At 48.0% G+C, this 56290-nt stretch overlaps 1 protein-coding gene and 1 long non-coding RNA gene across 3 annotated transcripts; one reads left to right on the forward strand and one right to left on the reverse strand.

Annotated features, from left to right (window-relative positions):
* Positions 1-6456: 6456 nt before the first annotated feature.
* Positions 6457-27472, reverse strand: LOC107980216. The gene is made up of 3 exons (XR_003487923.2): positions 27025-27472; positions 20725-20834; positions 6457-6549 (listed from the first exon to the last, which is right to left on the reverse strand). It is a non-coding gene; the product is annotated as an uncharacterized LOC107980216 (long non-coding RNA).
* Positions 27473-33929: 6457 nt separating this feature from the next.
* LOC100774974 (poliovirus receptor) lies at positions 33930-47082 on the forward strand. 2 transcript variants are annotated; one of them, XM_035449397.1, is made up of 9 exons: positions 33977-34121; positions 34517-34753; positions 35854-36207; positions 37675-37971; positions 38720-38837; positions 42019-42173; positions 43695-43802; positions 45527-45570; positions 46667-47082. In XM_035449397.1, exons 3-9 carry the CDS (start codon positions 35970-35972, stop codon positions 46724-46726), a joined length of 1020 nt encoding a protein of 339 aa, XP_035305288.1. In that variant the 5' UTR covers positions 33977-34121; positions 34517-34753; positions 35854-35969; the 3' UTR covers positions 46727-47082. The 2 variants fall into 2 exon arrangements, with proteins under 2 accessions (XP_027286669.1, XP_035305288.1); XM_027430868.2 differs by lacking the exon at positions 34517-34753 and having other exon boundaries at positions 33930-34121.
* The last annotated feature ends 9208 nt before the right edge of the window (positions 47083-56290 follow it).

The raw sequence follows: 56290 nt of genomic DNA on the forward strand, positions 1-56290 counted from the left end.
AAATGGATGCCAAGGACTGGGTGAAGCTTCCACCAAAACAATAACAAACAAACAAAAACAAAACAAAATAGCACAATTATAGGAGCCACTGCCATTCACCAAGCACCTACCGAATGCCTGGGACGTTCTGGCCCTGGTGACATGCCTCTGTGACTGTGGCTCTGTCACTAGCAGCCTCTCCTTTTTCCAGAGGAGAAGAGCTAGGCTCGGAGCTGACAGAGCAAGAACCTGGCAGTGAAGCCGAGAGGCGGGCCCCAGCTGCCACCCATCTGCTTGACCTTTGACTGTCTGGCCCTCTGGTGGGGCTGAGGGGACAGGGCTCTATATTGCCACACCTCTGAGCTGGTTGTGGAAGTGGGGGCCCCTAGGATCCTCTACCCTGAAGACCTGGGTTAGGCTGCTCCCTCCCACCACCACTAATAGGGGCGCTGGAGGAAGAGGCTGAGGAGGGAATTGAGCAAGTGGTGAGGGTCATGACAGAGGCCTCGGCAGTGGGGTAGGAGTGTGGCTGAGGCCACAGCAAAAGACCCTACATGTGCCTTAAGGTTCTTCTACCCAGAATTCCCTGAGAGGTCAGAGACAGAGGGTGACATGAACTGTCTTCCAAACACAGACTGTGGTCTCATTCCCACCTGGAAGACACTTCTACTAACCAGTGCTTGAGAGATGATGCCCTTACCTCGGGTTGGGGACAAAGAAGAAACACCCTCAGAGAGCCCACATAGCCTGACACACAGACCTCCACGTTATGAAACCGGGGCTCCCTGAATTCTTTTCTTTGCTACTGAGAAGGGACCCTCTTACCAGTGTAGTTCTTACTGTTGTGCCAGGTTTGTGGAATCCCAGAGACTAACCCACGGAGTTTCTGATGAAAAAGCAAAAGGTTTCTTTTTATTGCTCAAGCTGGCCAACTTGGATCCCATTCCATCATAGGGAAACGAGATGCCAACCAGCCAAAAAGAGAAGCTTTTAAAGGGGCAGACCATGCCTGGCGTTGTTAGCGCACGCCTTTAATCCCAGCACTCAGGAGGCAGAGGCAGAGGCAGGCGGATCTCTGTGAGTTTGAGACCAGCCTGGTCTATAAGAGCTAGTTCCAGGACAGCCTCCAAAGCCACAGAGAAACCCTGTCTCAAAAAAAAGGGGGGGCAGACCATAAGGTTGAAGGTCACAAATTTCAGAGTTTCCATGGTTACTTAAGGTCATACAAAGTACAGAGTAAAGCAGTAACTATAACTTTTAAGCCAGATACATTTGAGGGAGATAAGACAGGATTACAGAGTCATGGGTCTGTCGGTTATCCTCTGGGCTGGGGATATTTACAACCTTATGACCGGCAATTAGCAGACAGGAGTGTTGACCCAGGTGGTGGAGGGTTACCTCCCCTTCTCTGAGAGCAGGGCTCAGGTACCACAGCTTTCCCAGTTGTTAGAAGTTCCCTTTTCAGGGCCTAAGTTTTAAAACTTTTATCAATTTTAATTTTTGGTTCCTCACTTATTACAAAGAGAATTAGAAGATCAAAGAGGGACGGTCACCTGCCAATCTCTTGGGACTGGTGAATATCAGAATCAGAATTCAAGGGTCCAGTCCCTTTCTGTCAGAGTGCCACTGTGCTCCAGCTATACAAACACTGATAAAATTATCGAAACCTGTTATCTCAGGACCGGGGAGGCCAAAGCAGGAGGATTGCTGTGAATTTGAGGCCAACCTATGCTCCTTAGTGTAGGCCACACTAGTCAGGACTATGTAGCAAGACCTTGTCTCCAACAAACTAAAAGACTAACAGATACCAGATGCTGAGGGCCGGTCTCAGCTGGTCGAGTGCTCACTGTGCTTGCCTGAGGCCCTGTACCAGAAAAACCAGGTGTGGTGGCACACATGGTAATCCCAGAATTGGGGAGGAGGCAGGAGGTCCGGAGTTCAAGTCATCCCTGGTTACATTGAAGGTCAAGGCCATCCTGGGCTACATGAGACAGTGTCTCGAAAAGAAAAAAAATGGGGATGGGGTGGGCAGTGAGATAGCTCAATGGCTGTGAAAACCCGACCTGAATTTGATCCCCAAAACTCATGTAAAGATGGAGAAGAGGAGGCAGTGGTGGTGCATGCCTTTGATCCCAGCACTCGGGAGGCAGAGAAAGGCGGATCTCTGAGTCTACATGCTCCACAAAGGGAGTTCTTTTTTTTTTTTTTTTTTTTTTTTGAGGCTGTCCTGGAACTGGAAGGGGGCACCAGATCTCATTGCAGATAGTTGTGAGCTCTTGTAGACCAGGCTGGTCTCGAACTCACAGAGATCCGCCTGCCTCTGCCTCCCGAGTGCTGGGATTAAAGACGTGTGCCACCAACGCCAGGCTACAGAGAGAATTCAAAAACAACTAGGGCTACACAGAGAAACCCCTGTTTGAAAAGCCAAACTAATAATTATAATTATATTATATTTAATTATAATTATATTATATTTAATTATAAATATAATATTATTATAATTAAAATTATAATAGGGATAGGGGCCGAAGAAATGGCTCGGCAGTTAAGAGCACTGGTTGCTCTGGCAAAGGACCTAGGTTCAGTTCCCAACACCCACATGGAGGCTCACAAATGGTCCATTAAGGATCTGGCCTCTGAGGGTAAAAACAGACATAACTACAGGCAAAATACCTTTCCCATAACACAAAATTAAGAGAAAAAAAATTGAAGTGTGCTGGATGAGAGACAGAATTCCAGAGGCCACGTCACAGATTAGATTCTGGATTTCTTACCCAACACGCAAACACCTTTATTATTAGCGGGCATGTGTGGGTTGGGTGCTGTCATGTGTATTCAGAGGCCACAGAATCACTGTAAGGACCCTGTTCTCCTCTTCCACCTTTTTCTGGGGGTTCCGGGGATAGAACTCAAGCCATCAGATAGTTAACAGCACTGGCTGCTCTTCTAAAAAACAGGAGTTCATTTCCCAGAACCCTGGGTGTGGTAAAGAAACTGTCGACATAACTGCTCCATGGTATGGTTAAGGTTTTTATTATAGGAGAGAGAGAGAGGGGGCGGGGGGGGACTGACCAGGCCAGGGCTAGAGACGCAGGAGACTGGGAGAGAACAGTGGAGACAGTGAGCTAGCGAACAGTAGACAATAGAATGAGCAGAGAGAGGAGGAAGAGACTCAGAGAGGAGAGAGCGGGGTAAGAGAGAGAATATGGTGAGGGCTGGAGAGATGGCTCAGAGGTTAAGAGCACTGTCTGTTCTTCCAGAGGTCCTGAGTTCAATTCCCAGCAACCACATGGTGGCTCACAACCATCTGTAATGAGATCTGGTGCCCTCATTTGGTCTGCAGGGATGCATGCAGGCAGAACACTGTATACATAATAAATGAGAGAGAGAGAGAGAGAGAGAGAGAGAGAGAGAGAGACAGAGAGAGAGAGAGAGAGAGAGAGAGACAGACAGAGAGACAGAGAGAGACAGAGAGACAGAGAGACAGAGAGAGAGGGAGAGGCATGCCCTTTGATATGCCGATAGGAATAGGAAATGACTTCTTTTGGCAGCTGGAAACTGGTTTCACAAGTTCCTGAGGAATGCTGACCTTTGTCTAAAACGTCTTCCTACAGTCCAGGTTGCGATAATTTCTGGCTGTTGAGGCTGTTGTGGAATAGAAGAACTATGTGCTGAATCTGTGTTGCAAACTAATCGTCTAACCATGGAAGGATGTGTTGCTTTTGTGTAAAGATGTGGTGCTCTTTCTCCTTGCCTGCCTCAGGCACCTGTTGTGTCTGATAAAAAGCTGAACAGCCAATAGCTAGTCCATAGGGGGATAGGCAGGGCTGGTGGGAGAGAGAATAAGTAGGAGGAGGATCTAGGAATGAGAGAGAGAGAGAGAGAGAGAGAGAGAGAGAGAGAGAGAGAGGAGATAGAAAGGGAGACGCCAGAGGCCAGCCAGTCAGACAAGAGGAAGCAGGATGGACAGAACATACACAATGAAAACAAGCCTCTGGGCAGCACATAGATTAATAGGAATGGGTTCATTTACGTTAAAGAAATCTAGCTAGAAACAAGCACTAAGTTAAGGCCGATCATTCATAATTAATAATACATCTCTGTGTCTTTCTTGGGCTGTCAGTCCAAGAAAGCTGCTGCATGAGACCTGATTCCCCAGATATAGGGCATCTGATACCCTCTTCTGGCTTTGATGAGCATCAGTACACACACACACACACACACACACACACACACACACACACACACACTAAAATAGCATGAGGGGGAAAAAAAGCTTGGTAGGCAGAGGCAGGTGGATCTCTGTGAGTTCCTGGTCTACAGCGTAAGTTCCAAAAATAGAGAAACCCTGTTTCCAAAAAAAAAAAAAAAAAAAAAAAAGAAAAAGAAAGACAGAAAGAAAGAAAAAAGAAAGCCTGGTAGTATAGACCTATATTCTAAGCCCTCTAGAAGGCTTGCCACAAGTGAGTTCCAGGTCAGCCTGGATAGCCTTGGCTACACAGTGAGGCTCTATCTAAAAACCAGTAACAACAAAAAGAATCAATCCTGTAACTGGTATTTCTTGTCCCATCAGGTCCTGCTGCCCTTCAGCCCCAAATAAACACACAGACTCTATATTAATTATAAAACTGTTGGCCGATGGCTATTCTTATTGGCTTTCTCTTATATTTTTGGTTGTGAGCCTAGCCTTTAACGACTGAGCCATCTCTCCAGCCCATGGCTTTCTCTGTCTGAATTATTAACACATTTCTACTAACCTATGTATTTCCGTGTGGTCTTGGCTTACCGGAGAATGTACAGACCTGTTTCTCCTTTGGCAGCTACATGGCGTCTCTTCGAGGTCCCTCTCTGCCTACATTTCCCAGAATTCTCCTTGTCCCTTAGTCCCGCCTATCTCCCTGCCTCTATTGGCCAGTGTTTTATTCATCAACCACTAAGAGAAATACATATTCAGAAGGACATCCCCCATCACAATCCGTTTCTGTTTGAGACGGGGCCTCGAGTAGCCCTGGCTGGCCTCCAGTTTGGTATGTGGTTGGCTTTGAACTCCTGACCCCCGTCTCTACCCAGCAAGTGCTGGGATCACATTCATTCACCATTGCTCCCGGCCTCTATATCGCTTGTATTAACTATTCTCCTGTTGCTGTGGTAAAAATATTAGCAGCAAGCAGGTTAGGAAAGAAAACGGTTTATTTTGGTTTGAGTGCCGAGGGGATGGAATTCAGTCGGGAAGGAATGGCAACCAGTCAGGGATTCGTGGCTACACCATCAGGGAGCTGGTTGGACAGGCCAACCCTAGGCAGAAAGGGGAGAACAGGAAGTATGGCAAGGTTATGAACACTCAAGACCTGCCCACGGTGACGTACTTCCTTCAGCAAGGGTGTCTGTCCTAAAGCAGGGGTTCTCAACCTTCCAACACTGCAACCCTTTAATACAGTTCCCAGTGTTGTGGTGACCCCCAAGCACAAAATTATTTTCGTTGCTGCTTCATAACTGTAATTTTGCTACTGCGATGAATCATAATATGTAAATATCAGATACACGACCCCTGCGAAAGGGTCATTTGACTCCCAGAGGGTCGCAACCCACAGGGTTAGGACCGCTGTCCTTAGCTGGGAGGTGGTGACACATGTCTTTAATCCCAGCACTCGGGAGGCAGAGACAGGAGGATCTCTGTGAGTTCAAGGCCAGCCTGGTCTACAGAGCGAGTTTCAGGATAGCCAGAGCTGTTACACAGAGAAACCCTGTCTCGAAAAACCGAAAATAAATAAATACACATAAAATGTCTGTCCTAGGGTTCCATAGCCTCTCCAAAACAGCACCACTTTCTCCAGCCCGTGCACCATTGGGTTCCTTTGTGGGCAGGTAACACTTGTAGGTAGCATGTCACTTGTGGTCCCACTTGTTCCTTGCTGTCCCCTCCTCCTTCCTGCCTCCTTGAAGGTAGCCTGCTCACCTCCTGCACCTGCACAATTGCCTTTAAGTAGATGCAGACAGAAGGAGGGAAGGAGCGGGCACCCACCTGCCTGTCCCCAGATGGAGTTCTCAGCACTTCTTGATTCTGAGAGCCGGGAGCCCAGCCACCAGCCACGATCTCTCCCTAGGGCCTTCTGGGACATCCTCACACCAGCCAAGACATACAGCGCACCGATGGCAGCTTGGTCATCAGGAATGCGCCAACTCAAGGCACTGAGGTTCAGGACAACAGCAAGCCCCACGGGATTTCAACAGAGCACAACCAAGTCAAGTGTGAGTGCAGCCCAGTTCTCAGAAATCAGACTCACAACCCCCGGCAGGGCCCAACAGGGCATTTCTGGCACAGTCATTAGTAACCTGTGTCAGACTGTTTTTTCTTGCTATCACAGACTCCCTGAGACTGGATAACTTATAAAGAATGGAGGTTTAAAGTCAGGTGTGGAAGTCGGGTTTCTATTGTGGTAAAACACAATGACCGGAGGCAACTCGGGACGGAGAAGGGACGGAGAAGGTGTATTTTATCTTAGGCTTCTGGGTAATGGTCCATCCATCGAAAACGGAAGTCAAGGCAGGAACCTGGTCCGGAAGCAGGAACTGGAGAGACCATGGAGGATTAATGTTAAATGGGTTGCTCTCCATGCTCACTCTGCTTTCTTTCTTTCTTTTTATTTTTAAATTTACTTACGTGCATTGGTGTTTTGCCTGCATGTATGTCTGTGGGAGGTTATAGGATCCTCTATAACCGGAGTTGCAGACAGTTGTGAGCTGCCATGAAGATGCTGGGAATTGAACCCAGGTCCTCTGGAGGAGCAATCAGTGCTCTTAACCTCTGAGCCATCTCTCCAGCCCCTCAGGGCCTTCTTGTGTCACTCAGGACCACCCTCTCAGGGCCTTCACTGCTCCCAGTGAGCTGGGCCCTCTCAAGTCAACCAGTAATCAAGAAAAGGAGCTGGGCAGGTGGTGGCGCACACCTTTATTCCCAGCTCTCAGGAGGCAGAGGCTGGCAGATCTCTGTGAGTTCGAGGACAGCCTGGTCTACAGAGTGAGTTCCAGGACAGCCAGGGCTACACAGAGAAACCCTGTCTCAAAAACACAAAACAAACAAACAAAAGCAAAGAAAATGACCCCACAGACTTGCTATGGACCAGTCTTAAGGAGGTATTTTTTCAATTGAGGTTCCCTCTTTCCAGATAACTTTAGCTTGAGTCCAGTTGGCAAAACACTAATCAGAACACAGGGCACGGTAACAAATATCTGTAATCTCACCACTTAGGGCGCCAAAGCAGGAGGATCAGAGGTTCAGGGGTACATAGTGATTTTGGAGGCAAACATGGAATACATGAGATTCTGTCCCAAACATACACCGTCTATTTCAAAAATGGCATTTTGTGGGCAAAAGGTTCTAAAGGCAGGGAGGCCCAAGGGTTAGTGCTTGGAAAGGAATCCGTGTTTGCTATAACGGGATAATGGTTTCACTTAGCAAGACAGGACAAGTGCATCAGGTCAAGTCCTCCTTTCTCTTCTTATAAGCCCTGAAAGCAGTCAGACCTGGGACTGTACACCCAGAAGAGGCCAAGGCAGGAGGATCACCACCTAGACAGCTAACTTAGTAAGACTCTGTCTCAAAATAAAGAGCAGAAGCAAGGTTATAACACAGCTTAGCAATGGAACCCCTGCCTAGAATCCTCCAGTGAGGGGCTGGGGGCGTGGCTCAGTGGTAGAGCCCCTGCCTAGAATCCCCCAGTGAGGGACTGGGGTTGTGGCTCAGTGGTGGAGCCCCTGCCTAGAATTCCCCAGTGACATGGCTCAGAGGGTGAAAAGCACTGGTCACCAAGCCTGATAAGCTCAATTGAAGTCCCATCAATCACATGGTAGAAGGAGAGTACCAGCCCCTGCAAATTGTCCTCTAACCTATGTTCATGGCCCCCACACCCTCACAAATACCCATACATAAAATAAAAATAAGTTTTTAAGAAATACAATAAAGAAATCTTGAAGGAAAATAGTTATACCCGTCATGGTGTCTCACGCCTTTAATCCCAGCACCCGGGGGAAGCAGAGACAGTCAGATCTCTGGGCACTTGAAGCCAGCTTGGGCTGATTAGCAAGTTCCAGGACAGCCAGTATCATAGAATATTAATTAAATATGGGTTAAATTCATTTATGCTGTGGAATATGTGTTTAATGATGCAAAGGTGTGTTACATTTGTTTGATTAAATAAAATTGACCGAGAGTCAGGATGTTGACTCAGCAGCTAGCTGACAGGAAGTGGTAGGGTGGGAGGAACCATGTGTAGCTAGGGTTTTGGGAGGAGACAGGAGCTATGAGAGAAGGTTGGCTACTTGCTTGCTATTCAGCCTCTCTGAGCCAGCAGGATTTCACCTCAGCCTTTGCATCCCGAATTCTGTAGAGGGATAGAGATCTAGATAAAGTTTCCTTCAGCAGCTGTGATAAAGCCTGTTGCCTGAGGGAACAGAATTCCTGTCTAGCTAAGGCCAGTGCAGCTGAGGTACTGCTGGTAGCTTCAGGGAGTTGCAACTGCTGATGGATAGCAATTGCCTAAGGAGCCGCTACTGAACACACACACAGACACAAGCCAGGGCTATTATGTGCCCAAATTCTGAACCCCCAAATCACCAAGAGGCCCATTTTGATGCAAAAGCAATGAGTCTATTCTTGCAGTTGTTTAACGAGCTAACCCCGTTAGCTAGGACCTTTCATCCATCCACCATGGCAGATGGCTGAGAAAAAGACTCTGAGAAACCACAGGACAGAGATCTTATAGGGCAGCGTAAGGGGAGTGTCTAGGGGCACAGACTCAGGATTGGTGTGGCTCCAGGCTTGGAGCGCTTGCCCTGTGTTGATTGGTCAACTGGTTGTTATGGCCCATAGGACCACCCAGGGCGGTTGTTATGCTCTGCGAGTCATTGCTGTGCACTTGTCCGTAAAGCACCACCAGCTAACTTCTGATTGGTTCCTTGTCACGAGACAGGCATCTGACCTCTTAGTGACTAAGACAAGGTCAGAAAAGCACCTGTTCGGCTGTTATGGCTGCCGAAATGGGGAGCTGGTCCCTTCAAAACAAAAAAGTTTCCCTCCAAAACGGAAGGCTGTAATCTCCAGGGAAACAACAAAGCCAGAGGTGGATATTGAGCATCTTTCAATTGCTCTCAAAATAAATAAATAAGTAAGCTTATCCCTTGAGAATTCCATACTGTATGCAATGCGTTTTGACCTTATCCACCCCTACGCCCTCCTGCCCCCCCCCCGTCACTTCTTTGCAAACCTCTGTGTTCACTTAGTGCCCACGTGCTCTGCCACCCACTGAAACATGGACAAGGAACCAGTGTACACCCCAAACCCAACTTTACCTTTTGGAGACAAGGGTCCGTTCCTGAACCTGGGGTTCACCGATTCAGCTAGACCAGCTGGCCAATGAGCTCCAGGGGCCCGCCTGCCTGTCTCTGCCCCCCCCCCCCAACCACAGCACTGGGGTTACAGGCAAGCGCTTAGCTTTTTAAACAGGAGTTCTGGAGATCCAAACTTGGCTCCTCATGCTACAGAGCCATCCCCCCAGCCCCCAAAGCCTCTGAAGTGATGGCACTGGTGTCCCTTCGGTCTCTGCCCTCACTCAACCACCCAGGAGGTATTTACTGAGCAGCTGAAGTGTGCTCAGCACATGGCAGGCCAAGACCACTCCAGACTGGGAGCTAATGGGAACACCACAGACCACACACACACACACACACCCCAGGGACCAGAACAGACAGACTGGGATGAGGGGGTCTTGGGAACTACGGAGCAGAGCGTGACTAAGTCTGGGGGTCAGGGTGGACCTCCTGCAAGAGGGACAATCTGATCTAGTTCTAATATATATAAGGGTTATGCAGGCCCTGGCAAGGAAAGGGACAGAAATGGAGGGGTGGGGGTGGGGGAGGAAGAGGATGCCCTTGGAAACGGAGGAAGAGAAGGCAGAGGAGCCTGCGTTGTAAAATGACCCAATGACTGGACAGGCATTCAAAGGTGGAATGACAAGAACAGGGGTGTGGAGGAGGGAGGTGAGTCCTTCAGTCTTGACCTGCCCCTTAATTGCCAGAAGCCTCCAGGGCTTCCACAGCTGCGGCTCACACTGCTGCTTAGGTCGACATCCTGTCCCTGTCAGGAGGATCTGCCATCTGACCTCGTCTTGGTGGCCACCCTGGGAGGCCTAGTGCTGCTCAGAGCTGTCTGCTTCTACTTAGTCCTGGCACTGAAGGTAATTCTGCCCCTCCCACTGGACCACCAGAGGACACCCTCTCCAGATCACTAGAGCTCAATCAACCACGTGAGCTCGACTTGCCTCACTCCACCAGGAGAATGAGCTCACTTTTTCCCCCAGCTTTATAGATGAGAAACAGAGACAGTCGAGACATTAGTTCCAAGTCACACAGCCAGGGAGCTACAACAAGTCGGATTCTAACAAAAATCCCACCGGCCCATGGGAAAGAATGATGGTGATCCAAGAGGTGCCCCTCTGACTCTCTAGTTTCCAAAGTGACAAGAGCGGCTATGAGTGCCGGGCTGCTGGGGCTCACTGTTATGTCAGGTTCGCAGGACCCCAAACAGACCTCCACAAGGAACCGACTCTGATGCAAAAGCAAAGGTTTCTGTATTGTTCAAGCCGGCTAGGGAGAGGCAAAGGTCCCTAACAATATCTGGGGGGTTGGGGGGAGGTATAGGGCAAGACCACAGGGCTGAGAGCCACAAGATTACAAAGTTTCCATGGTTACTCAAGGTCGTACAGAGTACAAAGTAAAGCAAAGACTATATTTTAGTAAGATACATTTGAACAAAATAGGGCAGGAGCATGGGGTCCAGGGGGCATGGAGGCAGGAGTCTGTCAATTATCCCCTGGGTCGGAGAATCTTTACAACTGGCAATTAGTGGCTATCTGGTTTTCTTTAGAACAAAGGAATGTTGCCACAGGTGGTGGAGCGTTAACTCCTCTTTTCCAAGAGCTGGGCTCAGGCGCCTCGTCACGCACTCCCCGCTAAGGGGTCAAACTCCCCTTTATCATTAGAAGTTTCCTTTTTCTCTGCATAGATTCAGCAGCCCAAGGTTTTAAACTTGCATTAATTTTAATTTTTTGGTCTCTCACTCACATCTCAGTTTACCGAGGCTTTGGAGAAGTGGCATCCCCTTGGGGCTCAGTGTGCCGGCCTGAGAAATGGGGATTGTCATAACCACACCCAGCCCACAGACTTCAGGTGTCTGAACAGCCCTTTTGCAGAGATGGGCTTTGTGAGCGCCACTGTCCATCGCTCGTGTGTCCTGTTAGGGTGCAAACATGATGAGTAGGCATGCGCGTACCAGGGATGGGAAGTCAGGAAGGGGGTTGGGAGGTGTGGGACAGGGCCCAGGACCCACCCTGCAGAGAAAGGAGACAGCTGAACAAAGTCTTGAGCCAGGAGAGGGCTTTAGTGGGTAAAGTCGCCTGTGCCGAGCCTTGGGGGGGGGGGGTCTGAGTTTGATCTCAGGAACCTCATAGTGGAAGGAGACAGAGACAGAGCACACTCACTCCTGTGCACACAACTGAAAAATGTAAAATAAGAGTTAGGGCTTCTATGTATGACTTTGGAGGAGTCACAGAGCAATGCAGTGATGAGCTCTCTCCCTCTATCCTTTCCCCCTCTCTCTCCTTCCTCCCTGACCTCCCTACTAATCTGACAGAACTGACCAAAGCCGAAGTGCAGCTGATCTGTTGTCAGGAGCCCATGAATATCATATTTCAGATACAGGCCTCGGCCCGGGATTCCAGGAGCTCAGATCTCCCATTGTCTTTTAGATGTCGGCTGGCTACCACCTGATGACCTGGCTAAGGTGGAGAATGGCTTCTAGTTTGTGTAACAATAGACCTAGGCCCCTGGGTGGGCCCACACCCTTTATGGGGGCTAGTGGGACGTGTGAGGGTCCTAGTGAAACGTGCCTAGTGCTGCAAGGCTGGTGCCTTTGTGGAATGTCTGAGGGCTTGTGTACGTGCGTTCTGGGACGATCTCTAGGATTAAAGGAAATATTTGATATCAGCTCTATACATGGTAATAGATGTCTTCTACCAGTACCCCCACTTTTGGAAAGCTATTTAAGAGGATATTTCAATAAACCGTGGTCTCCAGTACTGACTGAGAGCCCTCCTGAAATGACAAGATGTCTCTGTCTCGTCCTTAACGCCATTGGGTAGCTAGGGCTTCCTGATACACACTCCCTCACTCAGGGTCGGACCTGGGGCTGTTTGGCTGGTTCCGACCACAGCCCCAAAGACATCAGTCGGGAATAGATGGCCTCTGTTGTGTGGGACTGATACAGGCTGGACCCTGACAACCTGTGAGAACATAAATCCCAGGAAAGGAGTCTCAGGGCAGGATGACTGTCCATGCTGAGCTCTCGGGGACTTCCTCTCTCTGCTTTGCAGGCCGTTTCACCCCAAGATGTTCCTGTCCTGTTCAATAAGGCATTTCCTTTTCTGTTCTCCTGCCCGCTGCTACCCTTCAGCCTCTTGGACTCCAAGCAAAAGAAACTTCCTGGCTTGGGGGAGGGGAGGGAGTGACAGGAGAAAGAATTTAATATAAGAAGGGAAAGGATCCGTACCGCCAGCTCAGGACTCCCAAGACCAAGTTCTCAGTGTGAGGGAAATTTATTTGGCCCACAGGGACAAAGGGCAGGGAATGAGAGACAAAGACAGGAGATAGTGAACTAGGTGTAAGAGAAAGGGAACAGGGAGAGGGGAAAGGGATATCTGCCCCAGAAGGACAGAGGACTTTCTCTGGATAGAGAGGAGACAGACGTGGCCCACAGGCAAACGGTGGTTTATAAAGGTAAAAGGGGAAACCCCGTGTTAGAATGAGACATTTAATTTTAATTGGGCATGTTAATTAAGGCAGCCAAAGGGAGCTTTGGGTGGCTGGACTTCAATACTTTGGCAGCTGGACCTTGTTAGTCAGCCTCAGGAGGAGGAAGTGACCCAATAAGGGACGAGGCCTTGGTGGCCAGCTTTAGGAATGTGATCGGTTTTTAACACAGCAGAAGGAATCGGGAGAAGGGTAAAGTCCACACCAGGCTTGCCATGCTGGAGCTGGCAAGAGTCCATTCAAGAAGTCAGGAAGCTTTCCCAGACCCAAGGGCGTATTTGTCTCAGATATTGCTGCACTGATGCTGGGCTCATGCCAGTCTGTTGAAAGAAGACTCAGAGACACTTGTAAGAAGGAACTTAGCCTTTCGAGGCTGCAGGGGGCACCCAGCCTCGATGGACTGAAGCACCTTCCCCTTGCCCAGGGCATTTTTATCTTTCTCTGTATTTACATGTTAGCCAGTTGATTGCCATATGCTCAGAACAACTTGAATGAGGCTTCCAAAACCACAATGCCAAGTGCAGAGTCTGGATTCATAAGGACCACAGTTTTCTGGGTTTCCTAAACCAAGTTTTGCAGAGGCCTTGTGTCCTTGAGAAACTCCCAGACAAGGTTCTCATAGAGGGTCAAAAGGTATCCATTCAAGGATGGATTAGGGCTAAGTGTTAGCTCTCTGGAGCCAGGCCAGGTGTGGCCCAATGGGGGTTAGGGCTAGTTGGGAATTCCCTGCTGCCAGGCCGGCAGGAATTCTGCCACATGTATTAATTAATCAGCATGTGCAGGGTAACAAATTGCCCTTATGTCCTGATTACAATTCTATGGCTTGTACATTCATACAAGGACATCTGTTCAACCATGTTCATAGCAGCATTATTTGTAATAGCCAGAACCTGGAAACAACCTAGATGCCCCTCAACTGAAGAATGGATAGAGAAAATGTGATACATTTACACAATGGAGTACTACTCAGCAGAAAAAAACAATGGAATCTTGAAATTCGCAGGCAAATGGATAGAACTAGAAGAAACCATTCTGAGTGAGGTAACCCAGTCACAAAAAAGACAAACATGGTATGTACTCACTCATATGTGGATTTTAGACATGGAGTAAAGGATTGCCAGCCTACAATCCACACTGCCAGAGAAGCTAGGAAACAAGGAGGACTCTAAGAAAGACATACATGGGGAAAGGGACAAGATCTCCTGAGCAAATTGGGAGCACGGCGGGGCGGGGGTGGTGGTGGTGGTGAAAGGTTCAGGCATTATGCTGGCCTGCCCCTGTTACCTGGTGGAACAGGCAATACCCTGGTCAGCCCATGGGAACTAAGTCTGCACGCAGGTGCAGAGGACCCCTTTAAAAGATAGGCCCCTGCCCATTTACGCTCTCTGTTCCCGCTCTCTGTGCTCCCTGTTCCCCCACTCTAATCTGTCCCCCACCTATGCTCTTGCTCTGTCTCTCTATGGCGACCGGCCGTGGCGGTCAGCCATTTACCCTGTTCCTCTTCTTAGTCTCCCCATTCTGCCGGGCCTTATAATAAACTTATAGTCGATATGTCTGTCTCAGCATCTCTCTTTTCTTCTTTTTAAACAAAAGAATAACAGGGGGGACTAGGAGAATGAGAAGAGGAGAAGAGGAGGGGTGAGGAGGACATGAGGGAGCAGGAAGGTTGTGTAGGGGGAAGAATAGAGGAGAGCAAGATAAGAGATACTATAATAGAGGGAGCCAGTATAGGTTTAAAGAGAAATCAGGCACTAGGGAAATGTCTGGAGATCTACAAGGATGACACCAACTAACAATCTAAGCAACAGTGGAGAGTCTCCCTTAAATGCCCTCCCCTGATAATGAGATTGATGACTACCTTATATACCATCTTAGAGCCTTCTTCCAGCAGCTAGTGGAAGCAGAAGCAGACACCCACAGCTAAACACTGAACTCAACTGAACTGGAATCCAGTTGCAGAGAGGGAGGACTGATGAGCAAAGGGGTCCATACCAGGCTGGGGAAACCCATAGAACAGCTGACCTGAACAAGGGGGAGCTCTTGGTCCCCAGACTGATAGCTGGGAAACCAGAATGGAACTGATCCAAACCCCACGAATGTGGGTGTCAGTGAGGAGACCTTGGAAATATATGGGGCCTCTTGCAGTGGATCAGTGCATATCCCTAGCATAGGAATGGACTTTGGGAGCCCATTCAACATAGAAAGATACCCCCTCATCCTAGACACATGGGGGAGGGCCTAGGCCCTATCCCAAAGGATATGATAGACTCTGAAGAACCCCTCCATGGAAGGCCTCACCCTCCCTGGGGAGCAGAAATGGTATGGGATTGGTAGGGTGTTAGTGGGGGACAGAGGAGGAGGGGAGGGAGAGGGAACTGGGATTGACATGTAAAACAATCTTGTCTCTCATTTAAATAAAAAATGAGGAAAAAAAACAATTCTATGGCTTGTGGCTGTAGTTTAGGTTCAGCAGGTGGGCATTCCTTGGTGTCATCTCTCATGTTCAGATAGGCAAACCCCAACAGGTAACATGGCTTCTTTAGGCCCAGGCTCACGACTAGACCATAACTGCTCGCCATTCTATTGGTTGGAGCAAGTCACGTGGCTGGCTCCACTTCCTCTACCTGTGACCATTTTTACAACATGGACCCCAAAGCCAGGCAGTGGTGGCACTCCGGAGGCAGACGCAGGTGGGTCTCTGTGAGTTCTCAAAATTTCTGTCCCTGGGGGTTGACCATCTCAGCCAGCTGGCATGTGACATCCCTAGTTTCCTGTTGGGATAGGCACAGGGATGCTGGATGCAGGATGCGGAGATCCAGGGACTGAGGGAAATGTGTTGCTTTCCCTGTAAGCTGGGCATGTTAGCATCCAGGACCTGGCTGCGTGTGTCACCCTTGCACATGACAAGCTGCACCCTAGCTCTGTGCACAGGTGCAAAGGTCCCTTTAAGAAACAAGCTCTGCCGGGCGTTGGTGGTGCACACCTTTAATGCCAGCACTCAGGAGGCAGAGGCAGGCGGATCTCTGTGAGTTCAAGGCCAGTCTCCAAACCAAAACAGAGAAACCCTGTCTTGAAGAAAAAAAAAAACAAGAGAGAGAGAGAGAGAGAGAGAGAGAGAGAGAGAGAGAGAGAGATCTACCTACTCCCACTCTCTCCCTCTCTGAAGAGGCAGGCCTCTCTCTCTTTCTCTTACTCCTCTCCCTCTGTTTCTCTCCCTTCCCTTCCCCCAGTAAAATTTCCCAGGTAAGTTTTGTCTGCATGGCATGTTTGTCCCTCAGCTGCTGTGTTTTGGACTCATAGGCTAAGGTTCAATCTCAAGCCATATCATAGCAGGGCAAAACACAAAATGTTTCCTCTGTGGTTAAGAGCACTGTCTGCTCTTCCAGAGGTCCTGAGTTCAATTCCCAGCAACCACATGGTGGCTCACAACCATCTGTAATGAGATCTGGTGCCCTCTTCTGGCCTGCAGGGACACATGCAGACAGAAAACTGTATACATATTTATTATGTATACAAATCTTTAAAATCTTTTAAAAAGAGTTTCCTCTGCATGTACAGCTTATTCTTGCTTATTCTTTTCAAATAAAAACAAACAGACAAAACAAGATTGCCCATGCCCCCAGAAAAAGGGGAGGTCATGGTGGACGCCCAGAAACCCATGGCGGTCTTGTAGATGGCACCAGTCATTTTGTGTGGGGCTCTTCAGGTTTGGCTGGTTTGGGTCTCTCTCTCTCTCTCTCTCTCTCTCTCTCTCTCTCTCTCTCTCTCTCTCTCTCTCTGTGTGTGTGTGTGTGTGTGTTTGTGTGTGTGTGTGTGTGTTGAACCCATGGCATTGTGTTCACCCTGCAGGCGTTCTACTACTAAACTATGTCCCAAACTCTGTGTAATTTTTAAATTTTGTGGCAGGGTCTCACTAAGTTGTCTTTGAACTCATTCGATGGCTGAGGCATTGTTTGAATTCAGCTTTTCCTGCCTCACAGGCTTCCCCACCACACCTGACTTCTCTGTCCCTCATAATAGGATTTGCAGAAAAATATGAGTGTGCTGGCACCAGGTAGTGTGACATCTGCCACTGTGAATGCCAAAAAGGAGTGTTTGCATTGATTATTAATGTCTGCCACTGTGAAAGCCAAAGGGAGCACTTGTATTGATTAGTGATGGCTGCTGGAAGCTTAGACTAGAAGGTAGGGGCTCTGTAATTCTGCCTGTTTCCTAATTGGCAGAGTGTGTCATCTTTCTTCTGGCCCCAGCTGGAGATCAGAACTCTCTGGCAAGTTCAGGGCCTGATCATGTTCGCTGTGATGGGGGAGACACAGAAGGATTTCACAATGCGGAATTTCACAATTCCTATAGTGACTCACTAGTGACTCACTGCATGACTCCCTGGGTGCGTGGGTATTCCACAGAGTTTTCCCACAGGACTCTCAGCCCAGCTCTGCTGTTCCTCCCAGCTCCTCCCTTATCTACACTCCCAGCCTTCCCTTCTTGCCATCCCCATCTCTTTTTCTCAACTCTCTCTCTCTCTCTCTCTCTCTCTCTCTCTCTCTCTCCATCATGAGAATTTTTTCTCTATGAGTGTGTGTCTGTGTGTGTATGGGTTTGTGCACTTGAAGGCCAGAAGTGGCCGTCAGAGCCTCCTGAAATTGGAGTTCCAGGGGTCTGTGAGCCACCTAATGTGGGTGCTGGGAACTGAACTCATGACCTTTGGAAGAGCAAGGAGTGATCTTAAAGGCTGGGTTGTAGCTCCAACCTTTTTTTTTTTTTTTTTTTTTTTTTTTTTTTTTTTGAGTCAGATTCTCAGGTACCCCCAAACCAGCCTTAAACTTGCTGTGGAGACAAGAGTGACCTTGAACTCCTGATCCTCCTGCCTTCACCTCCCAAGTGCTAGGATTGCAGGCATGAGTCACTACCTCTGTGTCAGGACGGAAAGGAGGGCTTCCTGTAATCTAAGCCTCTGCATGGAACTATCTTTAGCTCCCTATTTCTAGGAAGATGACTTGGGTGGAATTGTGTTTCGTTAAGGTAAACACAGAGTCACTGGAAAGGTTTGCTATAAGCCTTTTCCCCATAGATGGAGTTTCTGGAGAGAGCCTGAGAATTTCACAGGTGTCCCCGTGCCCCTCAAACTTGCCCTGCCTTTCCATCCTGCCTCAGGAAAGACTGGAATAGAGAAGCCCAGTGGCTGTCCAGACCCAGCCAGGCGTCTTGGAGGGTTTCCCAGAGGAAGAGCTGTGACCACTATCTAACCAGCATCTACCGAGCAAGAACAGAAGGGGAGATTCCCAGGAAGCCTCGGGGATGGGGAGCACCAGGGACGTGGGGTGGGTGGGGCCACCACCCTTCGTCACTCAGTCACTCAGTCTGTAGGGAGGAAACGACTGGACAGCTGGTGGCCTGAAGGCCCTGGTTAGTCACCAAGGGCGTAGTCCTTCAAGAGTGTGTTTCATATCCTCTCTGGGCTTTCAGAAGAAAGGAAGCCGGGGAGAAAGGACACTGTCACTGGGAAGGAATGTGGAGAGAGTGAGCGGGCTCCTCGGAGCCGGACGCCTTCCTGGAGGATGGGCAGGGGAGCTGTTCTGGAACTTTCCTCCTCGGCTGCAGAAAAGAAGACAAAAGGTGTGTCCTGCGCCTGCCACCCGGGTCTCCACCCATCCATCCTCCCGACGGTGCCAAGGAGAGGGTCGGGATTGTCACAGCTGTGTCCACACAGGAAAAAATGAGAAAGTTGGCAGCAAGAAGGTTTCTTGCCCTGAGTGGGCCTCTCCTTCTTGCCTTCCTCTCATTGTTTCATTCTGGGACTGGTTCTCGAGCAGCCCAGGTTCAGGATGGCTTGAACCCCTCATCTTCCTGCCTCCACTTCCCAAGTGCTGGGTCTCCTCCAGAGCTTTGCAAGCCTCGGCAACCCAGCCCCAGCCCCAGCCTCCCTGGATCTCTATAGGGCCTACAGAAGCAGACCCTAACGCCGAGTGTCTAGCAAGGGGACACCGGGTGAGTGACAGTGGGAGCAGGACCTGGGCTTTACCCTACCACCCAGCTGAGCCTGAGGAGTCCCTTCAGACTTCCACTAAAGAGAAGACAGGAAGGTTTGGGTTTTTTTTTTTTTTCACTTGCTTTTTGGTTTTGGTTTTTAGTTTTTGAGACAGGTGTCATGTAGTCCGGGCTAGCCTTGAACTCCCTTGGTAGCCTGAGCCACCACCACACCCAAATAATAAAGCTGGATTTTTTAAAAAAAATTTATTTTAGTTTGTTTTTGTTGGTGTTGTTTTGTTTTGTTTTCTAAGACAGGGTTTCTCTGTGTAGCTGTCCTGGAACTTGCCCTGTAGACCAGGCTGGTCTCAAACTCAGAGATTGACCTGCGTCTGCCTCTGGAGCACTGAGATTAAAAGCATGTGCCCCCAACGCCTGGTGGACTGTGTGTGTGCGATATCTTCATGTGTGTGGACATGTGCATGCACACACATGTATCATTGACACTATGAATCTTCCTTGCCCCCTCTCCACCTTCGTGTTTGAAGCAAGGTCTCTCACTTGAACTCTGAACTCAGCAGCCCCTGTAGATTCTGTAGCCAGCTTGCTCTGGGGAGCTGCCTTCTGCGTGCTGGGATTACAGACCCGCTCCCACAGGTAGGTTCTGGGGCTCCAAACTCCAGTCCCTGAGCCATCTTGTTGGCTCTAGAAAAGACTCTCTTTTTTTGCTTTTTCAAGACAGGGTTTCTCTGTGTAGCTTTGGAGGCTGTCCTGGCACTCGCTCTGGAGACCAGGCTGGCCTCGAACTCACAGAGATCCCCCTGCCTCTGCCTCCCGAGTGCTGGGATTAAAGGCATTTATTTAATTTTTATATGCATTGGTATTTGGCCTGCTTGTATGCCTGTGTGAGGGAGTTGGAGCCATTGGAACTAGAGTTACAGTTGTGAGCTGCCATGTGGGTGCTGGGAATTCCACTCGGATTCTTCGGCAGAACAGCCAGTGCTCCTAATCACTAAGCGGTCTCTCCAGCCCTAATGCACACCTTTTTATTGTTGCTTTCTTTTCTTTTCTTTTCTTTTGTGTTTTCTTGGTGTTTTTTTGTTTTGTTTTGTTTTGTTTTGTTTTGTTTTTCAAGACAGGGTTTCTCTGTGTAGCTTTGGAGCCTATCCTGGCACTCACTCTGCAGACCAGGCTGGCCTCAAACTCACAGAGATCCACCTGCCTCTGCCTCCTGAGTGCTGGGATTAAGGCGTGCAATGCCACCAACGTCCGGCTCAGAAAAGACTTTTATAACAGCTTTAATATGGGCATTAAAGAGAGACAGAGTCACGCAGGAAAAAGATAGTACATGCCCAATGTAAAGGAGCAGGCTCAGGAGAAAGAGTTGAGGGCCTCAACAGTTATTTATACAACTTCTAAACACTTTTTTAAAAAAAGATTTTATTTAGGGGCTGGAGAGATGGCTCAGAGGTTAAGAACACTGACTTCTCTTTCCAGAGGTCCTGAGTTCAATTCCCAGCAACCACATAGTGGCTCACAGCCATCTGTAATGAGATCCGGTGCCTTCTTCTGGCATGCAGGGATACATGCAGACAGAATACTGTATACATAAAAAATAATATTTTTTAAAAAATTTGCCGGGGGGGGGGGGCAGGCGTTGGTGGCGCACGCCTTTAATCCCAGCACTCGGGAGGCAGAGGCAGGAGGATCTCTGTGAGTTGGAGGCCAGCCTGGTCTCTAGAGTGAGTGCCAGGATAGGCTCCAAAGCTACACAGAGAAACCCTGTCTCGAAAAACCAAAAAAAAAAAAAAAAAAATTGCCGGGGCGGGGGGGGGGGGGGGGTTGGTGGTGCACGCCTTGAATCCCAGCATTGTGCAATTAATAAGTATAAAACAGTGCCCAGGATCAGTGACTTACTGGATGAATGGCAAGATCTGGTCTGCTCCATGGGGAGTTAAGTAGACTCTGTTGAGAAGTTAAACTGGCTTGAGCCCCGACTGCCACATACAGGAACATCCCTTGAAGGACTCAGATAATGAAAAGAGTAAGATGTCAGGACCTTCTCTTTGGGGAAAGACTAAGGCACAAAGAAATGCAATTAAGAAACAGCTCAATGCTTGTGCTGCATGGCCCAAACACTGTGTCATGCCTGTTGAAGAAGAAAACTGTTCTCATGGGTTTGTTTCTGAGGAACCACCTGACACCTCCTGACCACAAAGGCTGAGCTGGTGCAGGAGGAAGTACAGGAGGGCACCTGGTGGGGTTACTGAACCTTTCAGAACAATAGGCATTTAGATAGATTCTTGCTAAAATTATGGTTTTCTTGCTTCAAGAAAAATGTTGTAAGTATGTGGGTGATGGCTTTCACCCTGGAGTCATTAAGCCTGCTTTCAGTATTGTTTGTGGTTCCACTGTGATGCAGTTATAGTCTATGTAAGATGTAGCTGGGGCTGGAGAGATGGCTCAGAGGTTAAGAGCACTGACTGCTCTTCCAGAGGTCCTGAGTTCAATTCCCAGCAACCACACGGTGGCTCACAACCATCCATTATGAGATCTGGTGCCCTCTTCTGGTGTGCAGATATACATGGAAGCAGAATGTTGTATACATAATAAATAAATAAAATCTTAAAAAAAAAAAAAAGATGTAGCCATCCCGATTCACCCTCGACACCGACTCCAACAACTCCTCTTTGGGACCTGAACCCCTCTGGAGCTGGACTCCCAGCAGGGAAGGACTAGAAAGTGTGACCTTGTTGGAGGAGGTGTGTCACTGAGGGTGGGCTTTGAGGTTTCAAAAAGCCAAGGCCCAGTGCCCAGCCCATCTCTCTGTCTGCTGCCTGTGGACCAATTAGGATGTGAAATTCTTAGCCCCTGCTCCAGCACCATGCCTGTCTGCTCCCACTGTGATAAGCAAGGACTAACCCTTTAAAACTTCAAGCAAGCCCCCAATTAAGTGCTTTCTTTTATAATTGCTTTCTTGTCATGGTGTCTTTTCTCAAACTAAGACGCTTGCACGCGCGCGCGCGCGCACACACACACACACACACACACACACACACACACACACACATGAATAAGTACATTTTTGAAGAAATTTAAAGCAAAGGTCTTACATGCTTGGGTGTTGTGAAATATTATTTTAAGGCGTGTTCCATTTAAAATATTTGTTGGCTGGTGCAAGAGGTGTTGTATTATTTTATGCTGCATTTGTTTGACTCTGTGAAGCTGTGTTATTTTCCCTGACTAAAACACCCGATGGTCTAATAAAGAGCTGAACAGCCAATAGCCAGGCAGGAGAAAGGATAGGTGGGGCTGGCAGGCAGAGAGAATAGAGAGGAGGAGAAATCTGGGAAGAGGGGATCAAGGAACGAGAAAAGGAGAGAGGACACCTCAGGCCAGCCACCCAGCTACAGAGCAAGCCATGGAGTAAGAAGTAAAGAAAGACATAGAGAAAGACAAAAGCCCAGAGGCAAAAGATGGACAGGATAATTTAAGGAAAGCTGGCTAGAAACAAGCCAACTAAGGCGGGGCATTCATAAGTAAGAATAAGTCTCAGTGTGATTTATTTGGGGGTTGGATGCCCCCTGCCCCAAAGAGCTAAGTGCAAAGAGCCCAAGAGTAAAACAACCAACAACATTTTGGTGTTCAAACATGAACTCCTATTCCCATGTAGGGCCTGAGATATCTTTCGGGGGGTGGGAGGGGAGTACGGGGAAAGACATGACTGCTTTAAGAGAAGCTGCTGTTCAGAAGGCAGCCTGTGGCAGCTCAGGTATTGGCATTCCATAGCTGGGAAGGTTTAATGCAGTTCCTGGTCATGTACCTCCAAGCTTTAGGCTTGGCTTCATGGCCCAAGAATCGGGCAGAGGCAACCATCAGAGTCGCACAGAGGACCCAGCTGTAGCTTAGCAGTTTAAAGATTGCTCACACCAGCCAGGCGTTGGTGGCGCACACCTTGAATCCCAGCACTTGGGAGGCAGAGGCAGGCAGATCTCTGTGAGTTCGAGGCCAGTCTGGTCTCCAGAGTGAGTGCCAGGACAGGCTCCAAAGCTACACAGAGAAACCCTGTCTCGAAAAACAAAAAACAAAAAACAAAAAACAACAACAAAAAAAACAAAAAAACCCCAAAACAAACAAACAAACAAACAAAAAACGATTGCTCACATGGCCAAAAAAAAGGCTAAAATATATGCAGTAAAAGAGGTCCAGACAGGAGAAAAAAAAAAAACACTCTAAATGGGTTCCAATGTGTTTTGCAATATGTATAGGCTTAAGAAAAGAAAATAGGTTTGGAGAGTGATAGAAAGAAACAGCTTTAAAAAAGTAATAAAGTTGACACTAAGGGAATGCTCAACTTCCCTAGCCATCAGGGAAATGTAAATCAAAACAACTCTGAGATACCATCTTACACACCTCAGAATGACTAAGATAAAAAACACTGATGACAGCTTATGCTGCAGAGGACGTGGAGAAAGGGAAGCACTCTTTCATTGCTGGTGGGAGTGCAAACTTGTACAGCCACTGTGGAAATCAGTATGGCAATTTCTCCGAAAATTAGGGATCAATCTACATCAAGGCCCTGCAATACCACTTTGGGGCGTCTACCCAAAGGAGGCACACTCACACCACAGGGACATTTGCTCACCTACGTTAATAGCAGCGTTATTCATAATAGCCAGAACTTGGAAACAACCTAGATGCCTCTCAACTGAAGAATGGATAAAGAAAATGTGGTACATTTACACAATGGAGTATGACTCAGCGGTAAGAAACAATGACATCCTAAAAGAGGCAGACAAATGGACAGAACTAGGAAAAAAAATCCCAAATGAGATAACCCAGACCCAGAAAGACAAATGTAGTATGTACTCACTCATAATTGGATGCCAGAAATAAAGCAAAAGATATCCAGCCTACAATCCTCAAACCCAGAGAAGCCAGAACCCTCTTCCAGAAACAGATGGAAGCAGATGCAGAAATCCACAACTAACCAATCGGCCAAGCTCCTGGAGGACAATCAAGGTGAGGAAGGAGGGATGATATGAACAAAGGAGTCAAGACCGTGATGGGGAAACCCACAGGATCAGCTGACCCGAGCTAGTGAGAGATCACTGACTCAGGTCTGACAAACGGGGAACCTGCATAAGACCAAACTAGACTCCCTTAATATAGGTGACAGTGGTGTGACTGGGACAATATATGAGGCCACTGGCAGTGGGTCCAAGACCTAACACTAATGCACACACTGACTTAGTGGAGCCCATTCTCTATGGAGAGACACCTTGCCCAGCCTAGACACAGGGGTGTGGGGGTGAGGAGGTGCCTTGGTCCTGCCTCAGCGAGATGATGAGACAGACTTAGCAGACTTCCTAGGGAAGGCCTCACCCTCTCCAAGGAGCAGAGGGGAGGTGGGTTGGGAAGAAGTGGGGGGAGCCAGAGGGAGGAGGGGGAGGAATTGGAATGTAAAAAATAATAAATTTTTTTTAAATTAAAAATAATAAACTCTAAAGAGAAGAAAAGTAGTATTAAAAAAAAAAAAAGCCATGGGCTGGAGAGATGGCTCAGAGGTTTAGAGCACCGACTGCTCTTCCAGAGGCCCTGAGTTCAATTCCCAGCAACCACACGGTGGCTCACAACCATCCGTTATGAGATCTGGTGCCCTCTTCTGGTGTGCAGATAGACATGGAAGCAGAATGTTGTATACATAATAAATAAATAAAATCTTTAAAAAAAAAAGCCACATAAGATGGGACATACCCAGGGAATGTGAACCCTAAAAGTATTGTGTTGATTTTGAATTTTTGATTGCTGATAAGCAAATGGCAGTTGCTAAGAGTCCTGGAATTGAAAGAGGGAGCTGTTGAAAGAAATCAGCCTATATGCTTTAGGAATGCCTTAACTTAAAAAATAGATGTGTTCCGTTTGTTTATGCAGTGGAACACTTGTTTAATGATGCAAAGATGTGTTGTGAATACAGGTGGAGTTGTTCTCTTGTCCCGACTGCCCAAATAAACATGCTGAAGCTTACGTTAATTACAAAAGCTCAGCTGATAGCTCAGGCTTATTATTAATTAGCTCTTATAGTTAAATTAATCCATTTCTGTTTATGTATTACCACATGACTCGTGGCTTTACCTATCTTTAGCATCTTGCTTCCCTGGTGGCTGGCAGGCATCTATCCAGACTCCACCCTTCTTCAGACCAGTCCACAGTTTGATTGTCCCACCTAACTGTATCCTATTCATTGATAGGTCAAACGGCTTTTTTTTTATTAACCAATGAGAGTAATACATATTCACAGTGTAGAGAAGCATTATCCCACAGCAATGAGTTCCATTCTATTCTTTTATGCTGCGTTTGCTCAACTCTGTGAAGCTGTGCTACTTTGCCTAAAACACCTGATTGGTCTAATATAGAGCAGAACGGCCAATAGCTAGGCAGGGGAGGGACAGGCAGGGCAGGTGGGCAGAGAGAATAAGAGAACCCTGGGAAGAGAGGATGGAGAAGCAAGAACAGGGTAGAGGACTCCAGGGGCCAGTCACCCAGCTGGCCACAGAGTAAGAAGTAAAGAAAAGGCATGTAGAATGGAGAAAAAGATAAGAGCCCAGAAGCAAAAGGTAGATGGGGTAATTTAAAATTTAGAAAAGCTGGCTAGAAGCTGGATGTTGGTGGCACACACCTTTAATTGCAGCACTCGGGAGGCAGAGGCAGGAGGATCTCTGTGATCTCGAGGCCAGCCTGGTCTCCAGAGTGAGTTCCAGGATAGGCTCCAAAGGTACACAGAGAAACCCTGTCTCGAAAAGAAGAAGAAGAAGAAGAAGAAGAAGAAGAAGAAGAAGAAGAAGAAGAAGAAGAAGAAGAAGAAGAAGAAGAAGGAAAGAAAGAAAGAAAGAAAAAGAGAAAGAAAGAAAGAAAAGCTGGCTAGAAATAAGCCAAGCTAAGGCTGGGCTTTTATATAAAAGGATAAGAATGCAGCTGGGTGATGCCCCTTCCCCCACAAAGAGCTAAGCACAAAGATCCAAAGAGTGAAACAACCAACACTTGGGTCTTAGGCAGGCCTCACGGCTATTTTAGTTTATCTCTCCTCTCCCTTTTAATATTTACTTCTTGTGCCAGGCAGTGATGTAACAGCCCTGGCTGTCCTGGAACTCACTCTGTAGACCAGGCCGGCCTCGAACTCAGAGATCGCCTGCCTCACCTCCTGAGTGCAGGGATTAAAAATGTGTGCCACCACCACCCGGCTCCTCGCTTGTTTTTTGGTTTTATTTGTTTTTTTGTTTTGTTTTGTTTTGTTTTTTCGAGACAGGGTTTCTCTGTGGAGCTTTGGAGCCTATCCTGGCACTCGCTCTGGAGACCAGGCTGGCCTCGAACTCACAGAGATCCGCCTGCCTCTGCCTCCCGAGTGCTGGGATTAAAGGCGTGCAATGCCACCAACACCCGGCCTAGCTTGTTATTTCAACATTCTTGTTTGAAATATGGGCAAGTCCTGTCTCTACGTAGGCATTCTGTGCCGCTTACTGTTTTAGTTTAGTAAAAAAAAAAAAAAAAAAATCAACTCTCATGTGTTCAGACTTCAACAACACTCTGGGGTGAGGGACTCTTTCTGGTCACAGCCCTTCAAGCTTCCTGTCTTTCCTGCCCCAAGACACCATCAGTATTCAGTATTTCTGCTTGATAAGCAACAATGTAAAGGAAACTTTCTCCACATTAAAGTACGTGTTTCTGTAAGTGTGTGTGTGTGTGTGTGTGTGTGTGTGTGTGTGTGTGTGAGAGAGAGAGAGAGAGAGAGAGAGAGAGAGAGAGAGAGAGAGAGAGAGAGAGAAGGGATCAGAACACAGCCTTTGCTGTTCTCACCTCCACCTGCTTTTGAGGAAGTCTCTATGCCAGCCTTGCTGACTCAGGAGCCCCTGAGGGCTGCTCCGTCCCCACTTCTATCTTAGCTCAGTTGTGCTGGGGTCATAGACACACACTCCCATGTCCAGGAAATCTTCACCCAAGGAGCCACCACCCCAGCCTGCCTTTTCTAAATAACAAGATGTTACCATCCTCTAGTTTATGGATGGGGGTGGGTGGGGAGAAAACTGATCACGGTTGCCGAGGCCCATCCGCCATTAAAGGGTAGAGGCAGAATTTGAACGGAGAGAATCACACCCTATTTCGTCTCTTTTACCCCTTTCTCTCTCTCTCCCTTCCTCCCTGGAAAAGGGTCCCACTCACCCATCGTCCAGGCATGTCAGTGTTCTGAGAAAGGGGTCACTCCAGGTCGTAACCCAGGCTCTGAGTCAGCTGGGATGTCAGCCTCAATGAACTCCAACAGCCATGCAGAAGCACATGTATTGATGTTGCACAAAAGTTGCTTTTTGGGAACAAGTTCCTCATACAAAAGCCCTGATCTGATTCATGTTTTCTGAAGGAAAACGTCACGCACACCAAAACCACCACCCCTGAAACCTTGTGCACTGTTTGCAGTACCCAATAGTGCAAGACATTCCAGGCTTGCCAGCCCGTTTTTGTGACTAAAGTCAAGGCAAGGCTGTCTAGCTCCTTCAGGAAAACAACTCTATAAATAACAGAGAACAATCAGTTTTCCACCATGATTTCCTCAAGGTCTAAGTACTTTTAGAAAACAGCTATTTTAAGCATGTGAAAGCTAGACGGGATTTTATTAGACGTTTAAAGCATTGTGAGAAATACAGAAGTCTTGAATAAATGTCTCTTCACACTTTCAAAAAAAAAGAAGGAAAAGAACTATTTTATTCTAATGTTTGGCCTAGATGCAATGAGTCTACTGGAATCCACTTCACAGGCCCCTCCCGTCTCAGTCCCTGGGTGCTAGGATCATAGCCATGAGTCACCGGTGACTCCTAGGTTCTTGGTCTTTTCTCCTTCTCTTTCCCCCTCCATTTCTGCCACCACCTTTTCTCCCCATGCCTCCCTCTCTTTCTCTTTCCTGTATCTTTCAACCCCTGTACCTTTTTGGGGAAAGATCAGCATCTGAAACCTTAAAAATTTGAGAAAAGTCCTTTTGTGCCAACTTTGAGCACCTGAGTAGAAACCAGGGCCTTGCTTGCTTTGTCAACACTAGCTGCTCCTATCAGCAACTCAGCAACGTCTCCAAAACCACAAACTCGCATGCCCTTTCACCCAGAAAGCCACAGGGCAGATACCATCACATCTGAGGAAATAAGTACGCTGTCTCTCAGGCCAGGATATTTTACCATTTTGCTTGGTTTTATCTGGGTGCGAACCCAGGCCCTCAAGTTTGCACACACACGAGCATTTATTCATCGCCCTGGCCCCAAACACAGTGTCGTTCGTGATAGAGGCACATAGAAGCACACACACATACCTGTGTGGGTCAGCATTAAAGGACTATAACAAAACACCTGAGGTCAGGCCTGACAGTGGTGGCACACGCCTTTGATCCCAGCACTCAGGAGGCAGAGGCAGGTGACCTCTGTGAGTTCAGGTCAGCCTGGTCTCTAGAGTGAGTTCCAGGACAGCCAGGACTACACAGAGAAACCCTATCTCAAAAAAACAAAAACAAAACAAAACAAAAGCAAAGAAAATCTCGATGTCGATAACCCACTGTGCATCACACAGAGAAAAGATTTCTGTGGCTCACAGTGTAGTGATTTTTTTTTTTTTCTTTCGAGACGGGGTCTTTCTGCTTAGTCCTGGCTGTCCTGGAATTCACTCTGGAGACCAGGCTGGCCTCAAACTCAGAGATCCGCCTGCCTCTGCCTCCCGAGTGCGGGGATTAAAGGTGTGCACCACCATACCCAGGCTTGTAATGGTTTTTCAAATCCAAGATTGGGGGACCCCCCTTGTTGGGCCAGCGGTGAGAATGGTAGATAGGATATCACATGACTGCAACTCTTGATGTATGAAAGAGCTCATATCACCAAAGAGCCAGCCACAGTCCCCCGGGAAATACAGAACTCTTGTACAGGGAGGTCAGAGTGGCTCATTGGGTCCAGGGGCTTTGCCTCTAAACCTGTGGACCTGAGTTTGGTGCCTAGAGCCCACATGGTCGAAGGCAAGAACAGGGTATTCTCTGACCTTCACGTGAGCACCACAGAGCGCACACAAACGAATTTTATTTATTTATTTATTTATTTATTTATTTATTTATTTATTGAGACAGGGTTTCTCTGTGTAGCCCTGGCTGTCCTGGACCTGACTCTGGCTGTCCTTGAACTCACAGAGATCCACCTGCCTCTGCCTCCTGAGTGGCGTGCACCACCAGTGCCTGGCTTAACTTTTTTTTTTTTATGACACTATAGGGGCTGACTTCATCAGTGGACAGTGTGTTAACTAGCATGCAGTAAGTCCTGGGTTTCACCCCACACACACAGAGTGGAAACCAGTCTGAGTGTTATGCGTGTCTGCTTCCTCAGCTACATAAGGAATCTGGGACCAGCCTGGGCTACAAAACATTTTTATCAGTCTTCTGAAATGGACACCGAAACCCCGCCACCAAGCCATGCATATGGCGTCTGTGAAGACGCACACACAACTCTCCTTGGGAACCCAAATCCAAACTCCCAGATCCAAACTCCCAGGAATACTTTATTCTACCACTAGCATTCCTACCCCCCCTCATCCCCCTCATCCTCCCCCCATTTAAAAAAAAATTCAAGGGCTTGAGAGAGACGGCTCAGAGTTTAAGAGCTCTGGCTGCTCTCCCTGGGAACTCAGGTTCAGTTCCCAGCACCCACATGGCAGCTGCCAAATGTCTGTAACTCCAGTTCCAGGGGAACTGATGCCCTCTTTTTGCCCCCTCAGGCACCAGGCACAAGCAGACAAAACGCTCATGAGACTGACAAGATACCTACGGAGCTAACAAGGCACCTACAAAACGCTCAAAGACCACATAAGAAGTCGATAAAATCATAGCATGTGGAAGCCAGAGAACAGCTTGCTGGGTCAGGTCTCTCCATTTGTCATGTGGGTCCTGGGGAATCAAACTCAGGCCTTCTGGTTGCTAGTGCCTTTACCCACCGAGTCATCTCCTCAGCTCTTCCTGCCATTTTATTTTCTTTTTTGAAAAAAAAAAAAAAAAAAAAAAACGTTGTTTAATGGTAAAACTTAGCACACTCCAGCACCAGGACTGGCATGGAGTAGAAGCAGCAGAGATGGCTGGCTGACTCCATGGAGCCTCACACGGCCAAGAGGATAAGGAAGGCCACCCTCAAACAGAAGAGCCCCAGCACTCGGGAGGCAGAGGCAGGCGGATCTCTGTGAGTTCGAGGCCAGCCTGGTCTCCAGAGTGAGTGCCAGGATAGGCTCCAAAGCTACACAGAGAAACCCTGTCTCAAAAAACAAAAAACAAAACACACACACACAAAAAAAAAAAAAAAAAACCAGAAGAGCCCCATAGCCTCAGACAGGGCAAAGCCCAGAATAGCACAGGAGAAGACCTGTTGCTTGAGATATTATTGGCATAGCCAATAATGAAGCTAGCAAACACTGTTCCAGTGCCGGCCCTGATCCAGCCCCAGCACCAATGAACTCAGCAGCTGTGTCATTGTTCCGGGAAACAGCGCTAGTCTGCAATTCCTGTCTGGACACCTGGATCAGGGAGCTGCTGCAGGAAGCTCTGTTTAGATGGGGCCTCTGGTCTACTCAAGAGGGAGGCAAAGGCCTGATTAGACCCCTGGTACAGGAGTGGATCAGAACTGGAGTAACAACCAGTACCTTGGTGGTCTGCATTTTTCAATCTTCCAGCTTTAGGGCCCCCCCTGCTTTTTTTTGGGGGGGGGGGGTTCGAGGCAGGGTTTCTCTGTGTAGCTTTGGAAGCTGTCCTGGAACTCTCTCTGTAGACCAGGCTGGCCTTGAACTCACAGAGGTTCACCTGCCTCTCTGCCTCCCCAGTGCTGGGATTCAAGGTGTGAGAGCCACCATGCCTCTTCTCCAAATGTTCACAGACAAAAGCCAGCGTTCCCTTGGGGACTTGGGAAGCGGGTTCTCACTTGCTAAGAGGAGCCATTCTCCTTATCTCTTGCAAAGGGGTATTATCATAAGCTGGCCTGCAGGCTCTTTGATGGCAGACACCTGTTATACACTTAGAAGTCCTCACCCCAGCTCACAGGCCCCCCCTTCCTCCCAGGTACCCACTCCCTTAGAACCCAGAAAAATCCCCCCTCCGTTTTTCACTTCTCCCAGCGCCCCCGAGAAAACTTTGGCAGTTTGTAATACACTTTTTTCTTTTTCACCCAGGGAGCACCTGTTCTATTTTGGTTTCTTACTGTGCCTTTCACATTCATTAACCTCTGACCTCCAGCTATTCACCATAGCCACATTCAAACTGAACGTTCACACAAAAGACGAAATGCAGTATATATTTAATTAATTCATTTATTTAAAAAAACAAAACAAAACAAAAAAAACACTTTCATTTTCCCCAGCAGGCTGGACACTTCAGGGGGAGAACTGAAGGGCTGGCAATAGGCTTTTAAGAAAGTCCCAGAAATAAAGCCTTATCATTCATTAGGTTGGATGGACCTGATTAGCTCAGTCAGCAAAACACAGGGAGGTATTGATCCCTCACTCTCCAGACCCTCGACAGCCCGAACAAAGCCTGTCTTTGATGGCAGACACCTAACCAAAGCCCAGACTCTCTCTCTAGCTTAGAGAGAAGGGCTGGCACACAGCTCAGGAGACAAAAGGAACAGAGATTCACGAAAGGAAGAGAAGGGAGGGGGGAAAAAAGTTTGTTACCTCAGACGGTTTGAGGTTTCCTAATGACGTTAATTTGATTTATAAAGTTTTTCAGGGAAATGGGGAAATACCCCGGCTTTGTGTTTCCCTCCCAGGAAAAGCGTTAGCATTGCCAAGTTGGTTTTATTTATTCATTTGCGTGCTAACTGGCAGGCATGCACCAACCCCCGATTCTGCCACCTAGACCTAGGCAGTCCACTGGAGAGACGTGGCAGCCTTCCACTGGCGGTATCAGCAATGAAAGGGCATCTAAGGAAGGAAATGGTGGGATCTCGAATTAAGAATACACAACAGTATGAATGAGGGAAGCAGGGTCGTCCCGGTGCCTCAGGCTTTTCCCGCAGAAGCCTCAAGACTAGATTCTCGGTGGGGGCCGAGAATGGGCTCCAAAGGGTTGTCCTCCAACCTCCACACATGTACCAGAGCCTACATAGGTGCCGTGGGAGCACACACGTGCACTCTATACATCCACACACACTACACACAACCATACACAGTCACACATGACATACACACCCTACAGTCAGGTACACATACATAGTGCATATACACATTGAAAAGGGGTCTTAGGGGGCTGGAGAGATGGCTCAGCAGTTGAGAGCACTGACTGCTCTTCCAGAGGTCCTGAGTTCAATTCCCACCACCCACATGGCAGCTCAAAACTGTCTGTTACTCCAGTTCCAGGGGACCTGAAGCCCTCACGCAGACAAACATGAAGGCAAAATAGCAATGCACATAAAAATTAAGATAAATTATTTTTAAAAACGAAAAGAAAAGCCGGGCGTTGGTGGCGCACGCCTTTAATCCCAGCACTCGGGAGGCAGAGGCAGGCAGCCTGGTCTACAGAGCGAGTGCCAGGATAGGCTCCAAAGCCACAGAGAAACCCTGTCTCAAAAAAAGAAAAAGAAAAAGAAAAAAGCAGTTTTAGAATCTACCAAACTTGGAAACAGATGCTAAAGAACAGCAAATAATAATAATAATAATAATAAATAATAATAATAATAAATAATAATAATAATAATAATAATAATAATAATAATAATAATAATAATGTAAAGGTTGGTGTCAGCTTCCCCAGGAATCTGACTTTGCTATCTTTCACTTCAGTAAGCTGTTCTTGAGATTGGCCAAAAAGAAAGACATAGTGCCAGAGACTGGACAGAGTAGCCTTTGTGTGGGAATGCTGGCATCTGCTTACAGGATAGGGTAGTGGGGGAACTTTTTCCTGGGGTGGGGGGATCCCAAAGGAAACAAAGTGGCTACAGGCTCTCAGTGTGGAAATGCCACAGAAAATCCAGATTTCCAGGGGACCTGCCCCTCAGATCCCTTCGAGAAATTAACCCAGAGTGAACCTTATGGGCACTGGGGAGGGGGGATGGCAGGGAGATCCCGTGTTCAAGGTTAAACCTGTAGATCCTGGCCTTTTTGGGAGTCGCATAGCAGACCCTGTATGTCAGATGTTTACATTATAATCCATAACAGTAGCAAAATTACAGTTATGAAGTAGCAACGAAAATAATTTTGTGGCGGGGGGGGGTCACCACAATATGAGAAATTATATTAAAGAGGCCGCAGCATTAGAAACATTGAGAACCACTGGCCTAGAATTCAGTTTGAGACCAGGGTGAGTAGCACGAGAGACCCTATTTCCTTTTGACACAGGTGGACCAGGTTGGCAGATCTACCTGCCTCTGCCTCCACTCTGGCGTTAGAGAGGCTTTTTTTTTTTTTTCTTTTAAATTTAACTTCTTTTTTTAAAAAAAATTTAAATTAGAAACAAGCTTCTTTTACTTGTCAATCCCAGTCCCCTCTCCCTCCCCTCCTCCCCTGCCCCCCAACGGAACTTATTTTCTTTACATTTATTTTGTTAATTTTTATTTTTAAAATAAGATTAATTTATCCTATTTAATTTTTTTAAAAAGATTTCAGAATGACCTCAAAGGGCCCAGGCTGGCCTCAAACTCGCTATGCGTCGTCGTTCAAAGTGACTTTGAACTTCAGATCCTCCAAGCGCTGAGATGAGGACTTTATGCAACACCAGGTGTCTGAATAGGACCCTCTGGCATATTCCACAGAGCCACTCGGGGCGGGCGAGCTAAGTAGCTCGTCCCCAGCCCTGGTTTCCTTCTGTTTTGCTCTCCCCACCCCCACCCCGCCCCTTTCCTCCTCTTCTTTGTTTTACTTTTTATTATTATTATTATTGATGGTTGAGACAAGGTCTCACTTTAGCTCAGAGACGCCTGATATACCCCCGGGCTCGGTCGGCCTCACACTCACTGCGGTTCTCCAGGGGCGGCTTCCCCAGCGCTGGAATCTCAGACCTGCCCCGCCCGGCCACTCCCCCACCCCGGGGCTCCGGTTGGCTGAGCAGGCTCCGCCCCTAGCCCCGCCCCTTCCCTCTCGGCTCGCCCCCAGAGTGCAGTGACTGCTTTAGCACTGCCTGGAGAAGGATCCCAGGGGACACTCACACTCGGGGACCCAGAAGGAGCTGGATCCTCCGCCGAGCCGCATGGATCTCCGCACCCCTCTGGCTCGGTCGCCGCTGCCGCTACTGCTCACCTTGCTGCTGCTCCCCGAGCCGGACCGAGCCGGTGAGTAGCCGCGCCCCTACTCGTTCCCGGGCCCCTTGCTCACCTGGGGGGCCCTCACCCCCACCCCGATCCCTTCTTCCCGGCCCAGAGCCCTAGGTCTGGATTCCAGGGCGCAAATTAGCGAAAGATCCGGGCCTGATGGCTCGCACCGGTCCTTGTAGCCCCGGGGAGCGTGTTCCCACGTCCAACGTAAGAAATCAGTTTCCAGAGCTACACAGAGAAACCCTGTCTCGAAAAGCCAAAAATAAAATAAAATAATAATAATAATTTAAAAAAGAAAAAAAAAAAAGCAGGCAGTAACTCAAGCCGGGAAATCTTTTCTCTGCGGCCACACCCCGTCCGAAGGAATTTTTGAACCACTCGGTGGTTCTCATTCATTCTTTTTGTTCTACTAGATTCCGAAGTCACTGAGCACATCCGGGTGTTTGGTCCTCACCCACAGCAAGCAGGGGCTCTGTGCTAGCGATGCTTCTTGAGGGACTGGCATTGTTCCAGAGGGTGTGGAAAGTTGCTGCCCTTAGGGCTGCCCAGTTCAGGCAGCAGGGCGGTGACCCCTGCCTTTGATACCAGCACAGCCTGGGCTACCTACATATTGAAACCCTGTCTCAGAGACAGAGAGACAGAGAACCCAGGTAACAGAAAAACAACATCTCCTGAGTAAATTAGGAGGTGGAGAGGGGGAGTGAAAAGGGACAGGGGAGGAGAGAAGGGGAGTGAACAAAAATGTATAGCTCAATAAAATAAATTTAAAAAAAAAGAAAAAGAAAAAACAGAAAGACTTCTCTATAGGTCCACCTCTGTTTTGTTTTGATTTTTCAAGACAAGGTTTCTTTGTGTAGTCTTGACTGTCCTGGAACTCACTCTGTAGACCAGGCTGGCCTCAAACTCACAGACACACACACACACACACACACACACACACACACACACACACACACACCCGCCATCAAGGTGATTAAACCTTTACCCAAAAAAGGCCATTATGGGACATTTACATCTAAATTAGAGAGCCCATTTTCCAAATGTAAAAACTGAGACCCCAAGTTCAACCCTGTGCAGAGGCGCCCACGGCTCATCATGGCAGTGTTTGTATTTCCCAGAACTTAACTCTGAAGTCATTATCCTTGTCATTGGGAATGCCCAACCCTGTATTCAACCAATGTCCAGGTTGAACTGTATGTCCAGCCCAATGTCCAGCCCAACTGTATGTTGGGCTAAAGACAGAGTCTCACAGAGAGCCAAGTGGAATGGCCCAGATTCAAATCCACTTTGTCATCTTATGCCTGTGCGATCCCCTAGCAAAACCTCTGTGCCTCCATCCCTCCCCCACCCCCTATTTGTAAGTAGAGCCTCTAGCCAAAGGTAGTCGAGTACACCTTTAATCCGAGCACTTAGGCAGATCTCCGTGAGTTCCAGGCCAGCCTGGTCTATATACTGAGACCTTTTTCTCTAAGAATAATATTATTATTACTGTAATAATAATAGGCTGGAGATATAACTCAGAGGTTAAGAGCACTGGCTGCTCTTGCAGAGGACCTGGGTTCCGTTCTCAGCTCCCAAGTGGAGACACACAACCCTCTGTAACTGGAGCTGGGGGAGGAGGGACTCTGATGCCCCCTTCTGGCTTCCATGGGCACTTCACATATGTAGCTCACATACATAACATGCTAGCAAATTAACCCACAAATAAACCTTTAAATGAATTGAACTAATGACACCTCTGGTTTTACAGCTTCCGAGGTAGCCGTGCAGGTGCTCACCAATGTGACTGGCTTATTGGGCAACTCTGCCTACTTGTTCTGCAGTCTTGCCCTGTCGGGAAATGTGACGGTCACACAAGTCACCTGGATGAGGAAAAATCCAGCCGGTAATCCCACTAAGGTGGCTGTCTTCCACCCCAAGAAGGGGCCCAGCATCGCAGAGTCATCAAGGGTGAAGTTCTTGGCCACCAAGCTGGACGGGGATCAGTGGAATGCGTCTCTATCCATATCCCACTTGAGTGTTACAGATGAAGGTAGCTACGAATGCCAGTTTGCCACGTTCCCCACCGGCAGCAGGAGTGCCAGCGTCTGGCTGGAAGTGCTTGGTAAGTGTTGGGGTGAGGAGAAGAGCCCCAGGGCCAGAGGAACAGGGAGCTAGCCAAAAGCAAGAAGGCGTGGGTGACACCATTGGGACACGTCCTATCATCCAAGTCAAAAGACTGAGGAAGGACCCATGTAGCCCAGGCTAGCCTCCAAGGTACTATGTAGCTGAAGATGACCATGAGCTCCTGACCTTCCAGTCTCTTCTCCCGAGCGCTGGGATTACAGATATTGTCCCCCAAACCCTAGTTGAGATGTTATTTTGATATGTAGCCCTGGCTGACCTGAAACTCACTCTATAGACCAGGCTGGCCCCAAGCTCACAAAGATTCTTCTGTCTCTGCCTCCTGAGCACTGGGATTAAAGGCGGATGCTTCGACCGCCTAGCAATCCTTCCTTTTTCACTAAAATAATATTTATAGAGCTAGGTACCAAAGAGCATTCTTTTTAATATATATTAATGTACCAGGGTTTTTCTTTTGAGGCCACCAACCAGGTACCAAATCATGACAGAGATGTCTTATTAGTATTGAATGCTCAGCCTAGCCTGGGCTCATTTCTGGCTATCTCTTTTAACTTAAATTAACCTGTTTCTCTTTATCTACCTTTTGCCTTAGGGCTTTTTACTTCTTTTTGTATATCTTACTTTCACTGCTTCTGGTAGCCGGCTGGCCCGCCACTGCCTAGCTTCTGGCCCCAGGCGTGCTCCCTGTTCTCAATCTCTCTTCTCAATCCTAGATTTCTTTTCCGATTTAGTCTCTCTGTCCACCAGCCCCATCTATCCTTTCTCCTGCCTAGCTATTGGCCTTTAAGCCTTTTGTTAGACCAATCAGGTGCATTAGGCAGGCAAGGTCAAACACACATCCATACATTGTTAAACAAATGCAACATAAACAAATGTAACGCACCTTTACATAGTTAAATATTCCACAACATTATATATATATATATATAATATATATATATATATATATATATATCCACACATATAGAATATAGATAAATATATACATCTATCTGGCTCTTCAGGAACAGGGTTGAGGGTTTTGTTTGTTTGTTTGATTTTTCATTGTGTTTTATTTATATGTGTGCCTGTGCACATGCCTCGTGATGGCCATCAGGTACAGGAGCTGTCCTACCACGTGAGTCTTGGGGATTGAACTCGGCCTAGCAGGTTTGGTAGCAAGCACCCTTAGCCACTGAGCCATCTTGCCCAGCCCTGAGCTAGGATTTCAAATTGGCCATCCATACCCTCTAACCACCCCTTCAACACCAAGCATAGTGGCACATACCCGTATTCCTGCAGCCAAAGAGCCTGAAGCTAGAGCCTCATGAGCTCAAGGCCAACCTGGGCTACACAGTGAGATCCTGTCTCAAAACAAAACAAACAAACAAAAAAAAACGAGGGTAAAGGGTTCTCTTCCGGCTGCTGAGCGGCCTGTGAAACGATGTGTCTTCAATGGTTCTTGCAGCCGAGCCTGTCAGCACTGTAGAGCGCCTGGAGCCGTCTCCCATCTTGAAGGAGCAGGCCCTGGCTAAATGCATCTCTGTTGGTGGTCGCCCTCCTCCAAAAATCGACTGGCTCTCAGATCTAAACGGAACCGTCAATGAAACTCACGAGCCAGGGCTTCTGTCGGGCACCTTCACAGTTACCAGCACTTACTCCTCGGTGCCCTCGAGCCAGGTTGATGGCAAGAACGTCACCTGCAGGGTGAAACACGAAAGCTTGACGAAGCCTGAACTGAAAACTGTGACCCTTTCTTCGCCCTGTGAGTATGTCTACGCTCGCACGTGAGCCCCACGTCGGTCTCCCTGCCGTCTATACTAATTGATCCTCTCACCCAGGCCTTAGACCACCGGCTTGGCAAGCTGTCTTTGGGCCCCCTGACCTTTGCTAAGACACTGCTCGCCCAGCATGGTCCCCTTCCCCCATATTGTCTGTGCTATGTTTGACACTGCCCCAAACTCATGATCCTCCTGCCTCAGCCTCCCAAGTGCTATGATTAACACCTGCCTCCTATACAGGTTCTTAAGACATTCTATACACACCTGTTTTCCATCATTGCCTACACTGGGATCCTCTCCCGAAGGACTTCTTGGAGCCTTGAGTGTGCTCCCGGGTGTTTGGAGTGTCCAAAAGCGTCTGTACTCACATGACACCCAAGACGAGCCAGCCGTTGTTCCAGGAAAAGCCACTTGAAGGAAGGATCTGGGTGGGAAGTCCCTTTTGTGTCCCCTTGACTAAGGGTGCCCAGACCATAATGGTTCAAGCTGCTTCCTGCTCAGGAAAGGGGCCTTAAGACATTGTCCAAATCTCAGCCTCGGGCGGGCAGTGGTGGCGCATGCCTTTAATCCCAGCACTCGGGAGGCAGAGGCAGGTGGGTCTCCATGATTTTGAGGCCAGCCTGGTCTACAGAGTGAATTCCAGGACAGGCTCCAAAGCTACACAGAGAAACCCTGTCTTGAAAAACCAAACAAAACAAACAAAATTTCAGCCTTGGTGTCTATTCTCTCCAGATCCACCTGAAGTCACCATCTCTGGCTATGACGACAACTGGTATGTTGGTCTCACTGGGGTGGTGCTCACCTGTGACGCTCAAAGCAAACCAGAGCCCACCAGCTATAAATGGAGCACGTAAGTGGTGATTAAGTCACGGGGACCTGGGACTGATTATGTGGGAGGTGGGCGGGGTCAGAACCCGCAGGTCTGAGAGTGGGGAGAATATAGAGCAATAAAAATAGAGTTGGGTATGGTGGTGGTGGCTCACACCTTTAATCCCAGCACTCGGGAGGCAGAGGCAGGCGGATCTCTGTGAGTTCGAGGCCAGCCTGGTCTACAGAGTGAGTTCCAGGACAGCCAGGGCTACATAGTGAGACCCTGTCTCAAAAAATAAATAAATAGGGGCTGGAGAGATGGCTCAGAGGTTAAGAGCTCTGGCTGCTCTTCCAGTGGCTCCTGGCTCAGTTCCCAGCCCCCACATGGTAGCTCACAACTTTCTGTAACTCCAATTCCAAGGGTTCTGATACCCTCAAACAAACATGCATTCAGGCAAAACACCAGTGAACATAAAATATAAATAAATTAAAAAAATAAAATCAAAACAGGTAGAATCATCTTATATTCCCTGCAAAAATTCCGTCTTGTGATTAGGGATTTTCTGAGGTGGCTTCATCCAGGCTGTGGTCTCTAGCTCTCCTGGACCACACCCTTCGGGATTCCCCTATCCTAGTGCACATTAAAGGTCAAAAGCGCTGGGACAATGACTGAATAACTGGCAAGTCCCTGTGTGAGGACTCCCTCGACAGAAGCAAACCAAAGATGGCATCCCCAGACATTGGTTCCCGACTGCCCCCTGCCAGCCATCTCAGCTGCCCTGCCCCCCTCCTTCCCTGAAGCCCGCCAGACATCCCAGTGCATGAGGAAGTGAGCCTCAGAGCTGTGAGACTAATTGATGTCCAGGCTGAGGGTGTAAAAAAGGGAAAGGGTGTTGAGAGATTTCTTAGTCGGGAAAGTGCTTGCACCCACATAAATAAAGACCTCATCTTTATTTATGACACCCTCATGTTGACATACATGCAGGCAAAACACCAATGAAAAAAAGAAAAGGGTGATTTTGTTTTTCAGTGGAGGCGGGAATCCAGGGTCTCACACATATTAGGAAAACACATTACCACTGAGCCATGCCCCCAGCCTCTCACTGGGGGATTCTAGGCAGGGGCTCTACCACTGAGCCACGCCCCCAGGCCCCTCACTGGGGGATTCTAGGCAGGGGCTCTACCACTGAGCCACACCCCAGCCCCTCACTGGGGGATTCTAGGCAGGGGCTCTACCACTGAGCCACACCCCAGCCCCTCACTGGGGGATTCTAGGCAGGGGCTCTACCACTTGCCATAATGTATATAAATAACATAATTTTTATTAGGCTTCTCTTTTTTTTTTGAAAAATAATTTGGCTCAACCATTCTAGAACTTTCAAACAGTTCCATTAGAAGCAAAAACAGTGTGTAGATTCAAGTATAGCCACCCACCTTTCAAAGCAGCTACTACTGTTTTTGGTTAGTCTCTCTCTCTCTCTCTCTCTCTCTCTCTCTCTCTCTCTCTCTGTGTGTGTGTGTCTGTCTGTCTCTCTCTCTCTGTCTCTCTCTCTCTCTCTCACACACACACACACACACACCTGCCTTTTTTTCTGGTCCCCAACAGCTGTAATTTTTTCCCCAGGGGCAGTTTCCACACCTTTTGCTCCATCTTAGAAATATAAAAAAAGTACATAGTTTCACAACCCTGTTTCCTCCAACATCTTGGAAGTGAAATTTTCAAATATACAATCATAGGAATTTTCCAAACGAATGCTCAAAAAAACAAAACAAAACAAAACAAAAAAACCCAAAATCCAACCCCATGGATTCTCCCACTAATATTTCACTTCATCTAATTTGGTATTTTGAAAACAATTATTACATTTACTCATTTACCACAGTGTGCTTGTGGGGGTCTGAGGACAATTTGCAGGAACTGGTTCTCTCTTTCCAACATGTGAGTCCTGGAGGTCGAACTCGGGTCATTGGGCCCCATTTTTGGCTTTTTTTTTTTTTTTTTTTTGGTTTTTCAAGACAGGGTTTCTCTGTGTAGCTTTGGAGCCTATCCTGGCACTCGCTCTGGAGACCAGGCTGGCCTCAAACTCACAGAGATCCGCCTGCCTCTGCCTCCCGAGTGCTGGGATTAAAGGCGTGCGCCACCAACGCCCGGTCATTTTTGGCTTTTTGAGACAGTCTCTTTATGTAGACCTCAACATGGCTGGGTTAGAACTTGCTGCAATCCTCCTGCCTCATGCTCCCAAGGTCTGGGACTGTAGGACCACCAGGAATTGACAATTCTTTTGCCTCAGTCTCCCCGTTGCTAGGATTCCTAGGGTCGCCACCAGATTTTAATGTCGTTAGATTCTATTCTGTGTGTCATCAATTATTTAACCCGTCCTTAGGGCCAAGGGTGCTGCATGATTTTAATCACAACATTGCACAGGCAGAGGCAAGTGGACTCTCTAACTTCAAAGCAAATTCTAGGCTAGCCAGAACTACATGGTGAGAGTCTTTCTAAAAATAAAACAAACCAGTCCAAATTGTGGAATAGGTGACTATTTTTATAGAGCACCTTCCTGGAATCCCCCAGTGAGGGGCTGGGGGTGTGGCTCCTTGGGTAAAGATTATTTGGAATGGATTCTAGCCTCAACCCAAAAGAAAAAAACGGGGGGAGACCTCCACACTTCCAAGCCCTCCACCTGCCTGCTTGGCTGTTTTCTCTGGGCTTGGGCCCATCCTCCAACCCCCTGTTGTAAGCGCTCTGCCTCACCAATCAACGTAAAGTCATAAAAAGTGTCTGGGAAATGTCTGGGATCGATAAAACAGGGGTGGGGAATAGGGAAACCGGTTGCTTTGCAGCAGAAACAGTGGGGCGAGGCCTCAGGAAGGCCAGGCAGAGCTCTTCACACGGAGGAAGGGCGTTGTGGGGAAAGAGGGGGACACTTGCAAATGCATCTCTGCCCTTCAGCTGTTGCAGAATGGAGTTAGTGCCCTCTTGGAGCCTACAGTTTGCTCTGCTTGAGGCCTGGCTCTGGGAGCCCTAGACGTGGATTTGGGGGTTCGTGCGCGCCCTCTGGTGGCCGTACTCGGAACAGCCAGAGGCGAATCCGAAACCAGAGCCTGGAAGCATGAAGACACAGGCTAGCTGCCTGGATGTGACCAGAGCGAGTCTGTGTCCCTGCCACACCATGGATGCCTCATCAGCAGAGGCCGCCTGCTCACCATCTTGTCTCCCCCAGGGCCACAGGTCCTCTGCCCAACACCACTGAGCCCCAGGGCAATCAGCTCCTAATCAACACTGTGGACAAGGCCACCCTCAATAATGTGACCTTCCTCTGCAACGTCACCAATGCCTTAGGGTCCGGGCAGGCCCAAAAAGTCATCCATGTTAAAGGTGAGGTGTCCTCAGACTAGGAGGGGAGGGCACAGCAGGATAGCCCCCGGGGGTGGGACCTGGGAGGGGTGTGACAGAAATAATAGCAGGTCGTAGGTCACAGATTGCATCAGCCCTGGCTGGGACAGGAATTGGGTATGTCTAAGGATTCCCAAGCACAGTGGACATAACTCTAGCAGCCACAACTGAGCAAAGTAAGGCTGGAGAGGGAGGGCCGGCTGCACAGAGACGACTCAGAGGCTAAAGGTCCTTGCTGCCAAACTTGATGGCCTGAGTTCAATCCCTGGCACCCAGTGGAAGGAGAGACCCGACTTCCACAAGATGTCTTTTAAAACCTCTGCTCACACCCACCATGGCAGGCACGCGTTCACAGACACGCAAGCGCCCACACATAAACAACTATAATTTTTAATTGGAAAAATGATTTGTTGAAAGCACAGATTTAGTTATGGTGAGATCCAGGAGCTATACCCACGTTACCACGGAATTCCCTTTACATCTCTTATCTCCGAAGCCAGGTGTGGGGGTGCACGCCTGTCATCTCAGTACTTAGGAGGCTGAAGCAGTGATAAAGACAGTTTGGGGCCAGCCTGGGCTATGGAGTGAGAGCTTGTCTCACTTAATAATGAGATTTATTTATTTATTTATTTATTTATTTATTTATTTATTTATTTTGGTTTTTCGAGACAGGGTTTCTCTGTGTAGCTTTGGAGCCTATCCTGGCACTCGCTCTGTAGACCAGGCTGGCTCTGAACTCACAGAGATCCGCCTGCCTCTGCCTCCCGAGTGCTGGGATTAAAGGCATGCAATGCCACCAATGCCCGGCGAGAATTTTTTTTTTTTTTTTTAAGTTGGTCACATTGCCTAACTTTGCCTTCCTAGGGCTGGGTTAAATATCAGGCAGGATCTTCCCCTGGGGAGTCAAGATGGGTTTTCTAAGACACCACGCTCCACATTTTATGAATCTCAGAGGGAAGATTCATTCTATAGCTGCATTCAATAGCTTTACCTCAAGTCCCAGGCTGCCTCTCGTTGGCTCCCTGTTAGTCACATCTGACATCCGAACCAATAACAGCAACCAGGGAGAACTGGATGTCCTGATTGATCAGGCCAAAGGAGAAAGAAAGAAAGAAAGAAAGAAAGAAAGAAAGAAAGAAAGAAAGAAAGAAAGAAAGAAAGAAAGAAAGGAAGGAGGCCTGGGTTCCAACTGCAACACCCCAGCTACCAGGGGTTGTGGTGCCTGCCTGTAATCCGTGCTTGAGAAGAGTGGGAGGGGAGGAGAAATGGGCTTCAGGGTTATCCTTGGCTACAGAACAAGTTTGAGGCCAGCCTGGGCTACAGGAGCCCCCATCTCAAAACCAGCAAGCATCCCACTGTAGGAATCGTAAAATGTGGTCAACACCCGGACACTGTAGACTGAGAGAATGGGGTTCCCCACAGGAAACGTGGGGGTGTTGCTTCAAAGGTGCAGGGGTAACATAAAAGCTGGTAACTTTCCTCACCTGCTCATCTGTTTTCCAGACGTTGAGCAGCCACGCTTAACAACGGGAGCCATCATTGGCATCGTCATCGGCGTCGTCATCTTCGTGGCTGTCTTCATAGTATCTGCTGTAGTCGTGTGGCGTTATTGTGAGTCACTTCTTCCTCAGTCCCCCCACCCACTTGCCAGGGCCACTGCAAAAGAGTCCCCACTATGTGCAGCCTTGGTCCCGAGCCTCCACAGGCACCTGTCCCCAATATTGGGGGTTCCCCCACAGTACAGCCAGGAGGTCTTAGTGTTTTGCTTTAGTTTTGGTTTGAAAGTACTGGAGATAGAATCCAGGGCTTTGTGTGCGTTAAACAGGGGCTCTGACACTGAGCCACACCCCCAGCCCCTCACTGGGGGATTCTAGGCAGGGGCTCTATCACTGAGCCACACCCCCAGCCCCTCACTGGGGGATTCTAGGCAGGGGCTCTACCACTGAACCACGCCCCCAGCCCCTCACTGGGGGATTCTAGGCAGGGGCTCCACCACTGAGCCAAACCCCAGCACAGAGGGCTTGGCAGGAAGTGTCAGGGTCAAGGGTATCCTCAGCTGTGCTACAGGAGAACTTGCCTCAAAAAAATAAACAAATAACAATAACAAGGAGAGGTAGAGGGAGAAAATGAACATGTCAGGGTCCCAAGAATTCCTTCAAGGTCACACTCGAATGACCTACCTTCCTCCCACTAGGCTCTGCCTCCTACAGTTCTGTGACCTCCTGACAGCTTGCGTTGAATCTAGACCTTTAACACATGGGCCATTTTGGGTGACAGTCAAAAGCCATACTCCAAGATGGGAGTGGTGACAGGGTCCTGTGTCATCCCAGTGCTTGGAAGGTGGAGGCAGGAAGATTGTGACTGGAGGCCTGCCTGGGCTTCATGGCAGAGCCTACTCCCCCTCCAAGATAGTCCTACCCTGTAGCCCCTGTTTTAATGATTACCTTGGGGGTTCAGGGGTGACTTCATCTCTGTGACTCGGTTTCCTCATCTGTAAACAGGGTGGAGTGATAGGTGTCAATGCAGACACATGGTTAGCATGGCACTTGCTGTATGTGAGCTGCTCACTGGGAATACATTAGCTACGATGATTATCATTAATGCCCTGGAAAGATGGGGTTGTCTGTCTGTGTTGTTGTCAGCTGTGTCCCCAGTGTCTTCAATTCCCTTGCCACAAAGGAGGTATTTTCCATTTAACCCCTGCTAGACAGTTGACAGAACTGAGACACCAAGAGGTTATGTCACTCTGTAGCCCAGGATGACCAGGAATCCAAAATGTAGATGAGGATACCCTGAACTCACAGAGATCCGCCTGCCTCTGCCTCCTGAGTGCTGGGATTAAGGATGTGTGCACCACCATACCTGGCTTTACGTTTTGTTTTGTTTTGTTTTGTTTTGTTTTGTTGACATGCATGGGTGTTTTGTCTGCATGGATGTCTGCGCACCACAGTCAGAAGAAGGTATCAGATCCCCTGGAGCTGGAGTTACAGATGGTTGTGAGCTGCCGTGTGGGTGCTGGGAATTGAACTCAGGACCTCTGGAAGAGCAGTCAGTGCTCTTAACCTCTGAGCCACCTCTCTGGCCTCTTTTTTTTTTTTTTTTTTTGTGAGATTGGGTTTCATGTAAATCTATGTTGGTTTCAAATTCTATATGTAGCCCGAGATGACCAACCTTAGATTACTGGTCTGCCTCTAAAGTGTGAGCCACCGTACCTGGCTCTTCCCTGCCCTGCATCAAAGCAGAGGCCAAAGAGAACTAACTGACAGCCCTCAGACGCCCTCTTCCCAAGTTCCCCAGAGTCTCTTCCTTTCTGACAAATTCTCTTGTTTCTCCAGGTCCATTTCAGCCAAGCAGATCCAACAGGCGCTCAGATACAGAGGTGAGTACAGAGATTCAAGGAGGAAGACAAGGGTCCCGAGGGGACCACAGACCTGTTTTCTAGGGCTTTCTCCAGGATCAGGGCAGATAGTTGCAACACAGTTTCAGGAGTCAGGCACTTTCCAGGACCCCAGCCTGTGCACCCCTGGGAGGGAGTGGGGTCTGGTGGGAGGAGGCTGTGTTATGCTGGGTGTCTCTAGAGGGGATATTAGGACCAGGAACACGTGTCGCCACTCTGGTTTTTTTTTTTTTTTTAATGAATTTTTTAAGAGAGATTTATTTATTTATTATGTATACAACATTCTGCTTCCATGTATATCTGCACACCAGAAGAGGGCACCATGTGGTTGCTGGGAATTGAACTCAGGACCTTTGGAAGAGCAGTCAGTGCTCTTAACCTCTGAGCCATCTCTCCAGCCCTCCACTCTGGTTTTTTACTGTTGTTTTTAGGTTTTTTTTCTGGGTTTGTTTGTTCTGGTTTTTCGAGACAGAGTTTCCTCTGTAGTTCTGGCTGTCCTGGAACTCACTCTGTAGACCAGGCTGACCTCAAACTCACAGAGATCCACCTGCCTCTGCCTCCTGAGTGCTGGGATTTATATATATGTATATATATATATATATATATATATATATATATATATATATATGGTTGTGAGCCACCATGTTGTTGCTGGGAATTGAACTCAGGACCTCTGGAAGAGCAGCCAGTGCTCTTAACCTCTGAGCCATCTCTCCAGCCCCCTGTTCTTTTTAGCTTTTTGAGATCAAACTCCTTTTCTGCCCAAGGTGGGCCTTGAACTCTCCGTCTACCTGCTTCTATCTTCCCAACAGTGGGATTACAGTTGTGTGCCATTGCATCTGGGCTCTGTCAATTTTCGGGGACAACTTCTCACTGTGTGGCCTAGGCTAGCCTCTAAGTCATGATCCCCCTGCCTCAGAATGCTGAGGTTATGAGATGTGCCTATCTCCTAAGCCCTGCCTGTGGCCACTGCTTAGGGGCCACACGGCCCTGCTCTTTGAACACGTCACTGGGAAGGAAGATTGTTTATCTGAGAAAGGCCACGACTGAAGTTTAATGCTTGATGTTCCCCACCCAGTATTCAGCCGTGAACGACGTAGAGATGCGTGACATGAGGTCCCCAAACCATGGAACTTGAAGCCTCAACAGCTGGAACCCCAAGAAGATAGATAAGAGCCTCCAGAGAGACTGTCCACCCAGTGTGGTGAGCGCCAAAACTTTTGGGGTCTCCCGGGACCCTTGCAAATTCCTCATTGTCAGAAAGCACTTGTGAAGCCCAGCGTGGTGGCCCACAGCTGTCATCCAGCAAGTGGGGAGATGGAGGCGAGTTTGAGAATCGCCCGGGCTACAGAGTGAAGCCCTGTCTACACACAACAAGCAAACAAACAGGATTTGAGGTGTTCAGGAACTGGAGTCTTTCCACGGGTGGGAAATCCTCTACCTCATTTTGGGCCGTGTAGAATGTTCAAAGAGCTGAAAGTCTTCGGCCACTGAGATCTCTTTCACTGGAGTCATTCAAGGCTGTTCTCACTGTGTAGCCAAGGCTGGCCTCAAACTCACAGAGATCCGTCTGCCTCTACCTCCCAAGTGCTGGAGTTAGAAGCGTGTGCTACCACACCCTTCTCCGTGTCCTTTTTTATGAAGTAATGAAAAAAATATATATTTATTTATTAAAAGCTATATAGTTTTGTATGAATATTTTTGAGACAGAGTTTTATATAGCCCCGGCTAGCCTCCAACTTACAGCCTCCTTGGTCTCCTTTTTGATGAAGTAAAGAAAAATATATATTTATTAAAAGCTATATAGCTTTGTATATATTTTTTGAGACAGAGTTTCATATCGCCCAGGATAGCCTCAAACTTACTAAGTAACCAAGAATGATCTTACTAATTTATTTTAACTTAAAAGGTTACATATATATCCCAGGCTAGCCTCAAACTTACTATGTAACCAAGAGTGATTACTAATTTATTTTAATTTATTTGACTTCAAGCTTAAACGTCCCCTGCCCCCTGTTCCCTTCCCTCTCAGTCCTTAATTCTCCCCAGACACCATTCTGACTTATGTCTTAACTACACACATTGTTTTATTTAACTGTATAAAAATCTGTGAACCACAAATGAAAGAATGTATTTGTCTCTCTGAGGCCAACTCACCTTATTTAATGTGATTCTTTCCGATTGTATCCATTTTCTCAAAAATGATGTAACTTTGCTCTTCTTTGTGTCTGAAAAAAAAATCCCCATTGTGTATCATCTTTCCTTTCCCCTGTGGACCCACACAAAGTTGGGTCCATATCTGAGTTATTGGGCGCATGCTGCAGTAAACACCAGTGTGCAATTCTCTCTGTGATGTGTTGACCTGGAGTTTTCTGGGTAAATGAATCCTCTGGAATGGCATAGCCAGGTCTTATGGCTTTGGAGGAAGTTGTGTACTGAGGTCCTCCATTTTTTACTGTGTTTGTTGCTGTTTTCTTGATGACTGCTATTCTGATTGGATTGAGATAGACTCTCAATAGTGTGTGTGTGTGTGTGTGTGTGTGTGTGTGTGTGTGTGTGTTAAAGGCTGGGATTAAAGGCATGTGCCACCACCACCTGGCCCTTCAATATGTCTTTAACCTGCATTTGTCTCGTGCTACTGAGGTCGGGCATTGTGGTGGTTTGAACGAAAATGGCCCCTACAGGCTCATAGGGAGTGGCCCTATTAGGAAGTATGGATTTGCTGGTGTTAAGATTTGTTTACGCTGTGAATATTTGTTTAATGATGCCAAGATGTGTTGCGTCTGTTTAACTATGTGAAGCTGTTTTACTGTGCCTGTCTAAAACACCTGATTGCTTTAATAAAGAACTGAACGGCCAATAGCTGGGCAGGAGAGAGGAAGGGCAGGGCTGGCAGGCAGAGAATAAATAGGAGGAGAAACCTGAGGAGAGAGTAAGGGGCCAGCTACCCAGCCAGCCATGGAGTAAGAGTGAAAAGAAAGGGATATAGAAGAAAAGGAAAAGGCCCAGAGGGAAAAGTAGACAGGATGATTTAAGTTAAGCAAAGCTGGCTAGAACCAAGCCAAGCTAAGGCCGATCATTTATAAATAATAAGTCTCCATGTGTGTTTATTTGGGAGCTGGGTGGTGGGCCCCCAAAAGACCAAGAGTAAAGCATAATGAAACAACCAATAACAGTTGGAGTAGGTGTGTCACTGGGGGCGGGCTCTGAGGTTTGAAACGCTCCAGTCAGACCCAATGTGGTCTGCTGATCCAGATGTCGAGCTCAGTTCCCACTCCAGCACCGTGGCTTGCTTCATGCTGCCATGCTTCCTGCCATAGCCACATGGTGGCTCACAACCATCAAAAAATAAGATCTGGTGCCCTCTCCAGGTGTGCAGGCAAACATGCAGTAGAATACTGTATATGTAACAAATAAAATCTAAAAAAAAAAAAAAAAAAAAGCTTCTTTATAAGAGCTGTCTCTGTCATGGTGTCTCTTCACAGCAACAGAAACCCTAAGACAGACGTATCTGTATTGCCATTTGAACTCCCATCTTTTGAGAACTGATATTCGTTTTGTGAACCCATTTATTGAATGGGTTGTTGTTCTCCTTGTTTAGGTTTTTTTCTTTCTTTCTTTGAAATGGGGCCTCTGTGTAGGTTTGGCTATCCTCGAACTCACAGAGATCCTCTTGCCTCTGCCTCCTGAGTGCTGGGACTACCACACTCTGTGCTTAGATCTTGAGTGTTTTCCCTACAGTCTCCTCAACAGTTCCCCAATCCACACTTACATTAAGGCCCATGATGCATTTAGGTTTGATTTCTGTTCAAGGTGGGACATAGGGGTTGAGTTTCATTCTTCACCATGTAGTGGACATCATTGTTTCCCCAACACCATTTGTCGAAGGAGCTGTCTTTTCTCCACTGTTTATTTTTTAGCATCTTTATAAAAAACCAAGTCATCATTGGCCAGCCGTCGTGGCGCACACCTTTAATCCCAGCACTGGGAGGCAGAGGCAGCCTGATCTACAGAGTGAGTTCCGGACAGCCAGGGCTACACAGAGAAACCCTGTCCCCCCAAAAAACAAACAAACGAAAATAAAATAAATAAAGAAGCCAGGCATTGGTGGTGCACAGGCGGATCTCTGTGAGTTCGAGGCCAGCCTGGTCTCCAGAGCGAGTGCCAGGATAGGCTCCAAAGCCACACAGAGAAACCCTGTCTCAAAAACCAAAAAAAAAAAAAAAAAGCACACTTTCACAAGTATGTGTGTCCGCACTACACACTCTCATATGGGGGTCTCTGCAAACCCCAGGGTGCACAGAGTCCAGAGAGACAGGAAGGAATCGGCTCAACATGACTTGGTAGCTGTTGCAGTTTCCTGAAGCCATTTGACCCCAAATAAACACAGACACTATAGTAATTATGAAACTGTTGGCGGTGGCTTGGGCTTCTTATTGGCTAGCTCTGTCTTAATTATTAACCCATTTCTATTAATCTAAGTATTATCTTAGATTATACTTATCTAAGATGTGGTCTTATCTTAACGGAGAAGGGTTCTACCTTCCCGGATCTCACACGGCCTCTGCTGTCTGCCTTATACTTCCCAGAATTCTCCTCATCTTCTAGTCCTGCCTCTATTGGCCACAGTGTTTTATTCATCAACCATAAGAGAAACGTATACAGAGAAGGCCCTCCCCCATCAGGTAGCTGGTGTTGGTTCAAACTTCCAGAGTCTGACCTTGGGTAGCTTATTTGAAACATATTTATGCATGGGACAATTTGGGGGAAAGTTTCCTGGTATAACGTAATTCCGAGTGCACAGGGAGACATAATTGCATTGAAACTCTTCTCAAAGTATGTGTCATGTCTGAAGGGTGGGTTTCAATGAGTCCACCAGACCCAAGATAAATGATAAACAGGTATTCATTAGGGAAGCACTTACACATAAAATAAATAACCTCCACGGCCTTCCAGCTCCAAAAGATGCAGTCTCTGACCACAAACCAAGAGAGTGAGCCAGCCTTTCCTCTACCTTATAAGGGATTACCGATGAACACCTGAAGCCACGCCCATAGGGTGTGGCCCCCACCACGGGGCTCACTAACAAAGCAAGATACCGCTATACTTGTCTTTCATGACTGGAATCTGAAGAGTGTTATCTTGAGGGCGGAGGGAACAATCTGCCTTGTGTGGCCTCAGTCATATGGACAGTGTGGAGGCCATCTGGGTCATTTCTTAGCTCCCTCTGATCCTGCTTGGCGGGGAGCATACAGAAAGGAAGGATAAGTAATTGATGAGGAAGTAAGGGATCGACCCTATAACTGAGAATATCTACAAAGCAACTTAGAGAGCAGAGCCAAATCCTGAGTAGTTGTTGGGGGCCATGGCAAAAGTAGCCTTGGACCTGTAAGAGACTTGGGCAGAAGCTGCCAGCATAAACACACTATTATTAGAAGAATAGCTGCCTTCGATCCTTTACTTACTGATTGTTTGGTTTTGGGTTTTTCGAGACAGGGTTTCTCTGTGTAGCTTTGGAGCCTATCCTGGCACTCGCTCTGGAAACCAGGCTGGCCTCGAACTCACAGAGATCCACCTGCCTCTGCCTCCTGAGTGCTGGGATTAAAGGCGTGCGCCACCAACACCCAGCCAATCCTTTACTGATACAAAATATCTGGGCTCATGAAGTAGCTTATAGGAGGAAAGACACATTTCATGGTCAGGTTACCTAGCAACCCTTCCCCCCTTCTAAGCCACTATCTAACACCTGCACCCTGTGTGCGACCTTGCTAACCTCCTGCACCCTCAAGGACTCACACACAGGGACATTCCTCAGCCTGGTTATCAGGCAAGCAGCCTCAAACAACCTCTCCCTTCCTGCCAAGCTCCCCGCCTGGTACCCCTATATCAGGTCCCTGTGAAAAATAAAAATTGGCAGCTTGATCAGAAACCTGTCTTGCTGTTCTTTGTTCCCCCGGACCCTTCCATTCTAGGTTCTTTGGTGACTGCAGCACATGGGGTGTGAGCTCGAGTTATTCCCCGCAGGTCGGGACAAGTAGTGATAGGCAGCTAAAAAGAGCTTGCCCCAACTGACGTGGCCCAACATTTTAAATTTTGCTCTTTTAGTTTGTTTCTCGTGAAAGTTAAACACTCATTTAGGTGTTAATTAGATGAGCAGGAGAAGATAATGTCAACCTTGAAACGAGAAGCCAGTACCTCAGGGGCTTTATGTCCCAGTTGTCACTACTGACCTTGGGTAGCTTATTTGAAACATATTTATGCATTACACTGCTCCTGTACTAGAAGCAGGGCCTATTTTAGTTTTGCCTCCACGAAGGGACCGTTGAACAATCTATATTGGGTTGTTTATACTGTGAGGGTGTAAGGTGTTCTGTGTTGCCTGGTGTTATGGTGGAAGCTTCACCCCAGCCCCCTGGCATCCATATCCCCAAAGAGTCTGGGATGCTATGGGGAAAACTTCACCCTGGCTCCTCCCCCAGCTCCCTCCAAACCCTGCTGCATCTCAGAAAGCCCGCCAAATGATGACCCCTCCTCCAGAGATGCTCAAAGACCACTCCCGAAGGGATTTAAAATGCTCCCGCAGGGTATTCAAACTGCCCCCCAGAAAATAGACTCCTGGTTTTTCTGGTCTCCCTTTCCTGTCTCCTCTCTGAGGGGCTGGAAGGCCATTCAGGAGCACTGTATCCATTAAACATGGACTTTTAAAAATTCAGTTTGATTGGGTCTGATTTGGATCACTGCATCAGCCGAGAGACCTATCAGTGTATAGAAACTTCTCACTTGGGACAATTGAAGAAAGGTCAATGAAAACCAGTACTTAGCCGGGTGTTGGTGGCTCAGGCCTTTAATCCCAGCACTTGGGAGGCAGAGGCAGGCGGATCTCTGTGAGTTCGAGACCAGCCTGGTCTACAAGAGCTAGTTCCAGGACAGCCTCTAAAGTCACAGAGAAACCCTGTCTCGAAAAACCCCCAAAAGAAAAGAAAAAAGAAAAAGAAAATCAGGAGTTGTCAGGTGGTGGGAGCACGCCTTTAATCCCAGCACCCAGGAGGCAGAGGCAGGCAGATCTCTGTGAGTTCGAGTTCAGCCTGGTCTACAGAACTACACAGAGAAACCTTGTCTCAAAAAGTCAAAACAAAACAAGCCAAATAAACAAAAACAGGTTGAAAACCAAAAACCAACAAACAAAAAGGAGTCAGACATGGGGTAAAAAGCTGGAAGATCAGAGAACCAGGAGCAGCAGGTAGTTGCTTCTTTCCTCTCTCCTTCCCTAGTCCACAAAGCCCAGATCCTGTCTCTGCCCCAATTTACCACCTCCTCTCCCCACCTCCTGACTGCTGGGATTAAAGGCGGGAGCCGCCACTGCCAGGCCTCTATGGTTAACCAGTGGCCAGCCCTGCCCTCTGATCTCCAGGCAATCTTTATTTGACAGAACACAAACAAAATATCACACAACAGGTGGTTCCACGATGTCATTCAGGCTCTGTGACAGCAGGGAGGAACAGTTTCTGTAGACTATACCTCCAACAGCCGTGCAAAGGCGTGTTGGGTGATTGTTACTCCAAAGGTTTTGTTTGTTTGTTTGCTTTTGCATAAAACAAATTCCTCACTCCAAAGCCCCTGATCTAATCTACATGTTTTCTGAAGGAAAACATCACACCCCCAAAACCTTAGTCCTTGTTGTGTACTGTCTGTAGTACCCAATAATTCAAGATATCCAGGGGTGCCAGGATAGTCTTGTGAAAGTCATGCAAAGACTGTGTAGCTTTTTCAGAAAAACAACTACAGGTAACAGAAAGCAATCACTGTTTTTCCTATGATTTCGTCAAGATCCAAACACGTCTAGAAAACAATTCACTCTGATGTTTGCTGTGGAATGATCTTTTTGTACACTGTGAAGATGTGTCACCCTGATTGGCTTAATATAAAGCTGGCAGCCAATAGCGTGGCAGGATTTCCAGGCACAGAGGACGCTGGGAAGAAGAAAGTGGGTTCACCAGCCTGACAGAGAACAAGGAAGACACGAAGGAGGAGATATGAAGCCATGAGGCAGGAGGCAGCACATAAATTAAAGAAATGGGTTATTTTGACTTATAAGAGCTAGTCAGAAACACGCCTGAGCTACCCGCTGAGCTTTCGGAATTAATAACTGAAGAGGCCTAACTTAACATCACTGCAGCATGACAGGCTTCAGGCTAACAATACTGGGACTAGGCCTCACTCTGACAATAACCAGGAAAAGCCAAAGACTGTACCCTGCAGGGGACCGAGCAGAATTGAGACAAACAGTTCTCCAGAACATTAAGAATAGCTTACCTAACTTGTAGATAGGTTGCCAATTTCCTTACAGCAACACTAGTATCAATCCCTGCTTGACAAGACTTCTGTTCCCCCACTCCTGCCCAATCATCCCCCATCTGAATCTGGAATTCCCCTACCCCACCCCCATCCTTTACTCCTTAAAAACCCTGCCATAGCTGAGCTCAAGGCTGATCTGAAGGCAGTGTTGGAATTGACAGAGAGCCCAAGCTCAAGCTTGCAATTGAGGCTCTTTGCTTTTGTATATGACCTCAGATTCCTGCGACGCCGGCATAACAATTGTAAGTCTCCATGTCGTTATTGGGGAGCCCACAGATGTTTGCCCTAGATACAGTGAAAGCTGCTATTTCATTCTAATGTTTACCCTAGATACAATGGCCCTATTAGTGTTCCAATACAGAGGGAAAATCAAGCAAACCAAAAGCTAAGTCCCAGGGCCGTGGAGCCCTCGCTCATGTAGCGGTGTTAGAAACGCCAGCCGTCCCTTGCAAGGCCAGTGTTGCATCAGATACAACTGTCTCCATTCAGCCGACCCCAGGAGGTGGGAAGGGCAGTGGAGTCTCCTGACTCAGGAGGGCTCTGAGTTCCAGTCAGCTGGAGGGGGAGGGGGAGCCCTGAGCTCCAGCGGCTGAGTGACCGCTAAGGTCTGAGTGCCTGTGACATAGCTTACTTGTTATCTTAAGGGCCTGGGGGAAGGTCTGTTGTCACCTCAGCCATACAGACAGCGCAGAGGTTATCTAGACTGTTAGCCATCTCCATTCCTGGCCTTCTGGGCAGAAAACAGACTACACATCTCTGCTGTTGAAGAGACAACAACCCTGCACCTTTAACATCCCTGGTTTCCCTAGTGCTTATCTGGGAGCCCAAGGGTCTTTGGGCTTCCTACACGCTCACACAAACAAAAAGGCCTTTGGGGTAGTAGACACATGCTCAGTTTATGTGAAGGACAGGTTCCTTCGCCAATGCCACAAAAACCTTGTTGTGTTAGATTTATTTCGTTTTATATGTTTTGCCTGTTTGAATGTGTGTGCACCACACGTATGCCTGGTGCCTGTGATTCTTTTGTTTTAAGATTGAAAACGGAGAGATGGAACATGAGAGATCCGAGAGATAGATACATGAACCATAGAGTTTATTACAGGTGGAGAGGGAGAGCGAGAGGGGACAAGGCGAGAAGAGACAAAGAGGGTAAAAGAAGAGAGCAAAGAGTGGAGGGGCAAGCCGGGCGTTGGTGGCGCACACCTTTTATCCCAGCACTCGGGAGGCAGAGGCAGGAGGATCTCTGTGAGTTTGAGGCCAGCCTGGTCTCCAGAGCGAGTTCCAGGATAGGCTCCAAAGCTACACAGAGAAACCCTGTCTCGAAAAAAACAAAAACCAAAACAAAACAAAAAGAGGTGTGTGTGTGTGTGTGTTAGGTGTTGGCCAACCAGGAGTAGAGGGAGCATGGGTGGGAATGAGGGGTGTGAGCTTAAAAGGGAAAGCTGGAGCATGAGCACTGAGTCCCTATGCAGCCCCATAACGAGTGACGTAGCGAAGACGTGGCCACGCCACTGTGCGTGCCCAGCTCATGGTCAGAAGAGGACATCCGATCCTCTAACACTGGGATTAAATATGGTTGTGAGCTGCCCCGTGGGTGCTGGGAACCCATCGTCTCTCCAGCCCTCCATGAAACATTTGTAAAAGACCTGTGAACTCAGATCCTGCTTCCCAGAGACAGCTGAGACTAGGAAACTGTAAGGGCAGGGGAAAGGGGAAAGGGGGTCGGAGCGCGACAAAGCCGAAGGGACTCCGCAGAGTGGGAGAAGGGGCCTGGTAGCTCTGTGAGTGAATGGCCCCCAGCACCTCATCAAACTGCTGTAACTTAAAAAGTTGTGTGCAAGCCGGGCAGGCGTGGCGCACGCCTTTAATCCCACCACTTTTATTGTTTAACGAGTTAATTGTATTAATCCCAACACTCGGGAGGCAGAAGCAGGAGGATCTCTATGAGTTCGAGGCCAGCCTGGTCTACAGAATGAGTTCCAGGACAGTCAGGGCTACGCAGAGAAAAATAAAAACAAACAAAAGAAGAAGAAGAAGAAGAAGAAGAAGAAGAAGAAGAAGAAGAAGAAGAAGAAGAAGAAGAAGAAGAAGAAGAGAAAAAAAGAAAAGAAAAGAAAAGAAAAGAGAAAAGACAGGAGCAGAGAAAAGTTGCAGCCTTGAGAATTCTGCCTCAGAAAGGATGGGCAGACCAAGCAAACCCCTCAAGCCCCTCATAGACTCCACACAGGCAGTGCCGGGGGTGGGGAATTCTGGGAAGAAAAGCATATAATCTTTAAGTGAAGCTCTGTCCAAGGGGCAGTCCCCCTAGGACGAGGACCTGCCACACTGGATTAATCCCTATGGGTAG

The sequence above is a fragment of the Cricetulus griseus genome, chromosome 9 (assembly GCF_003668045.3).
Source record: "Cricetulus griseus strain 17A/GY chromosome 9, alternate assembly CriGri-PICRH-1.0, whole genome shotgun sequence".
Classification (NCBI taxonomy): domain Eukaryota; kingdom Metazoa; phylum Chordata; class Mammalia; order Rodentia; family Cricetidae; genus Cricetulus; species Cricetulus griseus.

Bases quoted from the DNA above. Each gene is read 5' to 3' on its own strand.
- LOC100774974 (XM_027430868.2), top strand. From the start codon at position 34,040: ATGGATCTCCGCACCCCTCTGGCTCGGTCGCCGCTGCCGCTACTGCTC. The intron at 34,122-35,853 runs GTGAGTAGCCGC...CTGGTTTTACAG, and splicing joins CCCCGAGCCGGACCGAGCCG to CTTCCGAGGTAGCCGTGCAG. The intron at 43,803-45,526 runs GTGAGTCACTTC...TTGTTTCTCCAG, and splicing joins TGTAGTCGTGTGGCGTTATT to GTCCATTTCAGCCAAGCAGA.